This window comes from Euphorbia lathyris, chromosome 7 (assembly GCF_963576675.1).
Source record: "Euphorbia lathyris chromosome 7, ddEupLath1.1, whole genome shotgun sequence".
In the NCBI taxonomy this organism is placed as follows: domain Eukaryota; kingdom Viridiplantae; phylum Streptophyta; class Magnoliopsida; order Malpighiales; family Euphorbiaceae; genus Euphorbia; species Euphorbia lathyris.
In genome coordinates this window covers 46,200,228-46,272,316 of record NC_088916.1, presented here as the reverse complement: position 1 = coordinate 46,272,316, position 72,089 = coordinate 46,200,228, and the positions used below count along the sequence as shown (strand labels likewise).

The following is a 72,089-nucleotide window of genomic DNA, read 5'->3' as shown; positions in this document are numbered from 1 at the left end:
TTTCACATATTGATGTAGATGATATTTTTTTAGAAATGAAAGTGTTGTAAATGAAGTTGTCAAACTTGTTGATTAACGCATTTGAAATTCTTGAGTTTGTCAAAATAGTATATTATTATCCAAATATTTCAATTGCTTTTCAGACCAAACTATGCTAAGTGATTGTTGTATCTGTTGCAAGAATTTTTTCGAAGTTAAGATTATTGAAAAACTATATGAAATCATCAACGTCACAAAAAAGATTGAATACTTTAGCAATTTTATTTATTAAGAGAAATATTATAGCATATTGATGTAAACACTATTTTAAAAGATTTTACATCTACAAATGCTCGTAGAGAATGTTTTGTATAAGAAATTAACTTTAATTCGGTTACTAATCGAACCGAATTATCGATTAACCGGATCGAAACACTATTAACCGAATATTACCAACCCTAAAACTTTCTATTTTAAATGTTTAAAATGGCGAATTCTTATAACAAAAAAATTGTTTGTTTTATAAAAACAAAATTGGTCATATTTCATTTCTTATTAATTTGGGTTTTATTGATGTTATATAATCAAGGGAAAAGTATGAAAAAAAAAGTATGTGGTTTGTCCAATTTGCAAATTAGGACATGTGGTTTAAAAGTTTGCAAATAGAGGTCCGTAATATGTTTTATTTACAAAACAAAGTATTATAATTACACATTTATGTTCTGCTTACAACCAAATGTATTTTATCTTAAAAAATTATTCTTACATGTCGATAAAACACTAGCCCACAAAACAACTCTCTAAATTGAAAAAATAAATCTTATGGCGGACATTGTACGTTTTTTACTATTTTGACAGTGTATGAACTAAACTAATGTTAAAATTCATTTTACAAAGTTGCAATTTAATTTTGGGTTTGTGTTTTGTTAATGTATAAATGTAATTTCAAAAAAAAATTAAAAATACTTTTGATTTAACAGTGTAATTTTAAATACTTTGTTTTGTAAAAAAAAAGCATATCACATATTTTTATTGACAAACTTTTAAATCACGGACCTATATTTATAAATAAGGAAACCAGAAGCATTTTTTATATATTTTGCCCTATAATCAAATAATATTTTTAAAAAATCTTAATATCAGTAGGTGATTAGAAAAATATATAAGAACTTTCGGCTTTTTTAATTTAAACCACTTGAAATCAGAAAAAACCAATCAGAATAAAGCAACTAGTGGGAAGTAAAACCACTTGAAATCAGAATAAACCAATTTCAAATTAATAGCATGAATGGACGTTTTTTTTTTTTTTTTTGTGAATGGAAGTTTTTTTTTTAACCGTACATTGATTAATGAGAAAGAGAAGACAAATCAATTGGAGCGGGACAATCCTTGATGAAAACCATTGGGTTATTTATATTTGTTATCTAAGAAGCCATCGAATGTGCCACTCGATTTCCCTCTCTGTACATAAATAAAAAGAACGACGAAAAACAGAACTCCATACAAAAACATCTTCATACAGGAATAGCAGATTGGTATTCAAAAGATTTTTAGATCGGATTGTATTGACCACAATATATGCATCAGACTCTACAATAACGTCATTGAAGCAACAGTCACGTGCTAGCAGCACACCTTTATGAACAACCAGTAATTCCGCCTCCTCCATTGTCGAACAAGACCCCAGTGGGATACCCGCCAATGCCATAATCTCGCCCTCCGAATTCCTAGCAATTAAACCCGCACTACTTGTATGGCCATTTACCCCGAATTTAACATCGGCATTGATGTTTACGACGCCGTTCGGGGGAGGATACCATACTTGTGTAGTACTACGATTTAACATACTGGGAACGACAACGGAAGGCATAGGAACTGGTAAGTCATCAAATTCCCGGAGAAACTCATCTACCTTTGCTGTAAGCACTGTCATCACCGTCCACCGTCGCTCGTGGAGGAATAAGTTGCGGCGGAACCACACCAAAGGGTAACAATCACCCGGCGAACCTCCGTTGCGGACAGAGAGTCTAAGAAGATGCAGAACCAACTACACATGTCCATGGATAATATTTTATCCGAACGAATTGATACCCATACCAATTTCCATACGTCCCTAGCTGCCTGACATTTAACAAAAATGTGAAAAAAAAGTTTCAGAAGGATATTGGCATACATGACAACAGCTATCAGCGGCAATGCCTCTCCTGACCAACACATTTAAGCATGGTAGAATTCCCATTAGCAATTTCCACATGAAATGAATAATTTTCGGAGGCAGATTAATCCTCCATATCTCTCGAAACCAGCTTCTTTTTCCATTCGAGTGCTCCGACATATCATTGACTATCCATCTCTTAGTTTCAGCGAGGTAATAGGCAATGCGTACAGTAAAATTTCCTCGCTTCTTCGGTCCCCAATACTGTTCATCAGCCGGTTTACGAAAACTCAACCTCACCTTTCTCACTTCCTCAATGTTCGATGGGATCAGATAATGCTCAAGGATGTTGTTATTCCATCTACCCGTAGCGTCGTCAATTAGCTCACTAACCATATCAGGTCTCTGACTTCATACTGACATCACTGGTTCTTAAAATTCAGTCCAGGTACCTAATTATCTGTCCAGATATTCACTTTGGTTTCATCACCAATTCTCCACATCAATCCCTTATGGATTAATTTCCTTGCTTCCCACACCCCGTGCCAAAAATAAATCGGACTGGAGAAGCTAAGTGCTATTAGGAATTTGAAAATCAAATAAAAGAGAGAGAGGAATTTGGGGAAGAAGATATGTTGTATTGATTAAAGAGTGACTGATACATTGTGTTGTTTGTATACCCAACAAACTCACGTGTATAGCTCGTGAGTAAAAAACAGATAAAGAAAAATACAGCTGTAAGTAAAATAGCAATAACAGTCCTTATACTTCTCAAATAACAAATAATAACAAGTATAATTTCTATAGCCGCCCCTCAAGTTGAAACAGGGAGGTTTCGACTTGAACTTTCAGAACCGCAGGAAAACAGATTCATCTTGGCCAAGGCAACTGACATCTGAGCACCAGTTAATGGTTTAGTGAATAAATCTGCAATTTGATGATAAGTTGGAATATAGGGGGTGGAGATGAACCCGGATTCAAGGTGTGAGCGAACAAGATGACAGTCAATTTCCACGTGCTTCATCTTCTCATGGAACACCGGATTGGCTGCAATGAAGATTGCAGCTTGATTATCACAGTTCAATAGCACTGGTAATTGAACTGAGATATTGAATTCTGTCATTAAAAATGAAAGCCACTTTAATTCACAAGATGCTATAGACATAGCTCTATATTCAGCCTCAGCTGAACTCTTGCTAACCACACTCTGCTTCTTAGATTTCCAGGACACCAAGCAACTGCCAATAAACATACAATAACCTGTAACAGATCTGCGAGTGACTTTACATCGACCCCAATCTGAGTCACAATATCCTTCTAATTTGGTTAAATCTGTAACAGCATCATAGAAAAGACTAAGTGCTTCTGTACTCTTCAGATACTTCACAACATGTCGAGCTGCTTCCATTTGAAGATCACTAGGATTGTTCATATATTGGCTAAGTTGCTGAGTAACAAATGCCAAATCAGGCCTGATAAAGCCAAGGTATAACAACCTGCCTACCAATCTGCGAAACTGCTCTGGATTAGCATATGCGGGAGATGGGTCGTCCAATTGCAGGCCACTAGGGAAAGGATTAACGACTGGGTGAGCTGTATGTAACCCTGCATCTTGTATGAGATCTCTAATATATTTAGACTGGGAGATCATTAGACCTTTTTTTGATCGAGCAAATTCAATGCCCAAAAAATACTTGGCTTCTCCCATGTCTTTAATTGTAAAACAGATATCAAGAGCCCTCTTCACTTCTTCAATCAACAGTAAGGATGTGCCTGTAATCAATACATCATCCACATAAACAATAAGAGCTAGAAAATTACCACCATTAGTGCTCTTTGTAAAAAGACAATAGTCATGGATTGACTTAGTGAAATTTAATTCAAGAAGTTTCTCTGTGAATGCTTTATTCCACTGTCTCCCTGCTTGTTTCAAGCCATAAAGTGATTTATCAAGTTTGCAGATGAGCCCTGGTGTAGGTAAATCATACCCTGCTGGTGGTACCATATAGAGCTCTTCATCAATATGCCCATGAAGGTAAGCATTATTAATGTCAATCTGTTGAATGGGCCAATTATGGTGAACTGCAACAACCAGAAAAATTCTTACTGTGGTGACCTTGGTAACTGGTGAGTAACTGTCATGGTAGTCTATGCCAAACACCTGGTCATATCCTCTTGCAACTAATCTTGCTTTGTAGCGAGCAACTGTCCCATCTGAGGCATACTTGATTTTAAATATCCATTTTGAAGTAATAGCAATCTTCCCTTTTGGTAATGGAACTAATGTCCAGGTTTTGTTTTTCTCCAGGGCATCAATTTCTTGCTTCATGGCTTGTTCCCAGTGAAAATGCCCCTTGGCTTCTTTGTATGTCTTAGGTTCTGATGCATATGTAATGCAACTCAGGAAAGCCATGTGGGTAGGGCTGTATGTGAAAATGGGAGAATAATCATCATGGGAAACTTGGTTGATAACAAAGTCTTGCATCCATTGAGGATGTTGCACATTTCGAGTGGATCTTCTTGTAGGTATGAGTTGTGAGGATTGAGGAGTGTTACTGATATGTGGAGATGAGATATGAGGGGAATCAACATTATTTTCTAAAGTTGAAATTTCTGGTAAGGCAATGGGTAAAGGGGCTGATGTAGGTGACATGGCCGAAGTTGCAAAAGGAAAAATACCTTCAGCAAACATTACATCTCTAGAAACACATAATTTCTCTGTGTGTAGGTTGAACATTTTCCATCCTTTTTGTCCTCCCGAACCACCTACATAAACACATTTAGTAGATCTATCATCAAACTTTCCTTTCTGAGGGGTAGTATTTACTACATATCCTTGACAGCCAAAAACTTTAAACTGAGTGAGGCTTGGCTCTTTCCCATGCAAGACATAATAAGGACTCTGCCATTTTAGGACTTTGGTGGGGGATAAATTCAACAAAGTTGTGGCATGGAGCATAGCTTCTCCCCAAAATATAATAGGTAGATTACCTTGTTTAAGTAAGGCCCGAGCTACTGTAGTAAGGCTTCTGTGTCTCCTTTCCACCACACCATTTTGTTGGGGTGTGTATGCATATGTGCGTTGGTGAATAATACCCTTCTTTCTCAGAATTTCTTGAGTGGCATTGCTGGTGAATTTAGTCCCATTATCTGTGCGAATGCATTTTACAACACCAGCAAACTGAGTTTGAACAAAAACAAAAAATTGATCCAGTAATGAAGTGACCAGATCCTTTGTTTTGAACAGAACAATCCAAATCATGCGAGTATAATCATCCACAATTGTAAGCATGTACCTGTCTCCACTCAGAGAAACTGTTTTATATGGTCCCCAACAGTCAATATGTAGTAAATCAAAAGCTTTGGTGGTTTTAATATGACTATATGGGAAAGGTAATCTCACCTGTTTTGATCTCAAGCAAATATCACAATTCTTAAAACCAATGCCAGTATCCTTACTAAGAGCAGAGATATGAGATAGTTTTTTTTGAGACATATGCCCTAGTCTTTTGTGACATAGATTTATATCTGTTTCGATATGATCTTGAGATGCAAAAACAGAATTAACAACTCTTAGATGCTCAACAACACCATCATCAAAGGAATTATCATTTAGGTAGTAGAAGCCATGTTTTAACATACCTACAGCGATAGCTTTGGCACCTTGTTTATCCTGCAATAAGCAATGAGCAGTAGAGAAAAGCACTAAAATACCTTGGTCTTGAAGCAGACGACTAACAGACATCAAATTATACTGGAAGTGAGTAATGAATAGAACATTAGTGATTCTGAACCCCTTTTTAAATTGAACATCTCCCTTCAGGTTTACTAATTGGACTTCACCAGTTGGCAAGAAAACTTTCTTAGGTACTTCCAGCTTAACTATATTCTCCAAAATATTGTAATTGTAGGTCATGTGTGTAGTGGCCCCTGAATCCACTATCCACTCAACAACATTACTAGGTGAAGTTGATTGGGTTCCTGCACAAACCCCAGCAAAAGCAGAAAATTCTGGAGAACTGCATCCATCTGGAGAATATTTGCCACTCTTAAATGCACGTTGTACCTCTCTTTACACCATTTCCTGCATAGTTTCTGCTCTTGGTTGTGGTTCAGAATCAGGTTCAAAATCATCCAATGGAGATGAATACTCTGCTTGCTCTTGCGTCATATTTGCTTGATGTTTCACTGGCCCCATAACTCTTTTGCCCTTGAACCAATCAGGATATCCCTTAATTCTGAAACATTCAGATCGATCATGGCCACTTTTCCTGCAATAATTACAAAACTTCTCATCCTTGTTGCGAATATTGCCTCCTACAGTTTTATTACTGCTACTATAGCTATTAGAGCTATTTGATGCTGAAGCAAAATTGCTACTAGCCATCTGTCGATTGTTACTTCCATTTCCCTGTCGTTTGTAACTATCAACTTTGTTGTTCTGAGATCTAGAACCAACTGACAGATTTACAAAATCTGTGTGTGCCATCTCCGTCACGCTTCATTGCTTTCTGATTCTCATCAACATTGAATAAGCCTTGTTTACTTGTGGTAGAGGGTCCATCAATAAGATTTGATCTCTGACATGATCAAATTCTGGATCTAAACGAGATAGAAATTGCATAAGTTGCTCCTCCTGAGCTTGATCTTGTGCAATTTTCCTCGATTCTCCACAGGTGCAAGTGATTGGAGGCTTAACAATAGCATACTCATCCCACATGCGTTTCAATTTGTTGAAAAATTCAACTAAAGACATACCTCTTTGTGTTGTGCTACATATCTCCCTTCGAAGTTAAAAATCAATGGACCATTACTTTCACCATATCGTTCTTCAATTTCTTCCCACAAATGTTTTGCAGATGTGGAATGTAAAAATACATCTCCCAGATCTCGACTCAGCCCATTGATTATCCAGGAAAATACCAGATCGTCGGTTTCCTTCCACTTCAAATACGCATCTGATGTAGTATCCTTTGGAGCTTCATCCTTAAGGATGTAATTTGATTTTCGTTTGGCATTTATCGCCAATAACATGGATCTGCGCCATGGAATGTAGTTCTTCCCATTAAGAACAGTACTGACGAGCACAAAGCCTGGGTTGTCAGCATGTGTGTTGTAACTGTTTGAATTTGAATTCGGATTCGGATTAGAACTCATCTCTTCTGTATCTGATGAATCAACTTCTTCTTCCTGATTGCGATTTACAAATCGATCTCTATCTTCCAGATCGTAAGTCGATGTTTCGCTCTCTCCTTCTTCCTTTTTCTTGAGATCAGAAATCAAAACTGATGCATAAGATTGTTTTCTCCTTGTCATTCAACTTCATTTTGTAGATCATGCCATGATGCTCTGATACCATGAAAATCAAATAAAAGAGAGAGAGGAATTTGGGGAAGAAGATATGTTGTATTGATTAAAGAGTAACTGATACATTGTGTTGTTTGTATACCAACAAACTCACGTGTATAGCTCGTGAGTAAAAAACAGATAAAGAAAAATACAGTTGTAAGTAAAATAGCAATAACAGTCCTTATACTTCTCAAATAACAAATAATAACAAGTATAATTTCTATAGAATTCCAAGTTATTATGGTATTTAGCTTTTAGTACTCAGGCGCACAACGAGTCCGATTTCTAGACCAACCGCCAACACTGTTTTGAAATTAAAGTCAAATTGAAAGACCGAAGCCATCGTAACCCCACACTCCCGCTTGCTTTCGACTGACAAACTAGACCCGGCAAAGCGACACACGACCCGATGACACGACACGAACACGACATGATTTTTTAGTGTTAGTGTTTAGGGCTTTATGACACGACACGAAAGTTGACATGACACGAAATGACACGTTAATTTTCATGTCATTTTCGTGTCAACCTGAAAACACGAAACTGACCCGAAATTTAATTAAAGAAATTAAAAAAATTAAAAATTATGATAAACTAGGTTAAAAATAGACATGACTTTTCTTATTTATTAAAGTATAAATATAAAGAGTATAAAAAAACCCTATCTTATCTTATTATCTTAAATTATTAGGTTTTAATTTTTCAAATTATGAATTTGAAGTAAAGTTCAAAATATTTGGAATGACAGATCGAGTCGTGTTGAGCAGGTCAGGTCGTGTTAGTGTTGAGCTTAATAGGTAATGGTTCATTTTTGGGTTGACATGAAACTGACACGCTAATTTTTTAGTTGAGTTAGTGTTGATATGTGAACCCGAAAACGATACGAAATGACATGGATATTGAAAATTATTGTTATATTCTCTTGTATTTTTTTATGTCACTTTATTAATAAAGATAATAAAATTATAATTATTAATTACAAATATTGATTTGAATTTCCTAAATTGTTATAAACACAGACCCTCTAACATGATATTATCGAACTTTCGATAATTATTGTTAACATACTAATCTAAAAATTATATAAAATGTTTAAAAACAGTACCATATTTTCTTATATTTTTAAGAGTTATTATTAATATATATGCATAACAAAATTACATGTAACCCGAAAACACGACACGAAATCGACACTAACCCGAACAGGTTAACACGACTTTGACACGAAAGTTTTTGGGTTGGGTTTGGGTTTACTCATTTTTTACATGAACCCGAAATGACACGACACGAACACGACTCGAACACGATAATTGTCAGGTCTATGACAAACTCCTTCCCAGGATAACCAATGCATTGGGCGTGAATAATTGATAAGAGTTCTAGGAGATTAGTAAGCATATCTAGAATAAAACATTCGTGATTTGATTTAAAAAAGGAAGACATGCCCACTTAACAAGTCGTTCTAAGTTTATATTTTTTTTTTCAAAATGAAATATTTTTTTAAGAAGTGAATTTTTTTCGACCCGCTCGGCCATTGAATAAAAATGAAAAAGGTTAAAAATTTCCAGATAAAAATGTACATCTACATGGTTCACTACCAGAATTGAATGAGTCTACATGATTGCATGTTTAAAAGTTTGACCAAATCAAAATAAATAAGGTTGGAACGAATATAACAGTTATATTAATTCCGGAGGCATTGAATATAATAAAGGTCTGGATTATAGGTTGATTAAATTGGATTAAAGTCGCAAATGAGTCCAAACATTTGGGGTTAAATTAACATAATCATCAATTATATTTTATTTTATTTTATTTTATATATAATTTGTTTACCTACCATATATATATATATATATATCAATTTTGATCGTATGGATCTTAATGATCGTGTAATATTTGATCATTCACCGTTAGATCTAGATTTATAGTAGAGATTCAAAACATCTTAAGACTTAAATTTAATTAAACAATGTTTAATCGAAATAAAATCCCACCCATATTCTACCTAGTAGTGCCACCACCCTCTAGTCCTAGTGAGACATATTCGTCTTCGCATATATATAGTACATTAATTCACAATTTTAGATTAAACTTTTTACGCACATTTAATCAAAAGACAAACTACTCTATTTAATTGATTCAATTGATTAAATTAATTATTCAAAACGGTGCTAGCATAGTATGGATTTGCTCAAGCCTTTCACATGTCAAACTGTAAAAAGGGTTTGAATTTCAACTCCTCAATCTCTCTATAACAGGATACTCCCATTCCAAGGTGAACAGTAAACTCGTTAATAATATACTTGAGACCTTACGTGATTTAGATGGCAAAGAAAAGTTTTCACCATCGTTTTCCTTACTAAAAGGGACCCAATTTCGCATAGTATATGGACTCTTTTTTTCCTTGATTGTCGTTGAGGATGGGGGAAGATATATCTCAAGATCTTTTTGGGCAAAAATCCCTATATATAACACACTATGCAATTCGGCCTACATAGGTTTTTTTTTCCTTTCACTCTCTCAACTAAACACATAAAATTACTCTAATTTTGTTCATTAACTTCTTAATTCGTGTGGATTACATTAGATACAATCTACTCATGATTGCTAATAAAGGTTGATCAAGAACGTTCATGACTTAGGTTAAACAAGATTCGTTGAGAATATTGATAATCTACCTGGGCACTTCGTTTGCAACGGTAAATAGTTTATCATAAAGGTACATGTATTTATCCATTTGATATGAAATAACGATTAATGGATCATATGGTTAAAGGAAATAGAAAAATTTGTATTTTCCGTTGCCCCTACATTCTTCTATTTTCTAACAGAGAGTATGAGGAGGATGAACCCGATCAACGGGGACGTTGATCCTCTAAGTGGAAGAGAGTGTAAGGGAGGAAATTTGACCATAGACAAACTCAACCACAAACATTGGCAAACAATGCCAAGGCTACAAGAAGCTTCGACATAGAGTGGAGAATGAAGCATATCGACGTATGCCGGTGGAGGATGCCGAATTGGTAAGAAACACTATATGTGACAGGTACTAGCTTAAACGATCCATCCTTGTCCACTAGGGACAAGAGAATCATGCATACGTCCTTCATGAAGGGAGACAAATATCTTCATAGAGGAAAACTCTATGTACACTATGGGCTACCAGAGAGCCCATAATGCATGCCCATTCTAGGGCGAGGTTTAAATATAGAAAAACCATTGGAGATGGAATACCGACAGATACATTGACAGGACGCGCTTAAAAGGGGATAGACATCTTCGATAGGAGTTGGTTGGCCAAGACTTTGGAAAAGTCTTAGCACCTCACAGGATTTTGGCTTGGTTCAGACATGACCTCGTGACACTTGAGGTGTCAATTCTAACTGTGTGTTCATCTTTAGCACAAAAATCATCTAAAATTTGAACGTCATTTTTCCTCTGCAATTTTCTATGTGGCAGCAGGATGTCTCCACATCAACTTTTTATTACCTGTAGGTTATTCCTTACAGTAGTAGAACCTTCTGATTTAACAGTAATCAATGGAAGGCTATCTTTAGAAAATGACATGATGTACTTGCTTGATGTTATGGTCCCGAGTTAGTGATCTAGTTATGGGTCTACAACCAGGTAACTCTACCTTCTTCTTCTTAGGTTTTCTGCCTTTAGAACCTATGATTCTAAATATTGAGGATCAATTATAGAGAGAACCTCAGATCTCTGAGTTTTACTTGATGAAATGGAACTTAGGTATTCTCCCTTTGTTCCTCTGCATTTAATTCAAACAAAACACACATAACTGCTTGTTTACAGTTATTACAAAGAAACTGCCTGCAACTGAAATATAGACACAAATAACTGAAAATTAATTAACAAACTTCTTCTTTCTGCCATGTGAGAATCGTTTATAAACTTGCAAAGGTTTGGGTTGCTTTGGATCCATAACATCACTCTCATCCTCGAAAACGAGCTTGTCCTCAAGCGAGAAGTTAGGGAATTGTTGAGTCATGTGAACAACATCCTCCCAAGAAGCATCCGCTGGAGATAAACCCTCCCAATGCACCAAAACCTGATCAATGCCATGTAAAACTCGCCTATCAAGAATTGCCTGAGGAGCTGGCCGAAGTTCACCATTGGTGAGGTGGGGAAGGACTGGATCAGTGGCAGCAGCAAGGTCCCCATGAAACTTTTTTAGTGATGAGACATGGAAGACGGGATGAATGCGGGAACTGGAAGGTAACTCTAATTTGTAAGCAACAGAACTCACCTTACTCACAATTCTGAATGGGCCATAAAATTTGGGAGCCAATTTCTTGTTGGAGCGAGACCGAAGTGACAGTTGACGGTAAGGCTGTAATTTGAGAAGTACCATGTCATCCACTTGAAATTGCACATCCCGATGAGAGGCATCAAAAGAGGCTTTCATTCGTTGTTGTGCTGCAAGTAATCTATCCCTCAAGTCAGTCAAAATTGCATCTCGATCCTTAAGGGCAAAATCAACAGATTCCAATCTGGATGAATGTGGACAGTAAGACAAAAGCCGAGGCGGTGGCCTTCCGTAAACCACTTCAAAAGGGGTGGCTTTGAGACTGGTATGAAAACTGGTGTTGTAACAATATTCTGCCCAAGAAAGCCAAGCAAGCCATTTATTGGGGCGATCACTAGTGAAGCATCGGAGATACATTTCGATTGTGCAATTGACTATCTCGGTTTGGCCATCACTTTGTGGATGATAGGCGAAACTAAAGCATAGTTTCACTCTCTGTAAGCGGAACAATTCAGTCCAAAGAGCACTGGTGAAAACGACATCCCTGTCGGAGACGATAGACTCTGGTAACCCATGAAGCTTAAAAACTGTATCAAAGAACAACTTAGCCACTGAAGAAGCAGTATAGGGATGTGCAAGAGGTATGAAATGAGCATATTTTGACAATCGGTCAACCACCACGAAGATAACCGATTTCCCATGAGAGGCAGGAAATCCCTCAATGAAATCCATGGAAATATTGGCCCAAATCTGCTGAGGAATATTAAGGGGCTGTAGAACGTCACCGGGATGAAGATTCTCGACCTTGTGACGTTGACAGATATTACAAGAACGGACAAATTCTTTTACCTGAGACTTCATTCCCTTCCAATAGAAATCTGCTGTAATTCGCTTTAATGTTTTCTGATATCCTTCATGTGCTTGATTATGCAGAGCCGAGACAATGTCAGCGACAAGGGAAGAATCAGATGGAACATAAAGCCTCTTGTAAAAATATATTAAGCCATCGTGGATAGACCAAGGATCAGCCAATTCCATAGCACGGATCCGAGTAAGCAACTGCTGATAAGTTGGAGATGAATTTGCAAGGGACTGAACATCTTCAAAAAGAGAGATATTAGGATTAGAGATGGCTGCAAGTTGCCCCGAATCCTTTGTTTGCTGAGATAAAGCATCGGCCACTATATTCTCCCTCCCAGCTCTATATTCGACCACAAAATCAAAGCCCAATAGTTTACTTAGCCAATGTTGCTGAGGCGAAGTGTGTGCCCGCTGATCAAGAAAATATTTGAGACTATAATGATCTGTCCGAACTACAAAGGAGCCCCATAAGTAAGGCCGCCAATGAGTAATTGCCTTGGCTAACCCAATTAATTCCTTCTCATAAGCCGAAAGTTTGCGATGATGAGTAGCAAACATACGGCTGTAAAAAGCGATCGGTCGATTATTCTGCTGCAATACAGCCTCAATTCCACTACTGGAGGCGTCACACTCCACAATGAAAGGTAAAGTAAAATCTGGCAAAGACAGCACAGAAATATAAGACACTACTAGTTTGAGTGCTTGGAATGCTAGAGATGCTTCTTCAGTCCAAATGAAAGAATTTTTGCAAAGAAGAGAAGTCAAAGGGGCTGCTATTGCTCCATAATTCTGCACAAATTTTCGATAATAGCCTGTCATGCCCAAAAAACCCCTCAAAGCCTTAACTGAACCCGGTTGTGCCAATTCAGTATTGCTGCAGTTTTCGCTGGGTCTGCCGGAACCCCTGCAGTAGAAATCACGTGCCTCAAATAACTGACTTCTTGACGACCAAAAGAGCATTTGGACTGTTTAAGGAACAATTGATGTTGTTGAAGCAGTGAAAAAACCAATTTCAGATGCTGAACATGCTCCACCCAAGTTGTGCTATAAATCAGTATGCCATCAAAGAAAACCAGAATGAATTTGCAGAGGTAGGGCTGAAACACACCATTCATTAGAGCTTGGAAGGTGGACGGGGCGTTAGTAAGCCCGAACGGCATCACCAAGAACTCAAAGTGACCATGGTGCGTCCGGAAAGCCGTTTTAGGAACTAAGTGTGGCTCCATTCGAACCTGCCAATACCCGGAGCGCAAGTCCAATTTAGAGAAATAATGTGCTCCATGAAGTTCATCCAATAATTCGTCAATAACCGGAATTGGGAATTTATCCTTAATAGTCTTAGCATTCAAAGCCCGGTAATCAACACAAAATCGCCAAGAGTGATCAACCTTCTTTACTAAGAGTACAGGAGAGGAAAATGGAGAATGACTTGGCTGAATGATGCCTTTTTCCAACATCTCCTTACACTGCCTCTCAATCTCATCCTTCTGCATATGCGGATAACGGTAAGGGCGAACCACTACTGGATCAGTTCCGTGTTGGAGGATAATGCGATGATCATGGTTCCGCTGAGGAGGCAGCGTTGCTGGCTCTTGAAAGATAACCGCAAATTGCCTTAATAGGGCTAGGAGATCGTTTTCACGATCTTGAGAAGAAGGAGAAGTAATTAGAGTTAAATTTGGAGTTAGACTCTTTATTTCTCCCTTAAATTCAATCTGTTGGCCCCACTTTTCAAATCTCATTGATAAGGAAGTAAAATCCCACATAATGGGACCTAGTGTTTGAAGCCAATTAATTCCCAATACTGCGCCAATTCCTCCCAAGGGAAGCAAATAAAAATCTACAGAAAATATATATTCAGCGATAATTAAGGGAATTGAAATGCAAAAACCTGTACTCCGTATCCGCTCTCCATTAGCCACTGTAACAACAATATTTTTCTTCCAATTTTGCGGCTTCAAACCCAAAGAATCTGCCAGCGTTACATCCAAAAAATTATGAGTGCTGCCGGAATCGATTAAAATCAGGAGAGGGTGATTACTCAAAGAACCCTTAACCTGCATCGTTTGATAGGCATGGTTTCCAGTAATGGCATGGATGGAAACCTTAGGTTCTTCAATCGGTTGTACCCATTCTATTTCTTCCCCTTCAGATTCTGATTCCTCTAATCCTTCAATCCAAAATAATTTCTTACATCGGTGTCCCTGTGAGAATTGTTCATCGCAATTAAAACACAAATTCTTGGCCCTCCTTTCTTCCATTTCTGCCTTGGATAACTTCTTGAAATACCGGGATGGATGGGGTTCCTGTTTCACTGGAACTGAATCAGGCTGATGTTGGGAAGAAAAAATTGGTTTTTGTTGCCAATACTTCCTCCGCTCATACAACCTGGCGTAATTCATCGCTGCAGTAAGGGCGGTAGGTTCATGCAATTCGACTTCGACTGCTATATATTCTTGCAACCCACTAATAAAAATCTGAATTTCCTGTGCAGGAGACAAACTCGTGGTTCGCGCCGATAACTGTTCAAACTTGCGCTGATAAGCCTCCACAGAACTAATCTAACGCAATTTCGACAATTCCCCCAAATTGTTGCCATGAGATATGGGACCAAAACGAAGATGACAAAGGTTTTTGAATTCATCCCACTGCAAATTCGGTTTGTCCCTGTCCAATTTCAGGAACCAAAATTGGGCGTCTCCATCCAAATGTGCAGCCACCGTTCCGATCCTCTCCTCTTCCGGAATGTTTTGGTGGCGAAAATAGTAATCGCAGCGACTCAACCAAGGAAGTGGGTCACTGCTGCCATCGAACTTAGGGAATTCGATTTTGGGTTTGCGCGAAGTTCCTGTACTTGTATTCTGATCACGATCTCTGTGACCTCTGTTAGCACTGGTCTCTTCATTGTAGCGTCCCTCGGAGCGAGCTGAAGCTGAAACGACCTCGTTTGCCAAGTCGTTTAATCTAGCCTCCTGTCGTGCCTGATTTGCCTCTTCTCTCGCTTGATCTTCCTGATATTGTGCCATGAAGGCTTCGAATTGTTGCTGTAATCCACTTATGCCGCCCATAACTCCTGGCTCTGATACCAAGTTGTTATGGTCCCGAGTTAGTGATCTAGTTATGTATCTACAACCAGGTCACTCTACCTTCTTCTTCTAAGGTTTTCTGCCTTTAGAACCTATGATTCTAAATATTGAGGATCAATTAAAGAGAGAACCTCAGATCTCTGAGTTTTACTTGATGAAATGGAACTTAGGTATTCTCCCTTTGTTCCTCTGCATTTAATTCAAACAAAACACACGTAACTGCTTGTTTACAGTTATTACAAGGAAACTGCTTGTTTACAGTTATTACAAAGAAACTGTCTGCAACTGAAATATAGACACAAATAACTGAAAATTAATTAACAAACTTCTTCTTTCTGCCATGTGAGAACCGTTTATAAACTTGCAAAGGTTTGGGTTGCTTTGGATCCATAACACTAGCTAGAAGAATTAGGAATACCTTGTTGCACATCAACCTGATGAAACAGACATGGCAAAGCAACAAATTCAAATACAAAATAAAATATGCAATATCAAATTTCAGTCCGAGGATAATAAATAAAAATGTCAAGAGGACTTCTGATTTGATTAAGAGAATGGAAGAATAAATTGATTCATCTCACTGAATCAGAATCATAGACACTAAACGTATATATAGGAGTACAAGGTAGAGTCCTGGTAAAACTAGGAAAAGAAGAGTTTGGGATAGGGAGTGTTATCCTAAACACAGCAGACAACCTAAGCATGGATAATTACATACAAATAAAATAATAGAAAACAGAATCATAATGGAATTAGGATAAGCAGCGAAATATTACACGTGATGTGTAATATTATCGCTAACAATGACAAGGTAATTAAATGTCATGAGAACATATATCAATGGTTAGCTTAAACAACAATAATAAAAAGAATATACCCTTTAACTCTTCCCCACTAGTTAATTTATGTTTAATCCATGATAGCAGCTCTAATTATTACTACAAATTAAATATGTAAGTTGAAAACATATCATTTATGTGTATAATTTATCCTGTGCATGCACAACAAAACGCTGAAAGAAGAAATAGATTGACCATACCATGCCGCCAAAGATGCTCGGCTGCATTGCTCTTGCAGAGAAGTTATTTGCTTTTCCATTTTCAATATTCTGCTTATTAGAAAATTTCTGGACAACTTATAAAAGCATGCTCTCTACTTTGAGCCTGATGGGGATGATCATCCGTATGAGGTCGAAGACCTTTGAAGAGCCCTATCAGCTTCAAATGATGCAATGTAAAAAACTATCACTCTTGCTCTTGTTTCAACTTGATACCGAAATCTTTGATTAGCGAACCTACCTGTCCCGGAATCTGCATATATCAGTAAGTATTAATGACAAAATAATTATCTTTTACTTTTCGTGCTTCACAAAAAAAAAAAGGAAAGTATAGGAAAATGGGGCTACTTAAAATCAAGGCCATTACTAGAAGAAAATTATATTTTACTTTTGTAGGTCAAGACTGTCATGGATCCAATTGAACTAAACGCATAAGCTCATAGTTAAGGTCCAATCATAGATCTACTAAAAGCAAAGCTGATAGTTAAGGTCCAATTATAGATCTACTAAAAGCTCAAGCTGATAGTTAAGGTCCAATCATAGATCAAATATCAATCTCTGACAAAGACCATGGCCTAAAAAACAGATATTTCAAAATAAAATATAAAAATAACATCTACCTTTGTGCTTTTGCACACAATTCCTAATCCCATCCCACCTTTGCACACCCAATTTATATTAATGAAGGAAACAAGGAAGAATCTTGCTTAGAGGAAGGAAATTGAGAAGAAGATCTACATAGCAGAACTGGCTAGTAGTTGATCTTGCTTTGCTTTGAAAAGGCAACAAGAAATGCGGACTGACATTTAGCTCAATAGTGGTGCTACACACAATTTCAACTTCAAGAAATTAACAACAGAGAAAATTCTAGGATTCAGAATAACGGTGGGTGATGGTACAAGGTGTGGTTACTGAAAACTGTCTTATTACAGAGCTGAAACTGGGCAGTTTTCTTGTCTCCTTCAAGCATTGGTTTTTTATTCCGGAAATCTTCGTGTGTTAGAATTGCATGGTTAAGAACTTTGGACAAGTAGTGTATAGTTGGCACACCTAGAGAATGAAATTTGGCATAACGGTTGATGAATTGAGCTTCATGGAGTATCACAGCAAAGGAAGTCTACTGCTTCCCTTACAAGCTTAGTTTGAAGGCTCCAAGAACAGTTTGGAAGGCATTGTATGACTGAAGGAGAAATCAAGGGGTGCTGTGGGCTGGAGAACCAGTTGCAATTAACTATGGAGAAAACCGTTGTGTTGGAAGGAGGCTAAAGCAACTTGTTCCAGTCTTTTAGAAGCCTAACGGAAAACCTCTTGTTTGTTCCATCCAACATACCATCAACTTATTATTCTTGGATGAGGCCCTCTAGTTGTACCTCTGTGTTGATATCCTCAAGTTCAGGAGGAAATCCAAAGGCAAGTTCAGGGTATATTGAAGATGGGCCATATCAAACTTAGCCCCAATGCATATTCTAGACAAGAAAGATGCACCTTATTCATATCCTCATTTTCCGGAAGGGGAAATTCAAAGGCAAGTTCAAGGTATGTTGAAGATAGGTAAAATCAAGCCTAGCTGCAACGCGTATTCTAGTCAATGAAGATGTGAGTTGATGTGCGTGCATGCATTGTTGAGCCTTAAATAAGTTAAGTGACAAATGTTGTTTTATATTCTCAAAGTCCAGGTAATTCACAATAATTGTTAGTTTGGGAACTGTTACGGATCGTCTATAGCAGTCTAGCTGTCTTTCCTTATACTTAGCTTAGTCATAGGCTAATCTACATTAAATAGGATTATTGTTTTTTTCTTGTATATAAATATGTGTAATCACTATGATGAAATATAAAACATATCATTCTTCCATTATCTGTGTTTACATGGTATCAGAGCCCACATTTTTTTTTTGAGTATCTACAATTTTTGGTTGAGTCGTGTTTCTCAGCAACAACAACAACAAAACCTTAGTCCCGAAATGATTCGAGGTCGGTTAACATGAACCATCATACAAAAACGTGAAATCAAGCCGTGTCAGCGACATAAATTCTCTCCCTCCACTTCGTCCTATCCACTAACATATTTTCCTCAATCCCCAATAAACTCATATCACTCTTGATCACCCTCTTCCAAGTTTGCTTAGGTCTTCTCATACCCCTCACCATTGCATCCCTTTGCCACTCTTCAGTCCTTCTAACCGGCGCATCAAGCGGTCTTCGTCTTACATGGCCAAACCATCAGTTTTCCCTCATTTTATTCTCAATAAATGTAACCCCTACTTTTGTCCTAATTATTTCATTACTCACCCGATCCTTTCTCGTATGACAACACATCCATCTCAACATACACATCTCCACCACCGACATCTTATGAATGTGACAGTGTTTCACTACCCAACACTCTGTACCATATAACAATGCATGTCTAATTGCCTAATTACCGTGTGGTAGAATTTTCCCTTCAATCTATTAGGCATGCCGGGGTCACAAAGGAAACCCGTAGCACTCTTCCACTTCGACCAACCAGATTTAATCCTATGAGCAACATCTCCGTCCACTTCTCCATCCGTTTGAATAATAGACCCTAAATACCGGAAGCAATCCGAACCCTCGACAACTCTCCCATCTAGGGTGATTGTCTCTACCTTCCTACTCCTATCGCCGTTAAACTTACACTCCAAAGATTCTGTCTTACTTCGGCTCAACTTAAAGACTCTAGATTCCAAAGTTTGTCTTTATAGTTCCAACTTTCTCTCCACGCCTTCTTTCATCTTATCAACCAACACATTATCACCTGCAAACAACATGCACCATATATTTCCGCGAAATGCCTTTCCTTATTGTTTTAGATACATATTCCTGTCTCACACCCCCCTCCCCCCAACTAGAAAGAGAAGTCGTCAATCGGACTCTCCACTAAGTCCGACTATCGTACGAGCAGGTCGTGCCACTCACAAGCCACCATTAATTTTTGCCTCATCTCCCACACGTGTGGCCTCTATTTGAGCTCTGGTTTACTGTTCCGACGTCGTCTCATCAATTCCGGCCTCATAAATAAACGTGTTGATGTTCCTTTTCAGTTGGTCCATTATGTCCTCTAAATACATTGCTTCTATTATTGGCTTAACGGTCTGCTCTGTTCTATTTTCTTGGGGTGTTTCAGTTATTGGTTGCTATCAGAATTGATTAACATAATCGTGAGAGTATTATGTTGATTGGTGGTTTTGTTGTTTGGGAATTCTATCTATGCTTTGTTCGTGATTGAACAAAATCATTATTCTGTTAATTGGTGTTTCTGTTGATTGGGTATTCTATGGGTTGGTGTTTCTATCTGTTTTATTGTTGTTTATCTTGAGGTTAAAATGACAGATACTATTGCAAAGCAAATAGTTACTGGGATTGTATCAACTGCCACATTGGTACTCTTGTTGCTTCATTTTGAATGTCTTCCTATTGTTGGATGATGGATTCTGGTGCCATTGATCATATGACTGGCAATCTAGGTATTTTATCAGACTTTAAATCCGTTTCCTTTTGGCTGTGTGTTACTCTCGCTAATGGCTCTTTTGCTTCAGTAATTGGGTGTGGAACAACCTTTCCCACACAGACCATTAAATCATCATCTGTTTTATATGTATCTTAGTTCTCATTTAATTTATTATCTGTTACTAAACTTACCAAAGACTTGAACTATTGTGCCTTGTTCTCTCCCAACCATTGCATTTTTCAAGATCTTGAGACGAAGAAGGTTCTTGGCACGGGAACAATAAAGGATGAGTTGTATCTTCTTGATTCCAGTATTATGTTTGTTTCCAAGACAATGGTATATGTTAGTACCTCTCCCTCTCTACTCAAACTTCATTGTCAGTTTGGTCATCCTCTTGAAATAGTACAAACCTATGTCCGAGTTTTAAATATGAAACTAAGTTAGAATGTGAATCTTATCAATGCGTAGAGCTAAAAATTACAGAACAATTAAGAGCTTTTGTAATCTTACTAATAGAAAGAAGGTTATTTGAGAGATTTGGAGCAAATAGTAAGGTTGACATAGAAAAATTTGGAGAAAGAGAAACTGTCCCAGACTTAACAGATGGAGATGTTAGAGAGGTAAGGATACAAGGGTTAATATTAGTCATGAGATCAGACACCCTGAATCAATAAACCAATTATTTGAGGTGGTTAAAACACAAGGCAGACAAAAATTACCTTCTTGAGGTGACATCCTAGAAACATGAGAGACGGAAGGCAGCAAAACCGAAGGCAACGAGTTGCTTGTAACAGCATTCTGAGCAGTCTTTCTATTCTTTCTCTCAGCTTGTTTGAGTTTGTACCATTTTGGATAACCATGCTTCTCCCAACAAATGTCTTCAGTGTGGTTCTTGTGACAATAAGTGCAAAAACGTTCTTGAGAATTTGAGGATTCCGGTTTAGGTGTATATTTGTGAGCAGCTAAAGCAGAACCTTCAGAATGGATTTCTGCCCCACATAGTAAGTTATCGTTGTACTTCATGAAGAACCATAGAATAATCTTCTTCAACACTCGGCAAAGAAGAAGTAGCCAATATTCTGCAACTGACCCGGTCTAGGTTGTGATCGAGTCCTGCAAGGAAGATGTAGACTCTATCTTCAGCAATACGCTTCCTTTGTTTTTCGGTATCAACATTGCAGGTCATATCAATTGGCCTCCGGTAATCAAGTTCCATGAAGATCGAGTTCAGTTTGTTGTAGTATTCAGTAAGAGACTTGCCATTTTGGTTCAATTGAAAGGATTTCCTAATCAATTCATAAGTTTGAGAAGAATCAGACGCATCCAAATAACTCCTTTTGATTGCATCCCACACTTCCTTGGTTATCTCAAACTGGACAAAGTGTGACATTAGATTGTCGCTCATTGAATTAATGAGCCATGACTTGACTAATGCGTTTTCGGCCTCCCATTCATCATGTTCAAGACTATCGGTGGCTGGTACAGCGACTTTCCCATTGATGTATCGCATTTTTTTTTCTTCCAGGGATGTGCATCTCCAAAAAATTTGACCAAACCCGATAATTAGAGCCATCCAATTTTACAAGAATGAATGAAGGAGTATCTTGAATGGTGACAGAGGAGAATTTCTGCTGGTAGAATTTTCACCATCAGTTTTAGAAGGCATATTGGATGGTTCGGCTAGGGTTTTGAAAAGGAAAGAGGAAAATAATTAGGCTTAACCTTGCTCTGATATGCAGCTAGGTTATGCAAGAATAGGTTATGCGGCTATGGTTTTGGAAAAAAAACGAATAGGTTATGTGGCCAGGGTTTTGAAAAAAAACAAAAGGAATAGGTTATGCGGCTAGGTTAAACCTTGCTCTGGTACCAAGTAGAAAATAATTAGGCGGTACAAGAGACTAAATAGGAAAAGGAACTAAACAAGACTTCTAACACCAACTAACCACTCATATGTCAGCAATTAGACCTTACATATCAACTTATGGTTTTCGGTTAAATGGTTTAATGACCCTTTGTTTCTCAAGCAAGCCAAGTGACGAAATAAAACATTTCAAATTATTGCAAAAACACATACATCGAACCTTACAAAAACCATTTATGTAAGACATGGTTTAACATGAAATAAACTTCTACCACCTTAGCATGCTAATCTTTTTTTTATTACAGTTTCATCACAAAAAACTTACTAGTCATCAATCATTAGGTGACACCCACTTGTGTATCAAGGAAGAGAGCAGTACATGTAAATCCAGTTTTAAAAGTGCAATATAAAAGGAATAACTAAATGAAAATTATACTTCATATTTTTTTTTCAAGTCCACAAAAATTACCTGTTCTTTGTTCATTTTGAATGCTTTGATTTTCATGTGCATTTCCAAAGCTATGATTGCCATGTGGAGGCAATAGTGCTGCAGGTGACACAATAAATTCATCCTGCAAGCCGTGGGCTTTTATGAATCCTTCTAATAGAAAGCCGACAGAATGATGAGGTACTTCTATGGTTTCTCCCCTTATATGCGTGGTCATTATTGACCTCTCTGCAACAACAGCTCTCAGATCTTGCATTGACATTTTTTCAAATATTTGAGGAAGTAAAAGTTTGGCAAGTATTATAGCACTTTCCTGGAAAGAAAACAAAGAAAAAGGAAATAGTGCTGAAGATTAACTGCTATCTGAACCTGATGTATTGCAGTCAGTTTCAGCTTATTGTGTTGACTAATATAAAAAAAAGCATTCATCCTTTTAACTATGGAAACATCAAAACTTTTACATCCAAGCACTGAAATCAGCACAAACAATTTGATCAACAGGAAATCGATGTTTATAAATTATATCCATCATATAACTTCAGTCTTTCAATATCACCTTTTTCTTTCATCTAAAACTATGGAAAGCTAAGGAGCTCTAATGCTTATTAGTTATAGCTATTGTTTCGTCTGCATATCTTGAAGACAGGTAGGTATCAAGAAGCCTATTAAAGCTTTAGGCCTAGTTTGGTATGTCATTGTTAGCAGATGAGCATCACCTTTTTTCTTTTGGATTGTGAAGTTGCTTTGGCAATTAGGAGTTGCGTTTTTTTGCCTCTCGAGGAGAAATGTTTTTCTGTAGAATCTTAATAAGCTTTTGTTCACTTTATGGAGAAAAGATTCAGCGGTATAGAAAGAAGGATAGTAATTTAATTTGTGATGATGCTTTATTATAAAGTTCAGAGAATATGCTCGCATTTCCAGAAACCAGTTTTTGTTCTTCAATTTGCTGTTGGACAGGCGGTTCACATGGTTTTACACGGTTTTTTCTGTATAGACTTTTCTAGATAGTCCAGAACTATTCTTCAGAGAGTGTAATTCTTATTAGCATTACCTTCTAGGGCCTTTGTTCGGAATGCTAATTAAATTCAGAGTCTCGCTTTGATGTATTTCTCCATGTATGTCTCAATTAACAAAATCATATTTCTAATAAAAACAGAACATAAAAACTCGAATTAAAAAGATAAAGAAAAAGTAATAAATACCCGCCATAAGAAGTCCTCCACTGCAGGGTCTGACCGTAGGGCTGAAAGTATTTTCTCACTTTCAATGAAAAAGCAGAGTACCAAAGATTCTGTTATCATGTCACAGATATAAGGCTTTCCGACTAGAACTTCATATATGCCCAATGTGCTCCCGTGTGAAAAAGTTGGATGCAGAGAGTGTTTGTTCCTTATGCTGTTACTCTTCCACTGCACAAAATAATTTATAAATACGAAAAGCTCAAAAAGCAAACTGTACCTGATATGTTCTACAACTAAAAGTAAAAGAGAGAGAGAAAAAGACTTAATTCATAAATCCCCAACTTGCTCAATTACCTTGACAACACCATTAGAAATGAGCCAGATGCCATTCGGTCTGGAGCCTTCTTTGTAAAGTGGCACCCCACGTGATTTCATTGTTCCCTTGTTAGAACCTTCTAGATGTTCACGTAGTGTAGAAGGAAGGGCCCCCAAAAAAGGATGTACAGTAATCAAATGATTTATTTTGGGAATCTCGACTAGAGGAGGATTCCTTTGAAGCCTTTTCAAGTCAGTCTGCAATAAAAGTTTAAGTACGAAGAGCAACACTTCGGCTGGAGGCTGCAGAACCATATTATGAAAAGCACAAGTACCTGTAAAGCATCATGAAGATGAAGCATCTCTTTTTTTTCCAAGAGTCCAACCTTCTCAAGATTTTTCACATAATCACTTAAATGGTTCAATACTGCGTAACTTACTTGTCTGGTTTTCACAACATGCAAAACCTGAAAAAATAATTACATAGTTCATACTCCAACATTACAAATATTACGCCAATAACTGATGTTAAATTGCTCCAGTCAACTAAGGTGTAGGGACAAAAACTAGGTACTCATATCATAGTTTAGATGGTTCTCAGCTAACTAATTCCAACCAGAATCCAGTCTATATCAATAAATATATGCGCAAAGTTTCAAAACCTCTGGAAAAGAGATGCGAACTTCTTCCAAGAATTCTCTGGCTTCCTCTCCTCCTGCCTCACTTTCATTGATGACTGTGAAAGCAATTTCAGTATCACCTAGAAATGCAAGTGCATTTTTATGTTAAAGTTTTTATAAAATAAAAAAGAAGAGATTAAAATCAATAATTCTGAAAGTAGAGAAAAATTATCCACCGGCAGCTGTTGAAAGCATCATTAATATTCACCATCATTACCATGAAAGAATATTGAATAACTGAACATGTTGATCATGTAAGATGGAAATTTAAGCTTTCAATAATGTAGTCACAACCATTAAGATCAAATGCCGAATACATTTGCAATGCATCATAACAGAATAAACATAATGCCCTAAACCGTAAACTATTTACCTATAAACTCGTGCAGTTGCCTTCGTGCAATTCTGTGTGCACGTAGAAATGCAGCACAAATATAACATGCAGATTCCAATCTCCCTACAATGAAATAAGTAACCAGATTTCGTGGGCAAATACTCGATTGAAGAAACCTGTAATAACTCGGGAATTGAACATTAGCCTTTAAGCCCTTCCAATCAGAAAGAGACCCATGAGAAGCAAAGTCAATTGCTTCGTCTACTGATTGCATCAAAATATTTGCAGTACTTCGTGTTATCCTTCCCTCATCAAGCATTTCCCAGTAAGCAGATTGTACACCTGTACAAAAAAATGTCTCTCAATCGGCACTTCAGTCTTTTAGTCCTGGGTTATTGATTATAGGGGTGATTATAGGGGTAGCCACCACCTGACAGGTGATATGGAAAACCTTGGGACTCATTCTGAGTATCAAGGACCAGAACAAGTCACTTCAGGTTTTATAGATAGAGAAGCTTTGAGCTTCAAAAGCAGCACATATTCAAAATATTAAGTATGCCATTATTAGAGTCATATATGATTTAGCTGCTAGTTTCTATTGAACAGAACATATATTACTACGAAAATATCATTACACAGGTTTAACCACTTACAAATGTTAATACTGATTTTTAAAAATAACATACAGCAGTAATTGTGCGAAATCCCTCTCTCACTTTCTCGGGGTCTTCCTTTGTTGGTATATATCTAGCCATTTTTTTGCTATGATTGCTGTTAGAAATAATAAAATATTGGTCCTAGGTCTTACCTATCGGCTTAAGCATTTAAGCCAATTGATCTACAGGCATGGTACGATCCTGGCAAATCCATTTATTAATTGAATATCAAAACATAGTAGGATGGGTCCGTGCTATATACACTTAAAGCTCAAGGGGAATTTACGTGATGGAATGTGTCAAAGATAATAATAAAAGTTATTCCTGAACCTTAGCTATCAGCTTAACCTTTTGGTTAAATCCATATGGGCCATGTTAGTAAGTAGTGCTCGGTTTTTGACAGTGGGATTGTTGTTTCTAGATGCGCATGAGATGATTGAATTTTGAATCTTTTGGCTCAAATATGCCCTTCCCATGATTAGATTTGACTCTTTTTCGTTGCTCAATATAAGTTTTTGTGGATTCCATATTTTCGTTGCTCAATCTAGAACGATTTTAGTAAAGAGATTAATTAAAAACTTCAAGTATATGGGTGGGTGTACTTATGAAGTGAATTGGTCGAGGGGAGGACAATTAGGAGTTAGAACTATTCTTTATCTGCCTGGGATGGAGTTTGAAAGGTTAGAACAGTTCTTTTTCTACTGTTTTCTTTAGGGTCAAGTTAATAGGAGCCACGCATATGAGGTTTTATGTTTCAAGGAATTTAAATAATTCAGTAATTTTTTAACTATAAAACCTAATTAAATATGAAGAATTTTGACACCATACGATACCAAATTAGCTATACTGATATGGGCAGTACCATAGCAGCGTAAATGTCTGCAACCTAATATCACAACTATTTCAACAAAAGAGAAAATATAGTAACATTATATCAATAGCTCATACATACAAAATAAAGGAAGTATGCATAAGTTTCAGTTTTCATTCTGTTACATTTCAGCATCCACATTTTATATTTGGCAGTTCTTTTGCTTAAAAAAAGTTATTTACCTCTGAACTTGAACATGAAAAACATAAACATCAGCAACATCACTTTCACGGAATAAATTATCCCATTTCATGCAAATCCATAATGAGAATCGTTTATTTATTTTTATTTTTTTTGGTTATGAATACTAGCTAACTGAAGAGTTTAAGGATTCAGCAAATATGTTCTGAATAATATTTTGCCACTACATGCATGCATACATAAGTATGTATAAATCAGAAAAACCATATTGAAAGTGTCAGATATTAATATGAATTGGGCCTTTAACTATTAGCTTAACCTTTTAATTCAATTGGTTCCATGACATGGTATCAGAGCCTCTTTGACCAAGTGATCAAAGGTTCCAATCCTGACAACCTCATTTGTTGATTAAATTGCAGAACATGGTAATATTGGTCTATGTTGTGCACGCTTCAAGCCTAGTTGGAATTCGTGTGGGGGTGTGTTAGATGTTAATATGTTCAACTATTAGCTTACCTTTTAGTTCAATTGGTTCCATGACAAAAAGCAAATAGAGATAAATGCAAGTGACTAAATGAGGGAAAAAGTCAAAATATCTATGCATATTCATAGTTCCTATTGAGATAAGGGACTAACATGGTAGCTTTTCCAATCTTATTTCAAATATTATTATACTTTAAATGCCAGAAAACAACTGGCTTACCATTTAGAAGGCGTATGCGGATATCTTTCAAGTTTGCTGTGTCCAGATGACTTTCAACTTCAGCATTTAGAAGGCGTACGCGGATATCGTTCAAGTTTGTTGTATCCAGATTACTTTCAGCTTCAGTTGCACTATGATCATGCAACCGTCCTCCTTCCAAATTATTTAAGCTTGTGATATATCGTTTAACAGTAGGCCAGTCAGCAGGTCCAAGTTCCTCATCATCTCCCAGATCACCAAAAGCTGCTAATGCTTTGTTCAGCATCTCGTACTTTGTATAGTTCAATATATGTTTCTATTAGAAAGAGGCAGAAATCAGATTCGAAGTGGATGAGAGTTTCATAACAAAGTAGATTGAAGAGATTGCCAATTTTCATCCGTAGAAACACTAGAGAATAAGAAGAATGTTGTGTAATCCCACAAGTTTGGTTGAGAGAAATCTCAATGAATTGTTTATCAGAGGATGTACATGTATTTATACAAGAGTAATAAGCTAAACTATGAAAGTGATTTAAGGCTAATTAATGTCTATGGACTATTGACAGCTATCCCTATGTTGTCCATTCACACTATAATGTATATTCCTATTTATCTACTCATACTATAGCAAGCTAGAGCATAGATATTTATCGTTTCGGACTTGTCCCCATTTAAGGCCTTAGTGAAGAAATCTCCAAGATGCTCATCGGTTCCAATGCAGGCCGTAGAAATGATGTTCTCTTCTAGCTTCTCACGAATAAAGCAACAGTCTACTTCAATATTCTTGGTACGTTCATGGAACACGGGGTTGGAAGTAATATGAAGAACTACTTGATTATCACACCATAACTTTGCTGGAGTAGTGATCTTGAATTCGTGTTCGAACAATAGATGACGAATCCACATAATTCACAAACTATTGAGACATTGTTCGATACTCAGATTCTGCACCGAGACAAGATACATGTTTGCTATCACCGGGACAAGAACACGGGGTTGGAAGTAATATGAAGAACTACTTGACTATCACACCATAACTTTGCTGGAGTAGTGATCTTGAATCCGTGTTCGGACAATAGATGACGAATCCACATAATTTCACAAACTATTGAGACATTGCTCGATACTCAGATTCTGCACCGGGGCAAGATAGATGTTTGCTTCTTCCTCTTCCAAGAAACTAAATTCTAAATTTCCTCCAACAAAGATAAAGTAGCCAGTAGTGGATCTCCTATCATCTTTGTCTCTTGTCCCGTCTCGATCGGAGAAACACTTAATCTTAGTGAAGGAATCAGAAAAACATTCAATCTAGCTATGACCATGATTCTTGTAAAATAATCCAAGTAACATAAAATTTGTTCAAGCCAGTATGTGTTCCGGTGGTATTTTTTTCAACTATAAAAATAAATAGAAATACCCATAAATAAGAAATACTGAATGGTTTATTTTAAGTTAGGCCTAATACACAAATAACCCTCTGAACTTGTCCAAATGTTGCAACTGCCCCCCTCAACTTTCAATTGTAACAACTTACCCCTCAAACTTGTCCAATTATAAAATATAACCCCTCAAACTTGTCCAATTGTAAAACATAACCCAAATTTGAGATTTTTTTTACCCCGTACTTGAAGCAACCGTAAAAATGTTTTCCCGAATTCGTATCACGCTATGAAATCTTCAATGGAGCTATTTCTCCACATAAACACATTTTCACCCACATAATATCCCAAAACTTTGAATCAAGAAATCACTAAAAAACGAATAGCAATAACAAAAAGAAGAAGAAGTTGAAGAATTGAGGATTTGGTTACTTAAATACAGTCCGTGTTAGCAATTTGGGGTTCTGTTTTACAATTGAACAAGTTTGAGGGGTTATGTTTTACAATTAGACAAGTTTGAGGGGTAAGTTGTTACAATTGAAAGTTGGAGGGGACAGTTGCAACATTTGGACAAGTTCAAGGGGTTATTTGTATATTACGCCTTTAAGTTACTTATACTTGCAAATACCTATAAAACATTTTTTTTAATTAAATTAACATTCTGAATTTTCTTATATTACTAACCTTATTCTAAATTCATATTCTAGTTCATGTCATAAGATGTGGCTAAGTTTTACGCTGGCCGCCACAAACCTACCACAACCCTCCTTTGTTCGGGCTTGGGACCGGCTGTAAATGCCACCAAGTGACCCTCACAGAAGAAGGTCATGCGAGAGGCTAGAGCAAAGATGAATCGGGATCTATATACAAGATTGGATACGAAGGAAGGGGAAAGAGACATATATAGAATTGCTCGAATGAGAGATAGGAAGACGCGAGATCTCGGAAAAGTTAAATGTGTGAAGGATGTGAACCAAAAAGTCCTAGTTGGAGATAAGGATATCAAGGAACGATGTAGGTCCTATTTTGATGACTTATTTAATGGAGATCGCGGACAAGATATTGGAGATATAAGTATCCCTCACGATATGATAAATCGTGACTGCATGCGGAGAATTCAAAAGGGTGAAGTCAAAATGACATTAAATAAAATAAGATTGAAGAAAGCAGTAGGACCTGATGGCATCCCTATTGAGATTTAGAGATGTTTGGGAGAGAGAGGAATCAAATGGTTGACGACGTTCTTCAACAAAATTTGGAGACACAATAAGATGCCATCAGAATGGAGGAAAAGTATCATAATCCCTTTGTATAAGAACAAAGGTGATGTCCAAGATTGTGCCAACTATCGAGGAATCAAATTAATGAGTCACACTATGAAACTTTGGGAGCGAGTGATCGAACAAAGGCTAAGGAGGACAGTGAAGATCTCGGAAAACCAGTTTGGCTTTATGCCAGGAAGATCAACTATGGAAGCCATCCATCTAATGAGACAATCAATGGAGCACTATCGAAATAAGAAGAAAGATTTGCATATGGTTTTCATTGACTTGGAGAAGGCATATGATAAGGTATCAAGGGAAGTACTTTGATGGGCCTTAATAAGGAAAGGCATTTCGCGGAAATATATTGACATCATAAAGGACATGTATGAGGGAGCATGCACGAGCGTACGTACCAGTGTTGGGAAGAGTGAAGAGTTCCTTATTACGATTGGAGTGCATCAAGGTTTTGCACTAAGCCCATTTCTTTTTGCCATCGTTATGGATGAAATAACGAGTTCACTTCAAGATGGTATACCATGGTGCATGTTGTTTGCAAATGATATTGTGTTGGTTGATGAGACGAAAGAAGGTGTGGAGAGGAAGTTGGAACTATGGAGACAAACTTTAGAATCTAGAGGCTTCAAGTTGAGCCGCAGTAAGATATTTGGAGTGTAAGTTTAGCAACGATAGGAGTAGGGAGACAGGGACAATCACCCTAGATGGGAGAGTTGTTCAGGCCTCGAAGTGCTTCCAGTATTTAGGATCTATTATCCAAACGGATGGAGAAGTAAATGGGGATGTTGCTCATAGGATTAAATCTGATTGGGCGAAGTGGAAGAGTGCTACAGGTTTCCTTTGTGACCCCGGCATGCCTAATAGATTGAAGGGAAAATTCTACCGCACGGCAATCAGACCAGCATTGTTATATGGTACGGAGTGTTGGGCAGTGAAACACTGTCACATTCATAAGATGTCGGTGGCGGAGATGCGTATGTTGAGATGGATATGTGGTCATACGAGAAAGGATAGGGTGAGTAATGAAATAATTAGGACAAAGTAGGGGTTACATCTATTGAGAATAAAATGAGGGAAAACCGACTAAGGTGGTTTGGCCATGTAAGACGAAGACCGCTTGATGCGCCGGTTAGGAGGACTGAAGAGTGGCAAAGGGATGTAGTGGTGAGGGGTAGGGTAGACCTAAGCAAACTTGGAGGATGGTGATCGAGAGTGATATGAGTTTATTAGGGATTGAGGAGAATATGGTAGTGGATAGGACAGAGTGGAGGGAGAGAATTTGTGTCGTTGACACGACTTGATTGCACGGTTTCATATGATGGTTCATGTTAGCCGATCCCGAATCATTTCAGGACTAAGGCGTTGTTGTTGTAGTACTAACCTTATTCTAAATCTCTTCTTCCTCAAGACCATTAAAGCTACCTATCATATTAATGTTTTATATTAATATTTTATAGCCATTTTTTTATTTGCCACATTTCTTATCTTTATATTAATGCTTTTCATTGTTACGAGGACATAAAAAAAACTCTTCCTCCAAGCCCCGGAAGCTACCTATTATAGGAAATTTACACAATCTTCATTTACATCTGCATTTCCCATCCCACTAACCCTTACCTGAACATTTTTAAACGGATCTATTTATATAAAATCAAAACTAGATAAATCATATAAATTGTATCCCTCCTAAAATAAGAAATAAAAATACAAAAATTATTTACACTTTCTGATGAGGACCAAAAGTTGATGTTACAGAAGTTTCACCCATCAAAACCCTAAAAGTTAAAATATATTCGGTTTTGTTCAGTTTGGACCGAACCAAAAACCAAATTACCTAAAAAACAAGAACCGAACTGAATTACAATTTGGTTAGTTTTTTTGGTTCACCCATAAATGTAATAAATGTAAGCATGCCTAGATTGCTAACAGTAGGGTCCAGTGAGGTTGCAGGAGTAACTAGGGAGAACCTTGTATAAATATGTGTATTCATCTAAGTTAATATATCCATGCAGTCTCTTAGTCTACATGGTACCCATGGACTTCTCTATATTTCCATAGTTTATAGCATGGTATCATAGCCTTGTTTTGGCTGTTGTTTTGGGTTTCTGGGGTGAGATTCCAGAATTTGTGTTCTGCCTTGTGTACAGACTTTTTGGACCTAAGGTTCCAAGTCTCAGCTCTTTTCCAGTGTCGTCGCTTCTGTTTTCAACTTGTCTGCCCGATTAGTTTTTTCGGTGAATTTCTTCTTTTTGTTGACGTTTTTGGCAACCTCTTGTCATTGATGTTTGAACTGGGTTATGTTTCTCCATTTCCAACAAGGATTGTTGTTCCTCCGTCATCTCGTCGTCTACCTTTGCTTCTCCAATTTGTTCTTTTGGGTGCGTCTTCCAGATTATATTTTATATTCTAGAGTATCTTGAGTGTGGAGCGGCCTCTTGCCAAATAAATTGGCAGGGGATGGCTTGCCCCCAGTACACCCTTGTGGTGGGACCCCTCCCCGGACCCTCGCTCAGCGGGGACGCGTAGTGCGACCGGGCCGCCTTTTTTTTTTTTTTTAGAGTATCTTGAGTGTATTCTCTTTAAGATTATGTTATATGTACCTATAGCAAGCTCAGCATGATTAAAATCCATGCTTCAGCTTGAGGAGTGTTACACAATAAGTCAATGTAATAAATGTAAGCATGCTTAAAGCTACTATGACAGCTAGATGGCTCATAGTAGGGTCTAGTGGGGCTGCTATGTTTGATTAATTGTAGGAGTCACTTAGGATGAACCTTGTATAAATATGTGTATTCATCTTAAGTTTAATATATTCATGTGTCTCTTAGTCTACATGGTATCCCATAGACTTCACTATATTTCCATGGTTTATAACAAGAGCTAAACTAGGAAAGTAAATCAATGCTAACCAATACCTATAAAACTGTTAATCTCTATGATTATGCCTATAATGTTGCTAATCTAATATGACAGCCATGTACATCTGTAACATCATTGATCAAACAGAATTTCCATATCGCCATTCCATGCATATTTTTATACACAAATGCTCTTAGAAAATTTCACCATGAGATATTTTTCACATGATAAACCCAGATGCCATTGCAGAAAACTTGTCATAGCGTACAACAAAACCCAACAGGCTAAAAGGATTGTTTTGGCAAAGTAATTTTCTAGATGCAAACATAAACATCACCTTGGTAGCCAATAGCTTATCCATATCAAAAAGATGCAGAACAAACTGAGTAGTGGATCCGTTCACAATAAGTGTCAGAAATACAATTCCACCAGTAAAGAAAACAAACTGCAAAGATTATCAAGAGAACATAAATTAATATGCTCTAAAATGTTATTCTTTTCTCCTATCTGATTTGATGGACAAAAGTTGTAGTTAGGGAAAAAAAGAAAGAAATAAATATTACTTGCCCTAAAAACTCACAAATGTTCCTGTTTCAGTACTGATATATGTCGAGTTGTCGCTAGTGCGCTAACACAAACAAAATAAAACAATTAAAAGAAAAACACAAGTCTATGCATAAATTACTTATAGTTGTATATATTATCGACAGCTGTTTAGGAGCTTGTCAAAGGATTGATAGTATTTCCTAAATAGGTTGTTAGTTGTAGTATTTCTTCATGTACAAAAATTCTTTTTTTTTATACATATATAAATCCTTCATGTTTATACATACAAGTAGCATGGATGAGTATGATAAAATGATAGGCCTATTCGCCCACAAATCTCTGTAAAATAACTCCAAATTATTTGCAGAAATATAATAGAAAGTTCACATTAAGTAAAAGACTTAGGTAGTTCTGGATGAACTTAATGGAGGAAATGACCAATTTATGGTCATTGAAAACATGTTCTACTTTGTACATGTTTTCAAATATTTCCCAATTTATATTTTGAGTCAGAAACTACCAATCCACTAGTCATACTAGCAAAAACAATCCACAAGTCAAACTGGTGGATGGTTAGGGTATGTTTAGCTTAGAGGTTAGATAAAAAGTGGTTATATATAAGTAACCTTGCTTGAAAAAGGTGATTATTAAAAATGGTGGTTTTTTAATGGTTAAAAACCTCCAAAAACCTTCCATTTTTAGTCACACCAAACTGGAGGGATTTGGAGGTTTTCTCTACAAAATCTTTATAAAACCTTTATTTTCATCCGAGCAGATTTTTTAAAGGTTAATTATTCAACCTCACTACACCTCACCTCACCCTCCCTCCCCTTCCATTATTTAACCTCCTCTAAGATCCATCCAAGTAGACCCTTAAGAGAACCATTTTTCTAAGCAATTGGGCTTTGCACCAGTTAAATTGGAAAATATATTGCAACTCTTTTTTCTCATCATATTTATTTAATAATTAATATTTAGGGTAAATAATTTATTACTCCCTATATTTTTACATAATACACTGTTTAGTCCTTGACCCCGAATCATTTCGGGACTAAGGATTTGTTGTTGTATACTGTTTAGTCCTCGTATTTTAATCATACAATGTTTAGTCCTTAACTTTTGTTCTATTCAACGGTAAACTGTTTATTAATTCAAATATTTGAGGGACTAAACTGTTGAATAGAACAAAAGTTAAAGGACTGAACAGTGTATTATTAAAACTCAAGGACTAAACAGTGTATTATTAAAACTCAGTGTTAGGTAAAAATGTAGGGCTAATAAATTATGTACCCTAATATTTAATATAATATTTTAGAGTAAATTACACCTATGGCACCCAACCTTTAGCTTGTTTCACACTTTGGTACCTTACTTTCACTTTTGAATATATGAACTTATCACTGGCCTTACACTAAGGCCTTGTTTGGACGGGGGTATTTTAAAGTAAAGTAAGGTAAGTGAAGTGTATAGAATAACTTGTTGTGTTTGTATAGAAGGTAAGGTAAGTGATGGTTTAATAATGTAATTGTGTTTGGTTTGATGGTAAAGTAAAGTAAGGTAAGGTTATATACAAAATTACTTTTATATCCAAACAATGCCTTATTTTAAAATAAACATATAGGGTAATTTTGGAAAAGAAAGATCTGTCACCTGCCTACCCTCCAATTTGGGGTGTAAAGAAAATTAGCTAAATTTCACCTCACCTACCCTCACTATTACATTCAATTACACCTCAAAACAAACAAGATTACTTACCCTCCCTTACTTTAAAATACCCCCATCCAAACAAGCTGTAAAGTGCATATGACTTGCTATCAAAGCTTAACTACTCCCTCCGTTCCATTATATAAGTCATTTTAGAAAGTGAATTTTTTTCCAAAATATAAGTCTTTCTACTTTTTCAAGAATTTTTAGTTTATTTTTTTGGTCCAAACATTGAATTTGTCTTGGTTGTCAATGTATCCAGGTGTTTTTTAACATTCCAAGGCTTATTCCCCAACCATTACATGAGAGAGAAATTTTTTTAAGTTAATCAATATAAATTCATTAATTTGACCCTATATTACTTATATTTCTTAATTAGTGTGGAACACCCTAAAATAACTTATATAATGGAACGGAGCGAGAAACGTAACATTACATAATTTGACCAAAATATTTTAATTTCTACAAGTCCCACTAATATTGAAAATACACTTCTATATATTTAAGATATTAAAATATTAAAAATATTTTGTTATTATTATTTTCTCTTCGCTCTCTCCTCTCCAATTTTAATAAAAGTATAATTTTAATATTTTAAATATATATGTTTAAATATACTTTTTTATCAAAATATTTTTGTTTTAAAAATATATTTAAAATATTAAAATTAAACATATAATATTTCATTTTAATATTACAAATTATTTTATTTTTAAAATTACTTTAGTAAAATAAAAATATTATATTAACAATATATTTTTAACATATTTTATTTTAATAAGAATTGTATTTTTATTTTAAATATATTCTCCAAAATATTTAATTTTAAGAAAAACTATATTTAATTTTAAAATATATTTTAATAAAATTAGATTAGAGAGAGAAGGAATAGAGGAGATAAAAAAATATAATTTGAATATTTTAAATATATAAACGTCTATTTTCATTATTAGTGGGGCCTGAATAAGTCAAATACTTTGGTCAAACTATGTCATCATGTTTTCTAATGATTAATTTTGATGTCAAGTCATATGTATTTTAGTGTTAGATCAACCAATATGTTCATGTATTTTTATGTGCAAAAGTGAAAGTCATGTACCAAAGTGTATAACAGGCTAAAGTTTGGACACCATTGGTGTAATTTACCCTAATATTCAATTGCTAAAATTTCATATCTAATAGAATATTAATATAATTCTATTATTTAATGTATAACTTGTAGGATAGAGAATAATCTCAACCTATTTATTGATTTTATTGCCTAGTTCCATGATTACTTGCCTTAACTGATAGTGAGAGAGACAAAGCAACAGCACCCCGCAAACCTGACCATATGAGAATAGCAGCTTCCTTCCAATCCAAACCATAACCAAGATATCGCAAAAGTGGATACATTACTCCAACAGATATGAACCGAGATAATTGCACAAAAACATATAGAAGAAAAAGATATCCCCAAGAATGTCCTGAAACGAAAACAAAAAGAAAGCTAGCTTTTTAGTGTTTATATAGATAGATGTCATGCCATTATACAACTGTGTCTTCACTTTAATAAGCAGCAAAAGAAACTGAGATTTGGATCAGACCATTTGGCCAGAAAATTGTTAATAAATTAGGCCTAAATAGTAATCATAGTTAATATTTCTAGGTTAAAATTTAAGAAATAGTTCCCAATCGCATACATTTGACTAACATTATTTGCATTTTCTCATTTTCCAATCACAATGAATAAATTTCAAGATCATTCATGCTGCTGTAACTAAAACATAACTGAAGTATCATTAACTATCATCGGAACTCTTAAATTTAAATCTATAAATCAGAAAACTGCTCAAAGTCCAATAGTCCATTAAATTGTCAACTCAAAACCTTAATGACTATACATTCAGCACATCAATGATATGGCCTTCATTAGTTAACTTGTATGCTAGGTATCTAATGACTATAATGATTATTAACAGTATCTAAAAGCTAATCAATCTTAATTGGCTTTAAATTATTTTTCAACAAATGAAGTTTAAACCGATCGAGAACAACATCAATATAACAAATATTGGACTTCAGATAGGTTTAGGTCTGTCCTAACTTAATTTTCCATTATAGAAGTGAAGTTTCCAGCATACCGTAATAGCACATAATATGGGCATTTGAGAAGTCATTAATACCTTGGTTCTGAAAAATAGCATCATTTGCAAGAACACTTTCAGCTATAACAACACCACTGCAGCAAAAGCAATTCAATAAATCAGACAAAGTAAAATGGTACCAAATGAATTTATTTGATGAGAAAACTGTTATGGGTCCATGAATAGGATCATATCACAGGTCTTTTCACAAGAAAATCCTTGATTTCCCTTGCTTTTCATGTTCTTTGAGTCCCATATCCTTGATACTCAATTTGGTGATTTGTAAGAGATCACTCTAACTCCCTAATTCTGAATATTTTCTCAAGATTTAATGATTGATTTCTTATTGAAAATCGCTGCATCTTATAGGAGACAAGTAGACATCACAATAGCAAAGAGTTCTTACTTAGAAAAACTATTATGATATGCCTAAATAATGCCTAAATAAAATAATCTACCTAAATAATAACAAAACGATGTTTTCCTAATTAATAGGAAACTTATTGCTGAAATTGATCTTTTTTTTTCCGGTGTCATAACATTACTCCACTCTTGGACTAGATCTTGTCCACAAGCTCGATTTGAGGAATGGATTCATCTTCATCCTCCTCCAGGGTCCTCTTGTTCTAGCCTATAATACCAGAGTTGTGTCTCTTCTGTCTTATGGCATGCAGTCAATTCAACCTCGTCCTTTTCTGTTGTCCATTGGTTGATGAAAAATTGTTCACATAAGTGAAACCATCCCAAAGAATCCATATTTCCATTAAAGGAAGGAAATTCCAACATGTTGTACTTAGGGATGATTGTAGCTCCCTGTGCAACGACTTCAATCTGATATGTTCGAAATAATTAGGCCTAGACTGGTTGGTGGCTATCTTCGATTACACACCCTTCAAGTCTTTTTTTCCAAGCTGCCGTTTTTAGGAACGGTTGCCTCTCCCTGCATCAGCATTGCCACTGGATGTTCATCGAATGATTCAATTGAAATAGTTAACCCCTTAGATGCTTTTTTCTGTAATGGAAAAGTGTGACTCTATCAAGAGCCGCAGATCCTTAATTTCATCTTTAATCTCGGCTGTCAATTGTTCGATCTCGTAACAGGTCTTTTCACAAGAAAATCCTTGATTTCCCTTGCTTTTCCTGTTCTTCGAATCGCCTATCCTTGAAACTCAATTTGGTATTTTGTAAGAGATCACTCTAACTCCCTAATTCTTAATTATTCTCAAGATTTAACGATTGATTTCTTAGTGAAAAATTGATGCCTCTTACAGAAGACAAGTAGACATTACAATAGGAAAGAATTCTTACTTAGGAAAACTATTATGATCACTTTTCCTAAAATAATGCCTCAATAATAGAAAAGTAAAATGCTACCATCTAAGTAAATAAATATATATTATTTCTTAAAAGATAATCGGCCTAAATAAGATAATCTACCTAAATAATAACAAAACGATATTTCCCTAATTAATAGGAAAGTTATTGCTGAAATTGATCTTTTTTTGACAGTGTCATAACAAAAACACAGCAAAAGACATCATCATAAGCAAAATATCTGAAGTAAAAAAAAAGTTGTCTTCCTTTTTTGTTTCCTTTTCGCAAGAATAAATTCCCAAATACAATTACTTTGGCTGATGAGACATATATCACAACCATAGGACATTGCACAAGAACGTAGATACAAAGATAATGTACACAAGACTGCCAAGTCAAACAGACTTATACATTAACTTTCTATATTTTTAGACTCTTACCTGCAAAAATTCCAACGATTCTCATTAATTAAGCTTTCCATCTTCATGCGGCTTCAAGCCTTCTAATATTAAGTATCAACAGCTCAGTCTCTCTTTTTTCTTTCTTTTGCTTAATGCCTTGAGCAAAAGGAATCTAAGAGACAAAAAAAAAACAGATTTACCAGATTGAAGTACAAAGAACAGCAAACAAACCTCCAAAAGCATAAACACAAATGATAAGGATGAGCTATTCACCATGGAGGGCAAATAGGAAAATTCAGGACATTCAGCTAAAAGTTATTCCTTGCGCACAAAAAAAAGGTTCATCCGATCCACCAACTTACATGCATTTTCAGAGTTCTACAAACACTGAAGCGTGTAAGATGAAATTCCAATTGCATTCAATAATATAATGATTGAAACAAAAGCTTCGCATCTCATCTCCATTCTTGATTTGATAAACATCACTTTTGTTTTCCTTTTTACCTGACTGTCAATTTTTATGGGTGTGAATTGTACGTAGTGATTCAAAATAATTACAAGTATTTATATCGAAGCTTATGACTAATTCCTAATATTTCTCCTATAATTGCTCCCTAATTTATTGTTGTGATTGCTCTTTTATTTTCTTCCATTACAGTTTAGTATCTTCGCATATATAGCCTATAGCTAGCCATGTACAGAATAGGAGATTGATTCATAATTTACAACTACTAATTCCCACACTCACCCTCAACTTGTGAATAGGAATTTTCCATTCCTTAGTGAGAATGTCAGCAATTTGTCCGTGTCTTGGCACATATGGAGTGCATGTCAAACAACATTCTTCCAAAATCACACATTTCCAAGGATAGATTCAGATTCAAGAAGTTCAGGTTTTGACTGATTGGACTCATGAGGATATGTTCCGATTCATTTTGATTTTGGTTGGATTGGACTAAGGTGGAAATAAGCAATCAAATTCTGACAGTCTAAGAATGGGTTGCTTATCTTTCTTAACTTTCTCCCCTCAAAAGATAAGTTTAGATGAAGCGGGCTTCTTGCTCATTGAAGGTGACGTCTTTGGACAAATTAATTTTTTTGGAAGGAGGATGATAACACTTATACCCTTTTTTAGTTGATGAATAACCCACAAAGGTGCACTTCAAGGCCCTAGGATCTAATTTTACACGGTCTTGGCTATGGATACGAGCACAGGACACACACCAGATTCTGGTAGAATGAAGAGAGCACCTCCATTGGACTTTTGAAATCTAAGACTCTAGGGGTAGTCTGTTAATGAGATGAGTGGCAGTTAGAACTGCTTCCCCCAAAAAATATTTTTGTACATTTTCTGAAAAGAAATTGCTCGAGTTTGGTCTAAAAGGTGTCCATTTTTTCATTCGGTGATACCATTCTATTGCGGTGTTTTGACACTATAACTTATGAATTACCCCCTCTTTCTGACAGTTAGGAGTGAGAGTTTGCTTGAAATAGTTTTTGGCATAGTCTCACCTAAGTCTTTTGATATTTCCATCAAACTCTTTCACTTTGCGTCTACAGACACTTATTTAAATCTTCTAGAAAGAGTCGGTACGTCAGCAGATTACCCGTGAGTTGGCACTTTAGTATTTACCATCGAAACGAAAGTTGGGAACACATAACTAACATTTGACTTCTGTTTGAGCAAGAAAACCTAGATAACTCGGGTGCAATCATCAATAAAGGTCACATATCATCGGTGCCCTTTACACAGTTGAAAGGGTTGAGGGACCCCATATATCACTATGAACAAGGTAAAAGGGACAGGTACTTTTGTTACTAATTGGGAAAGGTTCACACTTGTGGTTAGCAATTTCACACGCCTCACATTGAAGACTCTCAACGTCTAGTTAATGAAGGAAACAAATATTTAATAGTTCAAAATGATGGATGACCTAACCGACAATGATATAAAAAGACCTTTTCTTTATTTGATAACAAAGGCTCGACATGAATGAGTATGTAGATCTGTTCTTGAATAGGTTCGACCTGTTTGATTCCTCAAGATAGTAAAGACATTCCATTCTAGCTAGCACTTCCTATCATCTTTCCCGAATCCTTCTTCTAAAATACATAGTGACTCGTGTGAAATATAACATTGAAAAAAAAATTGTGAGTTTCTGTATAGATACTAGATTAGTGGATAGCTTAGGAACATAAAGAACATTTCACAAGGTTATGCACGAGCTTATTATGGCATCTCTTCTGCCAGGTACAGTTGCTAAGGATCCATCTGTTGTGGCCATTTTCTTATTTCTTGGGCATGGAGAGTATGTAGTGAAATGTTTGGATGAATAAGTCATGTGGTTTGTGGCTCATGTTGGGTTCTCCAGGTTGTTAAGCAATTCTCTCACCCTTTCCACTTCATCTTGATTGAGACCTTTTAATTTCTACTTATCTTCTCTTAAGGTGCTTTAGTTGAAACATGTGTCTTCCCATTGCCGTTTTGTTGATATCCTTTCTGCCCCCACTCACGACTTTGTGGCTTCCCGCACAATTTCCAGCACTTCTCCCTTGTGTGGCATGCATTTTTGCAGTACGTGCACCACAAGTCATCACGATTTTGAGACTTGGGTGAAATACTTCTTCCAGTCTCATTGATAATTCTTTTTTCATTGCAAGCCAAACTATGTATTGCACCTTTATCTACCATAGCTGAAGCATCAGCAACTTCTACTTTCTTCACTCCAGATAATGTCCACTACTTCATTAAAGCATGGAACTTTCTGTTTTCCAAGTATTTGGATTCTTACATGATCAAGCTCAGAGTTCAATCTCACAAGGAAGTCATAGGCTCTGTCCTATTCAATTAACTCTTTTAGTGCAGTTGCATCATCAGGACACTTTGTCTGAGTTACTGGATAATGATCAGGCTCCTGCCATAGAGACTTTCGTTGGTTGGCATATTCCATGACAAAATTTGTTTCCTTGTTTTCCCACAATGGTTTTACCTTCCGTTTCATAACTGCGCCGCATCCCTAACCTTTTGAGTATGTTTGCTGAATCGCATCCCAAACATCTTCAATTGTAGCCATGAACATCATTGTATCACGTATTTCGGGCATCATTGGATTCCAAACCCATGCCATTATCATGGAGTCCTCTTCATCCCACACTTCAAAACTTGGATCTCCTTACTTTGGTCTTGTTCCCAGCAAATGACTGATCTTCCCCTTGTCTTTTAGTATAGTTTGAACAAGTTGAGACCACTTGAGATTAAAAAAAAATCCATTCAATTTGTAGGCAGCTTGTATGATTTGCAATTCCACAAAAGATTGATTTTCTAGTTCCTTCATTTAATGAAGCCACGGTAATAGATTCAATCCTCCTCACTTTTGTCATCTTTCTTTACTTAAAAATGCAGCTGACAATCCGAACGAAACTAGTCAATAGAACCAATCTCGACAGATAGTTGATAATTAGAATTACCAGCAATATAGGCTGGTGAAAAAATATTGTAAATACTCTATTTTATGAGCAGAAAATACAGTAAAACAGAGATATAAAAAGAATGGAACAAATTGGCAATGAAGGCCAACCCCTTTAATTTCCCAGAAAACTACAATTCTGATACCATGTTAATTTTTATGGTATTAATTCAAAAAAAAAATATTATAGATATTTATATTGGAGCATAAGACTAATTCTTATATTTCTCCTATAATTGCTCCCTGATTTTCTGTTGTGATTGCTCCCTTATTTTCTCCTCTTGCAGCTTAGTATGTTCAAACATATAGTCTACAGCTAGCCATGTACATATTAGGAGACTTGATTCATAATTTACAGCTACTAATTCCCACATGGACCTATATCTTAATGTCTCAAGCACATACAGAACTCAACAAGGATATGCCCATTTGGTAATAAAATGTGCCACAAGGTTCAAATTTCAGCTTCATTGGGAAAAGTTTCTTTTCTGAATTTCATGACCATTACATGTTCAAGAATGCCTTTTTTATTTTCAGTTTGTAGACCCAATAATCATCATCAGCTAAACTATAAGATGATTGAGTCCTTACCTCAAGATGAAAATTAAGGTATTTGCAATATATGCAACCATCTCCCTGGGAAAATAAAATGCAAATGATTAGAATTACATCCTTCAATGAAATATTAGGTCAACACATGAACAAAAGAAAACATCTCACATATGTTTTGGTGGAAATAAACCGTGGTGCAGAGCTGATGACCAGTTGCACTATTAAGCCACTTCCACTATCATTATTGTAATATATATATGGCCTAACTGGAACTATATTGAAACTAAAGTAGCAGGAAGAGGAATGTGCCACTAAATAATAAAAAGGAATATCAAAAAAGTCAAAATCATGCGGCTCTCAAACTTCCTTCAAAGTTTAGAAGCGCCTCTAAAGCTATCCATCTGTCCCTTTTTCTTTATAACATGGTAGAGTCTTTATTACTTCCAAACTACAACAATATTTCAAAACATTATTTATGAAATCTGTCATGGAACCAATTGAACTAAAAGCTTAAGCTTATAGTTAAGGCCCAACACAGGCCCATCTAACCATGTGTTGAAATTTAATCGACATATAGGATTGTCAGGATTCGAACCCTCGACCATTTAGTCTAAAGAGGCTCTAATACCATGCCATGGAACCAATTGAACTAAAAGCTTAAGCTTATAGTTAAGGCCCAAAATAGCTTTTCTTATTAAAGCTGACAAAATCCAATAGAGATTTCAGATTTTTCAAGGCTAGTTCTTTTCATTCTCCCATGACTCAATTATGTAAGAAAATTGTGGCTACTTCATGGCTGAAGTTACATAAGGAGATTCAATTTCCTTTCAATTATATATTTCTCTACAAAACCACTCACTTCAATGTTCTAAACCAATTAATAAGAATCAGGAGTTAAAATCTGTTTGAAGATAGTTCAAGTATGGCTCTGCACATGTTAATTTCTATACCATACACAGAAATGTCGGTTAGCAAAATTTCTCATGTATTCCATATGATAGTTTTCAGTCCTCGTTTTCTGTGAAAGAAATGAAACCAAAAGCTTCCCTTCTTAAGTTTCATTTTAATGATGGTCATAGAATATTTCACAGGTTACTTTTAGTTCCCTTTTTTTTCTCCTCTACATCAATTAAAATAAATAGCATCAGATTTACCAGAAGTAATGCAAACTCTTTTGACCATCACCCGTGAAAGCAGTCCTAGCAGCTGCCGCATAGAACCTGTCCCGTTTGTACTCATGATTAAAAGCAATGAAAAGAAAAGGAAAACGTTTAAATAGTTTAACCATCATTTTTCAAAGTTGCAAACACAACATTGATATTTTATCAACTTACATTCCTAAAGTCATCACTGCTAAAATGCCAGAAACATGAAGACCTTCCTGTGCCTATCAAATAAAAAAGTTTGATCATAAGATTGCTGGGCACTGTAGAGGGAACTTGCTTATAATGAAAGACTATTAATTTAAACCATCCTTATGCGATGTTGTTATGGTTTCACATGAATTTCAATAAAGGCTCAATGAAATACTTAATAAGTATCCACTTCAAGAAAAAACTACTCCATATTTCTTGTCCAGTCTTTTTCTCCTCCTAATTCATTTTCCACATAGAAAAAAAAAAGGAAAAGCAGTTATAGGAAAATAGAAATTGTTCAGAACTGAATAAAAAAAAAAATTCGCCAAACTTGTTTTCCAATTTCTGTCAAGTGTCTCTGCAAAACATTTTTGTATTCTCAGTTGGTAAATACATTTCCTCAAACAATTTCGGGAAAACGGAAGTTCCCCACTGCCTGATTTTGCTTGTCTAGGTCAAACAAAAATATATAAGACACCATTGAAATTGCTCATTCATCTCAAATGTTACAGAAAAATAATAATTAAAAAGAAGACAGCAATAGATCAAGAGGAATCAATCAATAAAAAGAGTCCTTAGTGAAGAACAATGGGGATCTTAATGATATCATAGACTATCAGGTTGTCAAAAGATGATAAAGAAAAGGAAAACCAAATAAAAACTTAACCAGTAAACAAAAGGGCAGTAGAGAACAAAGAATTTACTGGGACATAAAACCTATCCTTCCAAGTAATCTGAGTTTTCCATTTTGAAAATTTAATTTAAAGAACCTTGTGATGTACAAACCATGCTACAGAAACTCCAGTGGAGTTAATGAGTTTCTCCTGAACAACACAACTGACATTTCACTTTTCATCAATTTAGATAGTAATCAAAATAATAAAAGAGCCTTCCTTAGATGGAGAGGGACAGACAGTGAAATAAGTGATATAGCTCACAGCAACTGTCAACGTAATCTCTATCACCGTGTCGTTGAAAATAAAGCCCAGCCATAGAACAGATATTATTCCAAAAGCAAGACCAATGCCTACACTGAACCAAGAAAAGAATCTCAAAACCACAGAAAAGTGCTTACTAATACTGACTAGTAGTAACTGACACCTACGCTCCAAAGGCATTTTGTGCCAGAAATCTGACAATCTCCCCTGCATTAGAGCTCTCTCCAAGGACCATGCGATAAAACAACTGATAGACAACAATTGATATCCTGGACATATGAATTAAGTGCACTCAGAGAATGAAGAATATAAATATAGCATGGTAAGTCCCAAGTAATCTATGAAACAAGATGTGGACATATATTAGTTGGCTCCATCTTTCACTTGCTCAGATTCTCCAATAAACTACAGTCCATCAGATAAACAAAAAACATCTATAAAACATATTACCCATCATTCATCAGGGATTCTCCTTCAATTATTGTGCTCAATTTTTTACTCGTACCCAGCTCTTTTAACAGAGCAATAACTGCTACAGGATCAGTAGCGCTCAAAAGCCCCCCAAGCAACAATGATGTTTTCCAGCTCCAGTTATAAGGGAAAGTAAGCTGCAGTGTAGGACTGAAGATTAAATTTATAAAACCAGGAATACAGCTTTAAAAATAACTAGTAATCTCGAGCAAACCTTTAGAGCAGATCCAATACAGAATGTAGAGATCAATACTCCTGGACCAGCAAGCAGGAGCATTTGTGCCATACATCTCTGTAGAAGCATGAGAAAAGGAGTTGTTCACTAAAAGTACAAGAAAACTCTAATTATCCAACCAATGGTTCGCATAAGTTCACAAGAGTTTAGAGGATAAAGATTAGTTGTCCTTTTATCAAGGGCTTAAAACCACAATGTCCTAATGAGTAAATAACACATCAAAAGAAATTGAAAACAAATAACATGAAAAATACCTTAGATAAACTTAATGGAGCAAAGCAAAAAAATGAAGGGAGCAGGAAAACCGAGCATTCATATGCATCAGATATTAATATGGATTGTTGTGAAATCGAGATTCGACTCGTGACTCGAAATCCTCATTTTTGGAATTGGGACTCGTGAATCGAACCGAATCGTAAGATTTGGATCAAGTTCAAAATATTATAGAAAAAATAAAACATTAACCATTTTTAACTTTAAATATTAGCCTAAAAATGCGATTTTGATATCCAACTAGAAATTATATCAAGTTATCAACCAAACACTTAAGTTAAAATTCAAATCTAATGCAAGAAAAGAAAACACAGACAGAAAGTTGAAGAGAACGAAAAGAATAGTGTGGGACATTTGAGAAGAACGAAAGAAATACAAGAGAAAACGAAAAGAAAAGAAACAGAGAAATGGAAGGAAAGAAAGAGTTGGAATATGTAAATTCTAAAGTGTCTCCTATTTGTATTCCATAACTTCTTAATTAGTTTTTTTTATGCACATGCGTTTTTTACTCTTTAAAAATTAAAAACAGTTTTTTTTAATGGAGTTCATGAATCGACTGAATCGGTGGACTCGGCCGATTCATGTCCGATTCTTTATGATTTGGAGTCGTACCATAGATACGACTCGAAATCAGATAGAATCGGATCGAATATTACGAGTCGACTTACAATTCTAACAACTATGGATTGGGTTTTTAACTATAAGCCTAAGCTTTTAGTTCAATTGGTTACAGGACATGGTACCAGAGCCGCTTTGACCAAGTGATCTTGCAACCTCATTTGTTGATTTAATTGCAGGACATGATAATATGGACCTTCGTTCTGCACAATTTAAGCCCGGTGGACATTGGCGTGAAGGGTGTGTCAAATACTAATATGGATTGTGCCTTTAACTATCAACTTAACCTTTTCAGTTCAATTGGTTCCATGACAATATGTAAAGAAATAGCTTTCTTTATCTTCCACCAGGGAGCACAACTCCCTCATACGCCCATATTGCATCTGCCTCCTCTAGAAAGCACTGAATCAAGCACAAGTTAGCAGCTCTCCATATAATTAATGCATTTAAAACCCCTTCTGAACTGCTTCTCCCTTCAAGCTTGTGGTCATCTGAAATAAGCATGGCTACTTCTCAATTCGTGGATCAAAAATTAAGAAACTGGGGGTTTGTTTGAAAGGGATGTGACTAATGGATTTGGTAGCTTTCTAATCAACAATTTCTTGCATTTTCACGGACAACGTGGATGATATTTTGATCCAATGATAGAAGGGGTATGCTATCCTCCATGCAAAAGAATATGAACAAGTTTTTAAAGCAACTTGTAATAAAAACTCAACTTGTAGATTACTTTTAAAGCAATTGGATACTCCTCTGTGCTTGATTAAGACCAAAAAGGTTGCATAAGGATATTATTAAAAAATTCTACCACTGTTGAAGAAGTTATGCCCTCAGTTTCAGAATTTGTCTAGCTTAGCTTTGATTGTGAGTCGTGTCAGTTTGCTAAACATCACCGTTTGGCTTCCCCTCCCCGAGTCAATAAAAAGTCAAATTTTCCATTTGAATTAGTACATTTTGATGTTTGGGTTCTTGTTCCGTTGTATCAAAACCGGGTTTTAGATATTTTGTTACTTTTATGGATGATTATTCTCGAACTACTTGGTTATATTTAATGAAAAGTCGTTCTGAATTATTTACTCATTTTACTACTTTTTGTGTTGAGATCAAAACGCAATTTAATGTTTTGGTTCATACACTACGAAATGACAATGCTAAGGAATATTTTTTTAGACCATTTCAATCTTTCATGATTCATAATGGTATCCTACATCAAACTTCTTGTGTTGATACACCATTCCAAAATGGTGTTGATGAACGCAAGAATCGTCATCTACTAGAGCTCTTATGTTTCAAACACGTGTTCCTAAACACTTTTGGGTTGATGCTGTCTCTACATCATGCTTTCTGATCAACCGCATGCCTTCTTCTATATTAAACAGTGAGACTCCTTATGGTACCCTCTTTCCTCACAAACCCCTGTTTATTGTGTCACCTCGTATTTTTGGGAGTACTTGCTTTGTTCGGGATGTTCGCCCACAAATCACTAAACTAGACCCCAAAGCCTTTAAATGTGTCTTCCTTGGATACTCTCGTCTTCAAAAAGAGTATCGTTGTTTTTCTCCATCTCTTGATAAATATTGATGGAGAGCAGGGTCTTAGGGCCAATTTATTAAATCCAATTCAAGAAAGACCCAGGGTCTGGAAAGTTTACACAAGTGGGGGCAAGGGTCCTATAGGACAAAAGAGTAATTAGTTACGGAAAGTTAGTTATGTGTGGGTGCTGTAAAGGAAAAAGGGGAATATATGTGTGCGTGGGTTCTGTGTGTTGGGTATCTGGAATTCTGTTATTTTGTTGTGGGCTGCCTAAGTGCTTAGGCTCTGCCATTTTTGGTTAGAGAAGGGGATTGAGTGTATTCAATCCATTTATCTTTCTTTTATTCCTTCAATCTAATGTTCTCTATTTTGCATATCAATGAATTCCTCATTAGAGTGATTGTGTGCGTTTGTGTTGTGTTGCGAGATAAACATTACTCTGTTTGAGGATTTGCGTTTACATTCTCTATCAAATTGGTCCGACCTGCCGGATTGACGATGGAAAAACCTTCAGACCTTAAGCTGGTAATTAAGGCTTAATAATAGTTTTTATATTAATCTATGAATACGGGTTGGAGATCTTGTTGCAATACCTTGTACCCTATAAACTTCTATGGAAGAATGTTTAGAAGTCTTACTTCCCTAAACTATCTTGCTGAATCAATTAGAAGCTTGTTAAGAGAGAACTCCACCATTTATTTGGAGCTCGTTGACAGAGAGCTCCACGGGCTTCAGATTTAATTTGTTGGAAAAATGATTTCTTTTAGTGAATGGCAATAGCCTTAAAATAAGAGTTACAAGCAGTACTTTATTAGGAACTAACTACGGCAACAACAATAGCATCCAACTATAACTAGGAAAGTAAATCATAATAGGAAATAGCATAAATAGCACCGACTCCTAACTCCTATGGGATAAAGCTGATTGCTAATTTTAATAGAAACAGAACTATTAAAGAAATGATTAAAGATATAACAGAATACTAATCCAGTTAGGACTCTAAAACTGCCTGTTTCCTAACAAAATATGATGGCTCAATCAATTTTCCAGATAAACAGAGTTGATGAATAGTGTGCATAATCATTTTAATGAGCCAGAAGCCCAAAACTTTCATTCCCTTTGTATCAATTTCCCTAGTTACCCTAAAACCATATGAAGGATATGCTTTGGAAAAGAAGAATACTCAAGGCAAGTGCAATGTGATATAAAATCCCTCTGTTAATGCAGAACAACAATGACAACCAATTTAATCTTGGCAACGATGCACAATAAAGCACAAGATATTAGAACGTGTTGTCTGACATGTCACCTTAAAACAATGTAAAAAATTGACCCACCAAATGAATTTCACTATATGGCTTTGTTGCTTGGGGTGTCCATTAAGGTATGCAAGTTAAGGAAATCACTGTATGGCTTAAAACAATCTCCTCGTGCCTGATTTGGAAGATTCAGTGCTGCAGTAATTGAATTTGGCTTCCGTCCAAGCGCATATGATCATTCTGTTTTCTTCTCATCATCAAGTTCAGGATGTATTATGCTGGTTATGTATGTCGATGACATTGTGATTACCGAGAATGCTACAATCCGGATTATGAAGCTGAAAGTGTTTTTAGACAAAGGACCTAGGACCATTGAAATACTTCTTGGAAAAGTATCCTGCAACAGAAAGGGAATTTGTCTAACTCGGAGAAAATACTGTGTAGACTTGTTAAGTGAAGCTGGTTCAATTGAGTCAAAGGCTTATGATGCCCTTACAATACCAAATGTAAAGCTCAAGGCTGACGAGGGCAATCTTCTGGAAAATCTGGAAAGATACAAAAAGAATTGTAGGAAAGTTGAATTATCTTACCATCACACACCCCAATATTGCCTTCCCCGTAAGTGTGGTAAGTCGGTTAATGTCCTCTCCTAGGACTTCACATTGAGATGCAGTAAATCATATTTTGAGATATCTAAAAGGTGCCCCTGAACGCGGTATGTTGTATCAAACCACGGCCACCACAGTGTAGACGGTTTCACAAATGCAGATTATGCTGGAGACTTACAGATAAACGTTCTACCACTAGTTTTGGAGGCAATCTTGTATCTTAGAAAAGCAAGAAAGAGAGGGTGGTCTCTAGATCCAGTGCATAATCTAATATCGAGCTATAGCTCGGACTACATGTGAACTTATGTGGTTACGTCATTTACTTGGTGAAATTAGGTTTGCTCAAACAAAACCAATGAAGTTATGGTGCGACAATGAAGCGGCTATCTATATTGCGAGTAACCCCGTGTTTAATGAAAGAACCAAGCATATAGAAGTTGATGGCCATTTTACACGAGAAAAGTTAGAAGATTGTACAATCACAACTCCACACGTCAGAACTGGGAGTCAATCAGCGGATGTGTTTACCAAAGCCTTACCGGCAAATTGAATCAATTATATTTGTACCACGTTGGACATGATCAAAATCTATGCTCCAGCTTGAGGGAAGTGTTACTGATTGTTGCAGCCTGTTAGAGTTGTAACAATATGGGCAGTATGGGTTTAACTCATTAGGCATGGGTTCCCCTTATCATTAGTATAGTATATTTACCTTATCTCTTTAGTATTGTGTATAAATAGGATGTAAACTTATTTCCTTAATACCTTTCTCTTTGCAATTACATGTTTTTCACTTTTAATGAAAGATTGGAACGCGATTAAGAGGTTAGACATCCCAACTAGGTTGGCACCCCTAACGCACTTAACCAACCCTGAATATTATTAATAAAAAAAATGAAAATTACAAAAGGGGGAGAAAATTAAAGGAAACGAATATGAGCAACATTACAAAGGTCATCGAAAACATGAAATTGGCAAAAATAAGGCGCAGAGTGCCACCAGTGAAGCGCTGATGCAGATAACGGCGACAAAAAAGACGGCAGAGCTAGGTGGCCGGCGGCGGGCGCCGGCGGATGGTGGCCGGCGGCGTGCGGTCGGCGGTCGGCGATCGGCCGGCGGTGCAAGGGTCTGATGCTGGCAGGTGGAGATTAGGTCATCGCAAGAGAAACCTAGGTCGCCATTTTTTCTTCCTGTCTGTGTTTTCTCAAACCCCACATGTTTTTCACTTATTTAAAGGTATAAAGGTACTAAGAACTTGTCCCAAATACTATTGCTCAGAAATACAACTATAGTATGAATCCAGAATGTAGACATATTGGTAGTTCACAACTTTCTTGTACAAGCCAATAAATAGGTGACCAACTTCTCTCCCCACCCTAGCAACCTTTAAACTCCTTGTATCAGTGAAGTGTTGTTTTAGTCCAACGACCCAAATATTTCAGGTTAGAGTTAAACTAGAAGTCTAAAACACTAAAAAGAATGAGAGAAAATAAACCTTGATCTGGTGCATTTCCATTGAAAAGGAACTCTCAAAAAGAAGGGCAGGAAGGAAAACAGCCAATAATAGATCAGGATCAATGTTTGCCCCTGCATTTATATGTTGTAGTTAAACGCGTTTCGTAAGCTAACATCCGCAGAAGTCTCAGACAGAACTTACAAATGCGGATGCTGTCCCCAATCTTTCCCAGTTGATGATCTGTACCATATTCTGCAAATAAATTCATGTTTAATATCTTTGGCCAACCAAATTGCCAGAGTGCAAATGAACAAATTTTACTCAAACGCATATGAATGTACAAAAAACAAAACCAATGGAAAACATTACTAAAGACGAGTGAATAAACAAGGAATAGAACTTAGCATAGTAGCATATATAGTGCCTGAGACTCTCCAAAGTGAGATGATGCATTACAGTTACAGAAAGCAAACAACAATAGATAAGAGCAATAATACAAACACCAAGAAGAAATCTATAAGAATAAAGGGAAGGCCTAGAAATATCTTATTAATGTATTTGAGCATAAGTGAATCAAAATCATCTATCTGTATATTGCTAAATTAACACAACCGAATGAATTCAGATTTTGAAATGAAGCATAAAGTCAGCAGGAAACTTGTCGATTTTCAAACTTGAAATAGGGGGAAGAAGCATCAAAAGCAAAATCATAGAGCTAAAATAGAGGGAGGAATTAAGTTCAAAATAGGAACAGTTAAAAAGGAAGAAAGAAAGAAAGAAAGAAACTAGAGATGATGAAACCTAAGGATCCAAGAGCAATGCCGATGATGAGCAGAGCAACAGTGTAAGGAACTACAGTTCCGCGTAAGACATGCCTGCATGCAATCCCAAGCACCAAACTTAAGGCAAAGAAAAGGACAGCGCCAGTTGGCTCAGAAGAAGTTTCCCGAGCCAGACTCATATAGAGGAGTTTAGGCTCTACCGCTTTAGCCATTGAATTAGCAGTAGAAAATGAACAAGTGAAGAAAAGACGTGGTGGAGTTGGAGATGAATTTGGATGAACCAAACACTATTTGGGGTCTGCAACTTGGCTGAGCACGGGTACGAAGCCGGCTTTTTTTTTTTTCTTTTTTTTCTTTTTTTCCTAACACCGTACCAAGAGACTGGATGGTTTGGTATTGAATTCGCACGGTGATAAAGGATAAATGTTTGAATAAGGATAAATTTTTGGATAAGAATAAAGGTTGGTATAAGGATAAAAATATAATAAATGAGAATTATGATAGGGATAAAATAATATATTTTATTATTTTAATTTTATTTAAATTACATAACATTAATTTGAGAAGTAAGATGGACTTTTCCATCTTACGGCCTAGTGTCTCATTCTTTTTACATTCTTCTCTTGATGGTTTTGTCCAAAAATCTAAAATACATACGGCCATGGTGTCTTATTTATACTTTGATCAATTTTGGCTCCAAGGGATGTGAACGCAAACATGAAATTGTAAATGCGAATGTTTTCCATAATTTAGTTCTTTTGTATTCACCGTTATGATTCAAAAGGTCATCAAGAAGGGGTGGCGGACAGCGAGAAGGCATCAGTTTTATGATGTTTTTCTTGCTGCAGCGGTTATATTCAGGATTCTGACAGCATGCGGTTGATTTAATAGCTTCTTGCCGCCAAAACAGTGCTCCACAAAAGGGGCATTCGCAGTTGGGGGAACCCATGTTTGAGATTTCAACATCTGTTTGCATAAAAAGGGTATATGGTTGAACATGAAAAGCAACTATCTTGTGAAAGCAAAAGGTTAATGAGGAAAATAGGGATATGAATACTAACTTCTAATATTGTCTCTGGTCATATAGTAATTGTAGACTGTGCAGTCAAGGTTAATTGGAGTTTTGATGAAAGTGCCTATAAGTTGCTGATCATTATGTTTTTCAGGGGCTAAATAAGAGGGATCTGGTATTGAGACCGGGCATTGAGGTGGCAAACACTGCTTTGGGCTCTTTGAGGAACGTCTTCTTTTTGTTGGATTTCCATTGCAAATCATGAGCTGGGATAAGACGATGTCTTCAATGTTTTCTGATAATGCAACGAGTTTAGTAATTTTTGTAATAAACCTGAAGTGAAACCTGTATTAAGGAAGCTGATACATTTTTTTCAGCATTACCAAAATCAACCTGGATAGGAATATCAACAAAATGACCATCCACGATGTCCAAATTGGAAGAAGAATCCATTAATTGAGCAGATGGCAATATGTGTTAAAAAAAGCATGAGCAAACAGGAATGAACAAAAATATAGCGTGGGCTAAATGAACTCATAAAAACTTAGCGTTAATTTATAGTCTGGATAGATGTTGATACATAAAGCGGAGATTCTATAATAGAAGTAACTATGTATGGTTGAGGAGGTTATTGATTTTAGGAACAATAGCCTGCAGACTTGCTAAGAGCCCAACTGCGATGTTCATTTTTTTAAGAGACTGATAATCAGAAAGCAACTTTTCACGAGGGTCTACTATGGCACTCTTAAGTGTGCAGTTGATCAAGATATAAGGTTTGAAGAGATGTGGCCTTTTCGTAGTTGAAATCAGCAATCTGGAAATGGTACAAACGTTGAAGTGATCTGAGGACACTAAGGCATGCTTTGTTTGCTTCTAAGATACTTTCTGCACTGTGGCCACAGTAATCAAATGGATATTCATGGTTGCAAGCATCTATGTATATGTAAGAGACACGACAGACATAATTCCCAGGTTCAGATGAGTCTAGTTCAATGCTTGGAGGAGGAAGATGAAGTTGATTTAGCGTGTAACGGAGTACCGCCTTGAAAGAAAGTATGAAGGTAGGCATCTGTGGCACAAAAATTAGTGAATTACAGACCTAGGCATGTGTAAGCCTTTTCCAGTGTCTACACTATGGGCCAACTGAATGGATGTGCACAATTTAAAAAAGGAATGGAAGACAAATACAAATTAATATAAACAAAGAATTCGACACCAATGTGAAATTCATTTAGAAAATAATATAACAATGGCAGAGACAGTTAAAAAACAACAAAGCACATTAAAGGAAACAGACAAAGTAGGATTGAAGAGCAACAACTCTAAGACATATTTATAAGGTCTGCAAGATCGAAGGTGGTAAACACATTACTCACAGCTTGAAGAGCGTTTATAATGGAAGTGTACATTTGGTTTAGACGATTATATGTGCATATTAAAGCTGATAAGGATTCTGTTCCGGCATCCCGAGCCACTGACAGTAGTTGCATTTTTGAAGTGATTTCAGCTATGTCCTCGGAGCTGAAATCGGACACTTCAAGGTCGTAATAAGGTTTAAAATACTCAAACATTCTAAAGGCGGCTATATTTTTAGCCTCTTCGTAACCCTCCGCACTGTAGCCATATATGTCAACTGTAGGGAAATTTTCTCCATGATATATGCGAGCGGGCAACGAAAAACGGCAGGAAAACAAACTCGTCTGCTCAGAATGGCTCAATGTTTCATTGTAAGGAGGTATTTCCATTTGTGACAGACACTCAAAAAGCAAGCAATATAATGGTAGTTGTATAACAACCATCTGTAGAGCAAGTAGTTAAGCTAAGAAGGAATAGAAAGATGGTCCGAAAAATAAAAGTGAATTACCTTGTTGAAAGCAACTGAGCCGAAGTTATTCTATTAAGATAACAAAAAAAAACAATCAGTTGGATTGGAAAGACAGTTTTTATAAATGGTAGAAAAAATTCATAATCATTTATTCAAATCAGTCACTTACTTTACATCAAAAATAATCATCAAGCATAAGTTTCTTGGGTGTTAAGTTTATAATAAAAAAATGCATTACACATATAGAGAATAAACCATTCAATTTAAAAAGTTCCATCTTTTTGCAAAAGTGAACACCTTAATGATGGATGAATTAATTTATAGTATATTACTCTATTAAGCTAAGAACTTATTTTAACTTTTATAATTTTGCCTTATTGTGAAGTAAATATATAAGTAAAAATAATCATTAGAAATTCAAATAAGATTTGATCTGAACCTGGACTCATCTGAAGCTTAGACATTTAACATATGTAAATCAAAATTATGAAATAATAATTTTGCACTGTTAGAAATAAAGTCAGGAACTATGTTTTAATAAAAACCAGCATGCATAAGCATTATTAAAATTTATTTTATATATTTAACATATAAATAATTGTTTTTTATGTTTAAATATATTGTTTTTTTCCAAACTATTTTTCAATTCCAAGGTCCAAGAACACATATTCTGGACATTTGAAGGGAATGAATTTTTTTTTTAGAGGTAGTATTTGTAGGATTCCACAAAAGGTCATTGAATTTCTTTTAACTGCAAAAAAATCTTTTACTCAATACCCAACAAAATCTGAACAAAACACGAAAACATTTTAATTTTATACAAAAATCTTTGAGAAGCATGGTCTAATACATTCTCCTTAAGTCGACTTGCACAAATGGTTGAAATCAGACATTCATAAATTTGATCTTTTGAGGGAAAAAATATGAAGGGAAAACTGGCCTATTAAACAACACAGCATAAAGTATAAGAGATATTAAAATTTACCTGCACCTGTAAGACCCGCATGGGAAGCCTGGAAGAACAAAATGTGTTAAAGAAAAGAAAGAAGATTGTATGTCAAATTGAAATAAAGAAATATATTATGCAGGAAATGTAAACCCACCGCAAAGTGAAGAATAATGGATGGTTTAGTAGATGAGTAGTCCACTAAGGAGTATGTCCCTATTTATCAGAAGCCAAGAATGTTTCTCACCCCAAAAAATGAAGGCATGAAGAACGGCACAATTAGCAAGGCAATGTAAATACAAATGCAATGGAGAATGACTCAATTAGCAAGGCAATGTAATTGATACTGGTTGTAACAGTTGTGTTGTATTAATTCCTGCAATGATATCTGATGTTTATGACATGTGTTAACTTATGGCACAATTAGCAAGAATGTATTTTGCAAGCAGTGTTTATTTTGTCTATTTGCCCTTCTATCCAAGTAATTTATTTTTTTACATTTCATTAAAATATATTTTATTTGTGAAGTTGCCATACATTGAAAATTTAAGTGGAGGATTCATTGTAAATAGCCATCAAAGCCAGTTTATTCTATTGGGATTGACTAAATGCAAAAGTTTGGCTTGTGTCTTTGAATGTTTCATCCTCTTGAGGTTCATCTTGCCTATTTATAACATATGGCTGGCAGAGTTGTCCTGATTTTTATCATTACGAACTAAGATACAAAAGCTCCTGCTTTAAAATATAAAACAATATATTATAGGAAGCACTATATTGGTCAAGTTGTGTACAAGTTCTTGTAATACCGGAAAAAAAACATGAATTAAAGTATTTGTGGACATATGAAAGTAATGCTTAATGGCTAATAACTGGTACTAATCTCAAATAGCAAATATCAAGAGCGAATAGCAAGTAAAACAAACGGGCCTAAAAATCATAAATTGAGACCCCATCGATAATCATTCGGTTGAACAGTTTTAACTCATTTTGAACCAATTCAAAAATCTTTACTTTTTATATTAAATAATCACTGTTTCTAATTTTAGAATAGAATGAAGACTCAATTGATGATTTTTTATTCGTTTAGGGAGTTGATTGATGATTTTGATAATTTGAAGTCCTAATTTATTTTGAAATTTTAGTTTGAAGCTTTAGTTATAATTAATGTTATGCCTTAAACTTAGTGTTGGTAAATACTTTATTTTTCAACCAAAATTGAAGAAGAATTTTAAACTTATTATCTTAAATCTGATGTATGGAATTTTTTTACAAATTCAGGTCAAGCTGCAGTGTACAACAAATTCGATGTGGTGAGTTTATTATTTTATAGGTGCATCATTTCAAGCTCAAATGATAGGATTCTAATTAAAAAATAGTAAAAGTTTATTTCTTAGTACATTATCACAACATAGTGCTGAACAAACTACATCTTTGTAGTTTGAAGTATAGTAAAAGGTCTAGAAATATCAATCTTATATGTTCACTCCAGTAATCTATTGGCATTTTCACATTTTGCACGATTTATATCTTGCATAAGTTATAGAAGATTTTGATAATTTATTTTTCATTCCATTTGGATTTTGTTTTTTTATTTTCTAATTTCGATTTTGATTTTTTTTCTAATTGCACATTGTGGTACCCTTGTTTGCTTTATACCTCCTATTATTTTTTAGGAAATAAGTGGATGAATTTCAATATCATGTGATCCTTAGAACACATTTGAAAGGACATGATAGCTTCTGTTGTGTGGAATACAGATTGCTGGTCCATCAATTTTATATAAATTTAATAGTCTTTTGTGTTTATATTTACTGTGGGCTTTGACCCAACGGACTACTAAATGTTTCCTCTAGCACGTGTATGCATACCAAGTAAAATTCGTACATTCATGTATAACTAATCTGCAATAGAGTTTCAAAGGACCCTTGTTCATATATAATCGGAGAAGATACATCTGAACAAAAGATAACACAAAAAGTAGGCAACATCTTACATGAGAATTGACACACCTACGGCTACACCGATAAAAAAAAACTACTTCAATACAACATTTGGAATACAGAGCATGAACTATCAACATATGTAGGTGTTGTGTCCCACAAAAACATGCTTATTTACATAGGTAAGTAATACAGAAGCTGCACGAACCGCCTTATTTCAATACAACATCTGGAATACAGAGCATGAACTATCAACATATGTAGGTGTTGTAGGTGTTGTGTTCCACAAAAGCAAGCCTATTTACATAGCTAAGTAATACAGAAGCTGCATGAACCGCCTTTCAAGGCGGTGATCACCATAGAAAACAGTCAGCTAAATATTCTCCAGGGGAAAAACACCTTTTCTAGCAGCCATTTTCTTCAGCCTTTTTTTTGGTTCAGTTCTTTCGGCTGGAAATTGTTCAGGAGCAGAAGTCCTGCAGCAAATGAGGAAACGGAAAATACTGTCAGCAAATAAATAACAAAAATACATGTATTACACAAAGGAAAAGAGCAGACAATATACATAGGCTCTGAAAACACACCACTTGCAGTCAAGTTTTTCAAGGCTTTTGAGAAGTTAGCCTTTGCTTGTTTCAAGCTATCTCTTTCTTCCTTGGCGGTGCACAAATCAGCTTCAGCGTGTGCAAACCTTGAACTGAGGTCCTCCGATTGTCCTTCTAGTTCTTTCACCCTGGCCTCTAAAGCTCCATACAAAGGCATGTTCATTTAAGGACTACCATCTATAAAAGGGAGGGATATTAGATCATCACTGCAGGGGAAAAAGGATTCAAAATCTATATCATCGCTTTCAGGTAATCGACAGCCAAGGTTAGCCTTTGGTTAAGTAAGGAGGCTTGTAGATTCTTGAAAAGGGATCTTATAATTGACATCAATAACAGTGAATCTGTGAACTGTTCTGAGGTGATGCAACATGGCTAGGGAGGCAAAATGCTTAGCTTCTTTATGGCTGCCAGTACTTGTTCCTCTAAAAACACGAACAACATGAACCCCTTGTTCATCCAAGCATGGTATAGAAAGATGGGAGCCATATTCGTTTGTCTGAGGATCAAATAAATCTTGAAAGGTGGGAGGCGGCAAGCTGAGCCGTGATAGGAAGTCAGGTAGGATGTTGGTGAAAGGAACAATCAAGGTGAACATCTACATTAAAGTGGAAAAATTAGCAAACTTTAAGAAAAGAAAAAAATAAGTAAAGAAAGCTGCCTAAGGAGGGAAGAAAGTATAAAGCTATTCCAAAAGTACTGTCAAAAGGATAGAGTCAGCAGGAAACTAACTGTATAAAAACCTGAAGAAGTTTTGTAGGGTTGAGAGAAAAAGGAATACTGATTTAAATGTGCCGGAAATGAGGGGGGTAGTGGCCTTTTATAGAAAGTAATAAGGAATAAGTAATGAATCATAAATGAATTAAAATGATGATCTTTGGTGAGCACACCAAGCACTAAATGTAGGTCATAAGTGGGCTTAAACACTAATTTATTGCTTTCTCATTTACCTATGCACTTAGAGGTTAATATCTTGACAGAAAATAGTAGCATAAGGAGGCTGGATAATATATGCCTTAAAGGAAATAAGTCAAAGCATACAAAAATAAATTGCCTCCAAAATGCAGGTATTAAATACAACTGTGTTTATATATAACATGAAAAGACTGGGAGCTCAAAATGTAAAACTTAAGTAGCTAAAACAAAGAAATAAGTAAGCTTGGACTTAGTTCCAACCAACAATAATAAATCTAGGGGGTTGGCATCAATTGTAACAGGGCAGACATGGAATCTAAAAATATTACACCATACATTAATTGAGATTTGAAAAGATTTTTCAGAAAATGAAAATCTAGACAAAATAAAACTCCAGGCATAGAATCTGAAAGATTACACCATACATTAATTGAGATTTGAAAAGATTTTTCAGAAAATTAAAATATAGGCAAAATAAAAAGAGAGGAACATAGTTCTATTTACTTGAAGTTCTATATTGCAAAATCAACAACATGCCTTCAGATTTCTTCCTTTTGATTTGCCCGCAACTCTACACTCACCTCATATTAGGGGTCTTTTCATGGCTGGATTTGATAACTTTGAAGCTAAAAAAGCAGTCAATTAATTCAAAAGCACATATGGAAAACTGCTAAATTTAGAAACAACACCCAAAAGAACAAACAAACTCACATATATCACTCTAGGCAGAACTTTTCAGATCATCCAATAAACGGACGGACAGATGCAAAGATAACACCCAAAGCAAAAACAAACTCATCAATATTTCACATAGTTAAAGAGAAGGGAAAAGATATAAAGATAGGAAATAAAGAAGAGAACATCTACCTTTGAAAGCATAAAAGGAAAACGAAGAGCAATCCAATTTGAACAGGGGTGAGATGAATGTATATTGAAAACGCTGGAAGCACTGAAATCACCATATTTAAGTCGGTTATATCAGCCACATGAGAAAAAAAGACTAAGAAAGGCCAAAATTGGTATCATTTTTTAAACATTAAACCTACATTAGTGCTATTTTGTAGGGAATAGCCAATTATTCTAATACAGAGCAATTCCATTTACTTTGTAACACTGCCCAAGCAGCAAAATTTCCTGTTTCAATGAAGAAACATGCAAAATAAATAAATAAATCCTAAAATGCGTATTGAAGCCTTTTTTAATTCAATATAACTTTTAAGACTACATTCGTGCATGAATAGTATGTAAAACATAGATAGAATCACATCCTATTGCTAAACAAATAATGTTACAAAAATTATGGAAATTGAAGAATCTCCCTAAAAACTTCATACATTGTAATGTCATTAACATGTTAGAAATATCAAGTGCAACATGAACAGTCCGTATGACATTTCATCGAACATATGAAATGCAATAAGTGTCCTGTTCCCATTCTGTTAGTTTGAATTTCTAGTCATAGCTACTCTTTAAGTAAGAGTCTAAAATATCGTATGGTATCCTAAAGTGGAATTAGTTAATAATATTTTCTAATTGTAAGAGGAGCATAGTTCTATTTACTTGAAGTTCTATATTGCAAAATCAACAATATAACTTCAGATTTCTTCCTTTTGATTTGCCCGTTACTCTACACTCACCTCCTATTAGGGGTCTTTTCATGGCTGGATTTGATAACTCTGAAGCTAAAAAAGCAGTCAATTAACTGAAAAGCACATATGTAAATTTAGAAAGAACACCAAAAAAAAACAAACTCACATATATTACTCTAGGCAAAAAAATTTAGATCATCCAATAAATCCGGACTAACAGATACAAAGATAACACCAAAGCAAAAACAAACCCATCAATATTGCACATAGTTAAAGAGACGAGAAAAGATATAAAGGCAAATTTGAACAGGGGTGAGATGAATGTCTATTGAAAACGCTTGAAGTACTAAAATCACCATATTTAAGTCGGTTATATCATCCATAGGAGAAAAAAAGACTAAGAAATGCCTAAATTGGTACCATTTTTTAAACGGTAATCTTATATTGGTTCTATTTTGTAGGTAATAGCCAATTATTGTCATACAGAGCAATTCCATTTACTTGAGAACTCTGAAGCTAAAAAAGCAGTCAATTAATTGAAAAGCACATATGAAAGCTGCTAAATTTAGAAAGAACACCAAAAAAATCACATATATTACTCTAGATAAAACTTTTCAGATCATCCAATAAATCCTGACTGAAAGATGCAAAGATAACACCCAAAGCAAAAACAAACCCATCAATATTGCACATAGTTAAAGAGAAGAGAAAAGATATAAACATAAATTTGAACAGGGTGAGATGAATGTCTATTGAAAACGTTGGAAGTACTGAAATCACCATATTTAAGTCGGTTATATCATCCACAGGAGAGAAAAAAGACTAAGAAATGCCTAAATTGGTACCAATTTTTAAACGTTAATCCTATATTGGTTCTATTTTGTAGGTAATAGCCAATTATTGTCATACAGAGCAATTCCATTTACTTGTAACATGCCCAAACAACAAATTTTATTGTTTCAATGAATAAACCTGCAAAATAAATAAACAAAAAAATCATAATCTGGGTATTGAAGCCTTGTTGAATTCAATTTTATATTAATTGTAATCATAGTTATTTTTGTACGGTTTTAAGACATAATATTTTGCTTTTTTATTTAACTATTTAAGTTTTTTTTTCACATTCAAAGATAAACATCAAATTTATTTGTATAAAAAAATAACACAAAAGAAAATGCATTTTCTAAAGGTAGGGCTGTGGAGATGGTGAAGATAATACACACCCAATTGCTTAAAACATACATATCTTTTTTTTTCCATTTTCTCATATATCATTCAATGCAAAAAAGAAAAACCACATATCTCCCCCTTTACATTCATCTATTGTAAACGGTTCCCCCGAGTTTAAACATTATTCAATAAACAAACAATTCAAACAAATATTGAGAAATTATTTTGAAAAGATAAAAAAATTCAAATTTTATTAACAACAGATCAATCCATGAAAAGAGAATTAAAACCCAAAGAGCTTACCTAAGAAAAAAAAAAGAGGGAGAAAACCTTGATCGAGAGGGGCATGCAAGGGAAGATTTTCCATCTACAGGGTAAAACGATTATGTGAGCAAGCAGACAACACCAAAAGTAAAATAGATCTACAAAAAAAATTAAGAACAGAAAATCAAACCTGACGAAAAGATCGATCTGAAAGAAAAGCCACTTAAGAGAGAAGATGCCCAATCCAGAAAATATCGCACAGAGACAGAAGCGCAAACAGAAGCGATATGAAAGAGAATACAAAAAAAGAAGAAAGTCGTAGATGACAGGAGAGGAGAAGAGAGGAAAGAATTTTGTGTGGCTCAAGAGAAAAGAAATACCTAGAAGCTTTAAACAATCAAACGGTGTCGTTTTCGTGTGCAAGGACTGGAAATTATTGGTGAATGCCAAGGGTAATACAGTCAGTCCGAATTTAAGGGTAACATTGGAACAAATTGGGGAAAAATTTATGATTCTACTGTTCCTTACCCATCACTTTTATATGTATATATAATTTATATAATTGTCTCAAATCTTCCTCTTTTATCTGAAATGGGGTTCGTTGGTGAGCTACAATCCATCCAACTGCATTGTTTTGACTTGCCTCTTAACCTTTGTGAATGAAATTCAATTACATGTTAAGAACATGGATAATATTATATAATTTCATATGGTATCTTGAAACTTTTTTTTAATTCAATTTTGACCTTGATGCTCAAATGCGGTGAAGAAATTGGTGGTTTAGGTGGCCATGGAGTGCTTTTACTTGTCAAGTAAAGAGAAAAATTCAGAAGCAAAGACTTCAAAATCAGTTTCTGCCCGCTCTAAATTTTGTCTACTTTGTTGTGAATTACAACTGATCATAAAAGAATTGGGTCGGAGTTCAATTCCCAAAATATATCAGATCATAAAAAAAAATTATACAGTAACATTACTATCATACATTGGAGAGAGATAGGAGAGAAAATTAAAGAGAGAAGTGAGGAGTTTTAGAGTTAGAGTGAGAAATTTAGAGATTATGATGAAGGAGAAGGTATAATGGTAATTGAATATAAGATGGGTCCCACATTTCTTAAGGAATGAGTTGAAAAATAGTGATATGGTAAGTTTGACCGGTCATTTTTACCTTCTGTATACCATAGTGAGAGGTCTACATATTAGTGTGACAAAAGGAAAGTTGTACATCAAATGTGAAATGAGGGAAAAGTTGTACACCATTGATGAAATTTACCCGCATTTGTTATGTCATTTTCTTCAACAATGATGCACGAACTTCATCCTAAATCTACCAATGGAAGCTGATTGAAGTAATGAGTGAAAATAGGAGATGATGATGATAATGGATGCTCAAAAGCTCTATAAATAGAACTTGTATTCTTCCTTTCAACCAACCAATCAAACAAAAAAAATCAATCAAACAATCAATCTTTCAATAGTTAAACTCAAAAACATCACTGGTTATCTCATCAATTTCGAGTCTATAGTCTTCAGTTCCAAGTTCAAGTTTATATCTTTCGAATTCCAATTCTCAATTTCAGCGCAAAAGCTTAGTTATGTAACCTTTCGATAATTGTTTCTCCAATTCTTATCGATATAATTGATATTCGATCATTCAAACTCTTTCTTTTAAGCCTAATATACGGTTCCTAATCATCAATATTAATTCTACTCATTCAACAATCTGTCATTGCCATCTTCAACCTTAGCTTCAAGCTCCAACTCACAAACCGAAACACTCGAAACTCCATTTTTGTGATGTTTTCTTTTTACAAACCTATTCTAAATCATATTTATAACCTGTTCATTGATTTCAATTGAACAAATCCCCCAAAATCAAGCTTTTGGCAATTATAGATTTCAAAATCGACATAATTTTCATCAAACAACTGTTCTGACCAGGTATTTTCTAAAAATTATTCCGGCCGCCATGAGCTACTATTTCCCGCAAAATCAGTCTTAACCTCTTTGTTGATATCTAAACTATAAATCTTAGTTTTTACTTCATCCAAAACAGTCTCCTAAAACCATCATTTTCTCACTCAAATCTACCCATGTTGCTCTTTTTTTTTACAAACGGCTGGTGAAGTTTAATTCAATTTCTGAAAAATATCTACTTTGATCCCTCAACTGTTAGAATGATACCAACAAGTCCAACTTTTACATACATTTCAAAAAATTCTAGTCTGATTATTAAAAGAGTCTTATTTAGCCTAAGTAAATATTACCCAATCCTCAATTCGAGCCAATTCTGTCCAAATCAATTTTCACCATTGTTGTCTTTTTACTTAACTTCAAGTTATTTTTGTAAATCCGAGATTCCTCGAACCCCAATTTCGAGTCATTATCTGTTTACAAATAATTTCCATATCATTTTTATAAGTCATTTTTTTATTCTAAACTATCAATTCTCCCAGAACCAAACTTTTGGTATTTATTTGATTTCAATCGAATTTAATTCCGTCAAACAACTGTTCTGAACATCTCTTTTCTCGAATTTATTCCAACCTCCATGGCCATTCATTTTCTTTAAACTCAATTTTAGTCTCTTTCTTGCTATATAATCTTTAGATTTCAACTTTCATTTCACTCAAAACGACTCTTTATAGCCTCTAAAATTAACATCGAAAGTCCCTGCCCAGAACACCATTTTTATCAATAACATCGTTGCTGATTTTTTCAATTAACTGGTAAATATCTATTTTAGTCCTTTGATAATTTGTTTTCCTCCCATCACATATAGAATCATCAGAAAATCCAACGATTTTCAAGCCTTCATTCATGAGCTCTCCAACGACGCCAATGGCCAATTCCTAGCCACGACATCAATTTTGTTAATATTTGTTTATTTTTGCACATTTGTCCAATTAATTTTGTTGTACATATTGTTTTATTTTTACAATTTACGTTTTAGCAGTTGATTTGCTCGTTTAATTACGTTTCCAAGTTGTAATTTTTTTTCTTTATTTTCCACATTTGTAACCCAAAAACAATGAAAAGAATTATAAAAATCAACAAAATAAAGAAAAATTAAAAAACGTATTTATGTTTGTTGATTTTATTTTACTAGCCTTAAGTAAAACACTTATTCGGTTGACCTGTCAAGCAAAACCGGGAACCTAAGATGGATGTTTTTATTTTCAGTGTTTGTAGTTCTCGTCGAATCGCTTCGTTTTTAAAAATCAAGTTTGGGCACAAATAATATTTTATTTCTAAAAGTATCATCATACCTTTTGAGAATCAATTTCTCTGGTACGCCCTGTATTTATATTTTAACAAATTTTAATCCATTAACGTATCAAATTGGAAATTGGGATATTTAAAAATAGCACCAACATATACATATGTCGTATATAGCAAATTAAAAACTGAATAAATTATCATTAATAATTTCTATCTCGGGTTTTTAATCACGATTTTTATTAAAGCAATGATTTAAATGCATGGTTTTTTTAAACGCGTTTAAAATATTTTGAAAAATCTTTTTAATGTACTAAAAAGGAGCTAAAATTCTTCAAAAAAAAAAAGAGCTTAAAACAAAGCAAATTTTGATTGTTTCTAGATGTCCGTTATGTCTTTCTCATGAGGAGATGGTTGATCATATTTTGCTAACGTGTGTTTTTTCGTAGGAGGTTTGGCGAGGTATTTCTGTTTTATTTGGGAGGCGTCTGCCTTTGGATGGTGATTTCCAAACTCTGATTTTGGAGGCTAGTAAATAAAGGTTTAGTTCACAAATTGCTGAACTTTGGTCTGCGGCAATTGTTAGCACTGTGTGGGCTCTTTGATTAGCAAGGAATAATCAAATTTTTAATGATGAGAAACCGGTAATTTTTTTGGTTCTTTGGCGTATTTGGAGTGCAATTCATGAAGAGGCAAATCAGGGTCATGGTTTTACTTGGAATTCTTCTGTGGAATTACAAATTCTTAGCGAATTGAAAATTGAAAGAAGATTTCCTAAGGGACCTCGTATTATTCATGTGGTTTGGCAGCGTCCTCCGGTCGGTTCGACTAAGGTTAATACTGATGCTTCTGTTTTGGGTAGTCCAGATGCTATGGGTTGTGGCGGTATTTACCGTTTCTCAAATGGTATGTTCCTTGGTGCTTTTCATTCCCGTTTGACATTTCTTTTGTTTTTTAGCTGAGTTGAAGGCTGCCATTTATGCGATTTATTCGGCTTTTGACAAAGGTTGGCGTCACCTTTGGTTAGAGAGTGACTCGGCTTATATTGTTCAGTTGTTGCGTAGTAAGTCGACTACTGTTCCTTGGGTGGTTCGTCAGAGTTGGATTGATTGTTTATCAAAATTAGATTCCATGCAATTTGTTATTTCTCATATTTATCGTGAAGGAAATGTGGTTGCTGATTCTCTTGCCTCTTTTGGTTGTATGGTTGATAGTTTGCATTGGTGGGATTTAATTCCTGATTTTTGTTGTCCGACTTTTTTGCATGATTTTGTGGGGCGTGGTTTTTATCGCTTCGCTTAACATGGTTTTGTTTTGAAATTTGTATTTGGTTCTTTGTAACTTTTCTTTTCTTCTTTAATAATATTGGTTCAGGTTAGCTGTGATTTTCAGAGGTGCCAGCATAGCTGGGATGTCTGTTCTTTACACTCTCTCGCTAACCGACATTCAATAATAAAAATAAATAAATAAATAAATATATATATATATATATATATATATATATATAAGTGAAGCTTTTCAATTATTTTCCAGTTTGTTCAATATTACACTCGTCCATATTATGCTCTCTACTTCCAATTTCGCCCTCATCCATGTAGCTAATTTTACTTCTTCGTTTGGTTGTCCTTGTCTAACACCTATATAGCAATACGTCATCGTTTTTTTGAAATTGACGATGTTTAGATACACCGACTACCCCATGGCATTTCTTCCTTTCCTCCACATTTCTCTTTTTGTTTGTTCATTTTGTTTAGGCCTTGTTTGATAAGCCACTTAATGACTTAAATTAAAATATTAAACACTTATTTAATCTAAGTGCGTTTAATAACAATTATTTCTCCACCACTTAAATTAATAAATTAAGATAAAAAACACTTATTTTGATAAGTCAAAATTTTTAACTTAACATTTTAAGTTAAATACTATCAACTAATATTTTTATAATAATTATATCACTCAATATTTTCAGCACTTATAATATTCAGTACTTAAAATTCAGTACTTATTTTTTCAACACTTAATTTTCAGTTTTATCAAACGACACCTTACTCTTTATTTTCTTTTGGCTCTCCCCTGCCAAAGAATCCTATTTCAACCTATTTATATGGAAGATATCACCGAACCAGGTTGCCTCGATTTCAGTAAACAAGATCCTTGAAAATACAAAGTTTAAGGGATAAAGGTTAAAGGGTGGAGAACTGGGGATAGACAAGAGAATGAAAATGGAGAATATACTCATTGTCCAATTCTCTATTTAATTTGTATAATTAACTCGCCAATTTATTTTTCACATATGTATTGTGTTCAGCTTATTGGCAATTTTTTTTTTTTTGGGTTAACTCCCGTTAAAACATTGTGACATCTTAATCATTCTAATAAGAGGATATTGAGTTCATTAAAAAAAAAAAGAGGATATTGAGTGTTTGATTTTTTCCTATTATTTCAACACACTTCACTTTCATAAGTATAATATATAATTTCAACACACTAAATCTTCAAATTTTCTCTGTCTTTGAAAATGAAAGAGATAAATTGAGTTTCTTTTCAAAGAAGAAAAACAGCTATAAAAATTACAGATTCAAAAGACATGACCGAAATAAAATGGGAAATTTGCACAAAAATTCATTTTTAAAATTTAGTTAAAATTATACCAAGTAATAATCTTAATTATGTCAAACTAAGTAATCATTATTTTTAATATACTTTAAAGACTATATTAAATTTATTCTTTAGGGTATGAATTGGGGTCTAAAATTCTTAAATTAGGTATAAAATCATACTTTATCTGCGATATATATAGACAACATAACCTATTGATAATTAATTTCGGTAATATGATTTAGTTGTAATTTTATAACTAAATATGATTTTCATGTAAAAAGCTTGTCCAAAAGTTTTATTAGTCCAATCTTTTTTTTTTTGAATGAAACGTTGGGACGCGAAGGCAGGCCAGACATCCCAACTAGGTTGGCACCTCCAGCACAGCCAACAACCCGAATATTATTAATAAAGGAAAAAAGTACAGAAGAGGGAGAAAGAGACAGAAAAAAGAAAAAAGAAGGTTACAGAAATCTAATGTGAGCTACGTTACACAAATCATCAAAAACAAAAGCCTGACAAAAAATGTGGCGCAGAGTGCCACCAAAAAGAAGAGTCGGTCATTTGCCCCATTGCAGCCAACCTATCAACAACCTGGTTACCTTCTCTAAAAATGTGCGTGGCTTTCTAATTCATGCCAGAAAGTCTTGCTGTAGATTCAGCGCCTCATCGCAAGCGACGGGGAGAATCGTTGACGACACGACTGTTTTGGACTCGGGGCTCAATTGAGATCACGATGCATTTTCAACAGGGTCGGCACCGGAGAATAAGAGTCGCCACCCAAACAAGGTTTGTGAAAATGTTACCAAGATTCCTTACGGGAAGCAAGCGGTTTCGGGAAATTTGGTACGCTTTGGGGAAGCCTAATATCCTCTCGGAAGAAGATATTAGGCACCCCCAAAACGTCCGGTGAACCCACCGGCCTCCTACTTAACATTCCGAGTCTTACCAGGCTAATCACACTATTCCTTTAGGTTTAAAATTCGTTTAAGAAAAGCTTGTTTTGTTTTGTATGAAAAATAGCACAAATAAATGAAAATTCTCAAATCAAGTCAAATAATTACACAAAATGAGTAAAAGTTAACAAATTAAATTACAAGTACATCCGGACATTCCCGGGCCTTCAATCATATTTAAATATAATAATAAAACCTGCAAAGTCTGGGTTATAGGTAAAGAAATTTAAGAAAGACACAAAAAAGAAGAGTGAAGAATCAGGAAGCACATAATCTAGGGACTAAAGTGAATAAAACAGAAAGTTCCCAAAGGGGGTCAGGGACTAAAGTGAATAAAACAGAAAGATCATATCAAGGACTAAAGTGAATGGATAAAGAAATTCCTAAATCAGAAGTTAGAAAAGGGATTTACATCTATGAGTGCTGGCGACGTAAGCTATAAAGCAGCTGACGGCGGCGTCAACTATGAAATAGCTGACGGCGCCACCAACTGGGGGGAGTTCCCAGCGGTGTCACCAACTATGAAGTAGCTGACGGCGCCGCCAGCTGGGGGGGATTGACCAATGGTGCCACCAGCTATGAGGTAGTTGGCAGCACCGAGGGCTCCAAAAGAATCGGAAGGAATGTAGTAACTACTTTAGTTCGGATAGAAAAATAGACGAATAGAAAGCACCTCTGAAGAAAGATAAAAAAGTGTAAAAAAATAAATTACTTGAAAGGTGACGGCAGCGTCAACTATGAAGTAGCTGACGGCGCCGCCAGCTGGGGGGAATGACCAACGGTGCCACCAGCTATAAAGTAGGTGGCGGCACCACCGACTTTTAAAGAATCAGGGGGGCTGAAACAACTATTTTAATTCGGATACAAAAGTAGACGAATAGAAAGCACCTCTGGAGAAAGATAAAAAAAAGTGTTAAAAAGAAATTACTTGGAAGGTGACGGCGACGTCAACTATGAAGTAGCTGACGGCGCCACCAGCTGGGGAGAGTGACCAATGGTGCCACCAGCTATGAGGTAGCTGGCGGCGCCGTCGACTCCTAAAGAGTTATGTGTTGAAACAACTATTTTAATTCGGATACAAAAAAAAACGAATAACAATATCTCTAAAAAAATAAAATAAGGCGTATAGAAATATATTTAATAGATGGCGGTGGTGTCAACTATGAAGTAGCTGACGCCACCACCAGTTGGGGGAGCAACCAACGGCGCCACCAGCTATAATGTAGTTGGCGGCGGCGCTGACTCCTAAAGAATCAGAGGGTTTGGAATAACTATCTTATGCGGGACAAAGAAAAACAAACGAACGAAACGATTCAAAAGGCTAAATAAATCTATTTGTGATGTGAAAATGGAATTAACACGGGCATGTTTCCTCAGAAACCTTTACCTAGGTTGATTAATACCGATCAAGAATACTCCTGACTGAACCAACAATAATTTGTGTTTGCTAAAAATTTTTACAGAGTGCTGACTCTCTCCAAAAAAACCCCTTGTCATCAAAGTTATGATCCCTATTTATAGAGAAAATTAGGGTTTTAAGGGTAAAAACGTCAATTTTAAAACAAACGAAACACCCTAATTTTAACTCTAAAAAAAGACTCACTATTTTGAATAAAACCCTAAACCCAAAAAGATTTTCATTGGGCCGTCGGCCACTTAGATGGGCCGACAGCCCGCATCGTCATCTAAAATGAAGGTCCTATCGACACCGTTGACTCGGGTGAAGGCGTCACCTTACTTTTAGCGAGGTGACGACATTGGCTAAAGGCGAGGTAATGGCGAGCATGCCATCACCTTTGCTAAAAGCAAGGTGATGTCACCTTGCTTTTAGCCAAGGTGATGGCACGCCATCACGTTTGCCAAAAACAAGGTGATGGCCTCACCTTGCTTTTTATCAAGGTAAAGGCACATCACTTTTGCTCTTTAGTAAAATGATGGTTCCGACACAAAGGGTTTTATTATAATTATAGTTATATATATATATATATATATATATATATATATATATAGACAAATTTTAGACTGATAAATAGGTTAATTCTTTATTCCGTTTTTCCTAACTTTATAAAGTATTCTTGATCGTTTAATAAAGGTTTTCATCACAGGACTCTCGGCTCTAGTGTCTACACTTACTAAGCAGGAATGCCAGTCTTTCTTTATTATCCAAGGAACACCACTTGAGTAAGTATTAAGGAGATGCACGACATATGATGAGTCGGATTCAATCCACAGGTTCCTCCATTTTCTTTCCCATGCAGTGCTAACCGCATAGATAATAGCTTTCAACTCAGCAATATGTGCATGCGAGTTATGAATAGGAAACGCAAAGCATCCCCTCACGAAACCTCTATAATTCCTAAAAATCCCTCCTGCCCCAGCACTGCCATTCGAACTCGAAGCCCCGTCAGTGTTTACCTTTATCCAGTTAGTTGGCGGCGGGATCCAACGGACTATTGCAAAATCCGGCTCGGGCGGAGGTCGAGTGCGAGCAGTAGCGGTAGTAGC

The 72,089-nt window shown here is 35.5% G+C and overlaps 1 protein-coding gene and 1 long non-coding RNA gene across 19 annotated transcripts; both read right to left on the bottom strand.

Annotated features, from left to right (window-relative positions):
- Window positions 1–15,854: 15,854 nt before the first annotated feature.
- LOC136235188 (sodium/hydrogen exchanger 7-like) lies at window positions 15,855–52,923 on the bottom strand. 5 transcript variants are annotated; one of them, XM_066024739.1, is made up of 23 exons: window positions 52,571–52,923; window positions 51,971–52,021; window positions 51,809–51,900; window positions 46,002–46,079; window positions 45,767–45,924; window positions 45,484–45,585; window positions 45,293–45,410; window positions 44,358–44,410; window positions 44,178–44,243; window positions 43,063–43,107; window positions 37,329–37,384; window positions 36,445–36,629; window positions 33,494–33,541; window positions 33,251–33,358; window positions 27,417–27,711; window positions 25,085–25,387; window positions 24,694–24,791; window positions 24,367–24,498; window positions 24,071–24,289; window positions 23,738–23,944; window positions 22,557–22,848; window positions 16,737–17,007; window positions 15,855–16,131 (listed from the first exon to the last, which is right to left on the bottom strand). In XM_066024739.1, exons 1-22 carry the CDS (start codon window positions 52,761–52,763, stop codon window positions 16,874–16,876), a joined length of 3,033 nt encoding a protein of 1,010 aa, XP_065880811.1. In that variant the 5' UTR covers window positions 52,764–52,923; the 3' UTR covers window positions 15,855–16,131; window positions 16,737–16,873. The 5 variants fall into 5 exon arrangements, with proteins under 5 accessions (XP_065880811.1, XP_065880813.1, XP_065880812.1 ...); XM_066024741.1 differs by having other exon boundaries at window positions 16,737–16,995; XM_066024740.1 differs by having other exon boundaries at window positions 23,738–23,938.
- A 5,318-nt stretch (window positions 52,924–58,241) lies between these two features.
- On the bottom strand, window positions 58,242–63,178 carry LOC136200839 (uncharacterized). Of its 14 annotated transcripts, XR_010673556.1 has the most exons (10): window positions 63,005–63,170; window positions 62,854–62,917; window positions 62,226–62,352; window positions 61,429–61,493; window positions 60,838–60,925; window positions 60,659–60,740; window positions 60,503–60,522; window positions 60,296–60,417; window positions 58,859–59,474; window positions 58,242–58,750 (listed from the first exon to the last, which is right to left on the bottom strand). It is a non-coding gene; the product is annotated as an uncharacterized lncRNA (long non-coding RNA). The 14 variants fall into 14 exon arrangements; XR_010673553.1 differs by having other exon boundaries at window positions 61,429–62,352; window positions 63,005–63,175; XR_010673560.1 differs by lacking the exon at window positions 60,838–60,925.
- Between the last annotated feature and the right edge of the window lie 8,911 nt (window positions 63,179–72,089).

Coding starts and splice junctions, on each gene's coding strand:
- LOC136235188 (XM_066024739.1), bottom strand. CDS start 52,763: ATGGCTAAAGCGGTAGAGCCTAAACTCCTCTATATGAGTCTGGCTCGG. Junction 52,022..52,570: donor CATTGCTCTTGGATCCTTAG/GTTTCATCATCT, acceptor ATTTATTTGCAG/AATATGGTACAGATCATCAA. Junction 27,712..33,250: donor ATAAGCTATTGGCTACCAAG/GTGATGTTTATG, acceptor TCTTTCTAATAG/AAACATATATTGAACTATAC.